The 54,998-nt window shown below is 44.4% G+C and overlaps 2 protein-coding genes across 7 annotated transcripts; one reads left to right on the top strand and one right to left on the bottom strand.

Annotated features, from left to right (window-relative positions):
• Positions 1 to 7,865: 7,865 nt before the first annotated feature.
• On the top strand, positions 7,866 to 52,960 carry ITGB4 (integrin subunit beta 4). Of its 5 annotated transcripts, none has more exons than XM_074224558.1 (41): positions 7,866 to 8,274; positions 14,476 to 14,557; positions 15,174 to 15,256; positions 16,066 to 16,167; positions 17,051 to 17,255; positions 17,615 to 17,711; positions 18,294 to 18,465; positions 21,007 to 21,270; positions 21,607 to 21,696; positions 22,346 to 22,468; positions 22,832 to 22,996; positions 23,209 to 23,285; positions 23,513 to 23,715; positions 29,553 to 29,656; positions 29,930 to 30,028; positions 30,209 to 30,338; positions 30,755 to 30,877; positions 31,264 to 31,370; positions 34,432 to 34,465; positions 34,741 to 34,923; positions 35,259 to 35,362; positions 36,344 to 36,402; positions 36,716 to 36,739; positions 37,622 to 37,770; positions 38,284 to 38,463; positions 39,337 to 39,485; positions 41,186 to 41,381; positions 41,958 to 42,109; positions 42,481 to 42,661; positions 43,387 to 43,524; positions 44,360 to 44,542; positions 44,628 to 44,759; positions 45,933 to 46,094; positions 47,051 to 47,281; positions 47,422 to 47,583; positions 48,117 to 48,266; positions 49,119 to 49,307; positions 49,454 to 49,606; positions 49,772 to 49,936; positions 50,022 to 50,141; positions 50,245 to 52,960. In XM_074224558.1, the coding sequence occupies exons 2-41, from the start codon at positions 14,485 to 14,487 to the stop codon at positions 50,382 to 50,384; spliced, it is 5,553 nt and encodes a 1,850-aa protein (XP_074080659.1). In that variant the 5' UTR covers positions 7,866 to 8,274; positions 14,476 to 14,484; the 3' UTR covers positions 50,385 to 52,960. The 5 variants fall into 5 exon arrangements, with proteins under 5 accessions (XP_074080659.1, XP_074080658.1, XP_074080661.1 ...); XM_074224557.1 differs by having other exon boundaries at positions 45,933 to 46,133; XM_074224560.1 differs by lacking the exon at positions 45,933 to 46,094 and having other exon boundaries at positions 7,867 to 8,274; positions 50,245 to 52,959.
• GALK1 (galactokinase 1) lies at positions 50,782 to 54,252 on the bottom strand. 2 transcript variants are annotated; one of them, XM_074224562.1, is made up of 8 exons: positions 54,012 to 54,252; positions 52,718 to 52,907; positions 52,373 to 52,495; positions 51,985 to 52,120; positions 51,654 to 51,835; positions 51,302 to 51,452; positions 51,052 to 51,214; positions 50,782 to 50,975 (listed from the first exon to the last, which is right to left on the bottom strand). In XM_074224562.1, exons 1-8 carry the CDS (start codon positions 54,174 to 54,176, stop codon positions 50,904 to 50,906), a joined length of 1,182 nt encoding a protein of 393 aa, XP_074080663.1. In that variant the 5' UTR covers positions 54,177 to 54,252; the 3' UTR covers positions 50,782 to 50,903. The 2 variants fall into 2 exon arrangements, with proteins under 2 accessions (XP_074080663.1, XP_074080664.1); XM_074224563.1 differs by having other exon boundaries at positions 52,373 to 52,492; positions 54,012 to 54,250.
• Positions 54,253 to 54,998: the final 746 nt, after the last annotated feature.

Here is a 54,998-nt window from a genome sequence, read left to right as displayed (position 1 = left end):
CCCCACATGTACAAAGAAATAACTCTGCTAAAACAACAAAACAACTTAACTGGGTGAACAGCAACTGGAGAATGATGAACAAATTATGGAATCTAGTCACAGACTATAGTTATGGATAGATAATGGAATACTGTAAAAAAATGGTGACGAGAAGAATTTGAAAGAAACCTCAGGAAACAGGTCCTGAGTTCAAATGTGGCCTCATACCCTAGTACTAGCTGTGTAATTCTGGGCAAGTCACTTAACTCTAATACCCTCAAAAAAAATTATATATTGGGCTCTCATGAACACAATGACCAACCACAATTACAAAGAACTTGTGATGAATGATGCTAATCCACCTCTACATAAAAAGCTAAATTCAGAATGCAGATTGAAGCATGTCTTTGGGGGGGGGGGGTTGTTGCTTTTCTCAAAGGATGAGGAGAGAGTTAGGAGGGAATTTGAAAATGAAAATAAAGCAAAATTGAATTTTAAAACAATGTGTTGAATGTATTATACCTTATGTGTGTATACTTTAAGTATGCTTTAATAAAGCTAGTGACAGTTCACATGAAGATCACAGTTTCATGTTAAACCTTTTTCTGTTCCACTTTGAATATGAAAATGTCCTCTTGGTGGTGGTGGGGGAAGCAGAGGAGGAACAGATTCATTAAGTTCAAAATAAAAAAAAATTTCCAAGAAAAATGAAAATTCCATGGGAGCACACCCTAATAAAATATGCTGCCTACACTTATGTTTATAAGCCTAGGTCACTGAAAGGTTAAGCAATTTATCCATGATCACACACATCAGAAACAGTTCTTGAGCACATGCTTTCCTGACTCTATCCATTAATCCATGATATCTTGGCCCCCTGTGAACCCTAAAGGTGAGATTACACCTTCAGCTTCCACTGGATCAGCAAGGTACTACTACCAATGCCCCTAAACTGGATTCTCAAATGTTCTGTATTGTACCTCCTCCTCCCAAGCCACTATAATACCACATTCCAAGAGATCAGGCCCTGAGGAACAATCTTGAACCTTGAATCATCTGCCTCTAACTGAACTCATTCTACTATGGTTGACATACTCCAACCATCATTTACTCCTCCCTTTGCCATCCTTTCCTTTTTTGTGTTTGAGCTGTATTAGGAGTTGATGCTTTTTTCTTGGAACTCACTGAGACCTGACTCCCAAGAATATTGCTTCTTGACCACCTTCTATGGCACTGGCTAAGGGCAGCTAGGTGGCACAGTGGATAGAGCACTGGCTTTGGATGCAGGAAGAAGGGAGTTTGAATCCATCCTCAGATACTTGCCACTTACTAGCTGTGTGACCTTGGGCAAGTCACTTAACCTTGATTGCCTCTCATCCAGATCCATCTCCAGTCATCCTGATTCACTTCTGGCCACTGGACCCAGATGGTTCTGGAGGAGAAAGCGAAGCTGGTGACTTAGCACAGTACCCCTTCACTCAAATCCAATTCATGTGCTTGTCATGGCATCATCTCCCTGATTTCTTTGGAAATGAAGGACAAACATTATTATAGCACTGGCTCCTCTTCCTCTCATACCCGTAAATCACTGGTCAGAGTGGGGATTGCTACTTCCAGATTCTCCCTCTAGTACCCCCACTCAGCATTTTCTTCACTTTTTAGGTTCATATAATCCACATTTGTCACCCAATTCTAATCTCACACTCCTAAATCATTCTTCCTCCTTTACTTTGTCAGATCAGTGTCTAGCTCATTGTCTTTCTGCCTCAACTCATGCCCTCTTACTAGATAATTTCAGCATACATATTGAGATTCTTTTCAAATACTCTGAATTTCCCAGTTTCTCAACATTTCAATTACCTCAAACTTTTAATTCTCAGCTCTGTCACACAAAGATAGTCAAACCCCTTGATCTTGTTATCACACACATTCCATGTTAATGAACAATGAAATTCCTTTATCTAATATTATAATATTTTATCATTCCATCTTCCATTTGCCTTCTGATCCCTAACCCTGTTCTTCCTCTTCACTGGATCTCCAGTTTGTCTACCTTACAATTTTTTTCCAGGTCATCATCCCTGCCCTAGCCATACTTTCTTCCCTTCCCAATCTAAACCCTTTGGTGAAACAGTTCACCTCAGTCCTATGCACTCCTCTCAGACTCTTACTAGTTCCCAGTTCTATCTCTGATCACACCTTGCCAAACCTAATCCTGGCTTACTCCTATTATCTGATTTCTTTATTCCCTATTTACATGATCACAGGTAGAAAAAAAAAATCACAACTCTGTGGTCCATTCTACCTTGGTCCTCACTACAACAGGATTTCTGTTCCAAAATTGATTTTCTCTCCCATTTCCCAAATTTTGAGGGAAGTCAGAATAACTCCCTCTTTTCCCCCCTTCTCATTTCACACCCCTCTGGCATCATACTCCACTATTTTGTATTTCATTCCAGTCTTTGGGGAAGGGAAGGCCTTTCTCTTTGCCAAGGTAAATCCTTCCAAATGAATCTCTGATTTCATCTCCTCTCATCTCCATCAACTTCTTCCTACATTCATCCTCTCTCCTGTTTCTCTTCCCTGATGCCTACATACATGCCTAGATCTCCTCCATCCTCAAAAAATTTTTTTATCTTATGCTACTACCCCTGCTAATTCTCCTCTCTTTCTCTGCTAGACTCCTTGAAAAAGTTACCTAGAAGAATCAATAAAGTAATATATGGAAATGTAGAATTTGAAAACAATAAAATGACATTCTTCTTGTTATTACTGCTATAACAACTATTTATTTCTTAAGTCTCATTGTGATATATAAATTATTTAATTTCTACTTCCCAAAAATAGGCTAGAGTATTAAAAATGGTTGGTTCTTGGTTCCACATACAGTTTAATGTGACTAACAATTTGTTTCAGAATGGCCATATTCTTCATAAATTGTATATTCCATTTTTCAAAACCATATTTCACTTGAATATATTGAAGCTGGGAAGTTGATGTCAGTATGGCAAGATTTTTTCCCCTCTTCTGTTTGTTTAATTCTATGTTTATTTTTTCCTTTTAAATAGTCTTATTTTTTCAATTGCATATAAAGACAGTTTTTAACATTTATTTTTTTTTTTTAGTTTTTTGCAAGGCAATGGGGTTAAGTGGCTTGCCCAAGGCCACACAGCTAGGTCATTATTAAGTGTCTGAGACCAGATTTGAACTCAGGTATTCCTGACTCCAGGGCTAGTGCTTTATCCTTAACATTCATTTTTAATAAAATTTTGAGTTCCACATTTTCTTCTACCTTTCTTCCCCCCTCCCCAAGATGGTAAGCAATTTTATATATAAATTGCTTACCATCTTGGGGAGGAAAAGGAAAAAGGAAAAAAACACAAAAAATAAAGTGAAAATAGAATATTTAGGGCAGCTAGGTGGCACAGTGGATAGAGCACCAGCCCTGGAGTCAGGAGTACCTGAGTTCAAATCTGGTCTCAGACACTTAATAATTACCTAGCTGTGTGGCCTTGGGCAAGCCACTTAACCCCATTTGCCTTGCAAAAACCTATTTAAAAAAATAGCATACTTCAATGTGCATTCAAACTCCATCAGTTCTTTCTCTGGATATGAATAGTATTTTCCATCATGAATCTTGTAGAATTGTTTTAGGTCACTGTATTGCTAAGAAAAGCTAAGTTAATCACAGTTGATCATCACCTAATGTTGCTGATATTGTTAATTAATATTGTTAATATTCTCTTGGTTCTACTTCATTTTTCATAAATTCATGTAAGTCTTTCCAGATTTTTCTGAAATCTGCCTGCTCATCAGTTCTTATAGTACAATAGAATTTCATTATATTCATATATCACAATTTGTTCAGCCATTCCCCAATTGATGGGCATCCCCTCAGTTTCCAATTCTTTGCCACTTACAAAAAGAGCTGTTATAATTATTTTTAAATGTGAAAGTCCTTTTTCTTTTTTTATGATCTCTTTGGGATACAGACCTAGTAGTAGTATTGAAGGATAAAAATATAAACAGTTTGATTATCCTTTGGGCATAGGTCTCTTTTGTTCTCCATATATCTATTTTTATTAAAGGAATTTTCACAAAGAAAAAACAAAGATGTTTGACTTCTGTTTCCTCTTTTCTTACTATCTCTAAAATTCCCTCCAATTTGGTGTCCCACTATCATTCAACTCAAACTGATCTCTCTCCAAAATTCCTAGTGATTTCTTAATTAACAAATCTACGGGTCTTTTCTCAATCCTTCATCCACTTGATCTCTCTGTCTCATTTTATCCAGTTGATCACCTGGATATTTTCTTCCCTATGAGTTTTCTAAACCTTTCTTTCTCTTGATTCTCTTCCCACTTTTCTAGGGACGGCTCAGTCAATTTGACTGAATGTTCATCCTTGTCATACCCCCTCTTTCTGTTTTCCTAGGGGAGGGAAGAAGACAGGAATGAGAATTTATTAAGCATCTATTATGAACTTAGTATTAGTATTGTTATAAACACTTTAAATCTTGATCCTTGGGGTGGCTAGGTGGCATAGTGTATAAAGCACTGGCCCTGGAGTCAGGAGTACCTGGGTTCAAATCCGGTCCCAGACACTTAATAATTACCTAGCTGTGTGGCCTTGAGCAAGCCACTTAACCCCGTTTGCCTTGCAAAAACCTAAAAAAAAAAAACAAACTTCATGTTCATAATGATCCCTCAACTTTTGAAGAAACTGAGGCTGAGAGAAGTTAAGCAACTTGTTCATGGTCTCACAGCTTAGTATGTATCTGGAGCTAGATATGAACTCTGCACTCCAGATACAGAATTTTAGCCACTGTGTAGCACACACCATCTCTTTTGAGTTCAATAATTGAGGTTCTGAAAATGGTTTCCAGATCTATATATACTTCTGAACTCCAGTTCCACATCTCCAACTGCCCAGTGAGCATTTCAAACTTGATATCTTATATTTACCTCTAATTCAACATTATCAAAAATTCTTCCCAACTTTCCTATTACAATTGAAGGTGGAGGGGAGGGGAGGGGAGGGGAGGAGAGGAGAGGGGAGGGGAGGGGAGGGGAGGGGAGAGGGGAGGGGAGGAGAGGGGAGGGGAGGGGAGGGGAGGGGAGGGGAGGAGAGGAGAGGAGAATAGAATACAAAGACCACTCATCTTTGAGAGGTAGGTACTATGATTATCCTCATTTTACAGATAAGGAAACAAGGTACACAAAGGTTAAATCATTGGTCCAGGATCATACAACTAGTAGTATCCAAGGCTAGGTTTGTATTCAGGAGTCTTCTGGATCTAGCACTCTATGCACTGTGCCACAAAGTAATTTTAGCTGGGGAAGAGCCCTGATAACTGAGGGCATTCAGGCAAAACCTCCTGAGGGAGGTGGCACCTGAGCCAAGATTTGAAGGAAGTAAGGAATTCTCCAGGGCAGAGATAAGAAAAAAGTACATTGCAGATATGGGTATAGCCTGTGGAATATACTTTACCTCACATTTCTATGGAGATTTAACATCTTCAGAGTAATTTGATATAATTCAACATAAATATTCATAAAACTCCTATACTATGCAGAAGGACAACTAGGTGAAACAGTGGATAGGCTTGAAATCAGGAAGACTCATCCTCTTGAGTTCAAATCCCACCTCAGACATGCACTAACTCTGTGACCCTGGGCAAGTCACTTAATCCTTTTTGCCTCAGTTTCCTCATATGTAAAAAGAACTGGAGAAGAACATGGCAAATCACTCTGGGATCTTTCCCAAGAAAACTCCATTTGGGATCAGGAAGAGTCAGGTAAGTCTGAAATGACTGAACAACAAAATGTTCTGCAGTTTACTGGGAGAAATGCATCTTTTAATAAAGATATATTTTAGGGCTGCTAGGTGGTGCAGTGGATAAAGCACCAGCCCTGGAGTCGTGAGTACCTGGGTTCAAATCCGGTCTCATACACTTAATAATTACCTAGTTGTGTGGCCTTGGGCAAGCCACTTAACCCCATTTGCCTTGCAAGAAAGAAAGAAAGAAAGAAAGAAATATTTTGCATAGTCCTCCCTTACTTAAATCCAATTCACTCACATGCCATGACATCACTCCTTGAAATTATGGTCCTCTTTGAGAATGAAAGACAAACAACAAGAAATCTCTGGTCTCATAGAGTTTACAATATAGCAGAAGATGACACACACAAACACCCAGAAAACTATGGAACAAATTATTATTTAAGTACATAAGACTGGGGAGAAAACATCAACTTCAACAAACAGGGGACTCTCAAAAGCTCCTTAGAAGAATGGTGTTTGTATGCCCAAAGGGCAACAAAAATGAGCATAACCTTTGATCCAGCAATACCACTAGTGGGTCTATACCCTGAAGAGATGATGAAAAAGGGTAAAATCATCACTTGCACAAAAATATTCATAGCAGCCCTGTTTGTGGTGGCAAAGAATTGGAAATCAAGTAAATGTCCTTCAATTGGAGAATGGCTTAGCAAACTGTGGTATATGTATGTCATGGAACACTATTGTTCTATTAGAAACCAGGAGGGATGAGAATTCGGGGAAGCCTGGAGGGATTTGCATGAACTGATGCTGAGTGAGATGAGCAGAACCAGAAAAACACTGTATACCCTCACAGCAACATGGGGGCAATGATCAACCTTGATGGACTGGCTCATTCCATCAGTGCAACAATCAGAGACAATTTGGGGCTGTCTGCAATAGAGAATACCATCTGTAGCCAAAGAACTGTGAAGTTTGAACAAAGACCAAGGACTATTAACTTTAATTTAGAAAAAAAAACCCTGATATCTTATTGTCTGATCTTACTATCTCTTATATTTTATGTTTCTTCCTTAAGGGTATGATTTCTCTCTCATCACACTCAATTTGGATCAATGTATACCATGGAAACAATGTAAAGACTGGCAAATTGCCTTCTGTCGGAGGGTGGAGGGAAGGAAGTAAGATTAGGGGGGAAATTGTAAAACTCAAGATAAATAAAGTCTTTAATTTAAAAAAAAGAATGGTATTTGAACTGATTTTTGAGGAATAGGTACAAATACAATGGGCAGGAGAGAGAAATAAGAGAGTATTGTCTACACAGAGAACATGCAAAGGCATGGAGACAGGAAGTCATGAAGTATTTTCAAGGGAGAGTGAACAGCCAACTTGTTTGACTCACAATGTCTTTGGAAGGGAATAGTAAGAGGCTAGATAAGTAGCATGGCTCCAAGGTGCATTAGCCCAGGCATACATTTCATTTGATCCCTACACCAGAGAGCTCTTTGCGGTAGGCAGAGGAGGTATTGTTCCCATTTTATAGATGAAAGGACTGAGGCTTTGAGAAGAACGACCTGTCTGGTCAGGGATTTCATGAGCAAGGTCTTCTACTTTCTTACCCCCGTGTTCCCATGGAAGAGCCCAAAGTCCCCAACTTTGTTCCAGACTTGGTAAATCCAGGCTCCCTTACCAGACTGGCAAGGCCGGTGCGGGACACGGTCGTCGGCATCCCTGTCTAACAGAAAGTGGGACCCGCACATTTGGGTCACCTTTTAATGACCGTTCGGGACTCCTTGGAGCAGAGGCTTAGGAGACGGTTAATTATCCCGGGCACCAGCCTTGGAAGTCCGGAGGAAGAGTTCGGAGGCCTGGGAGGAGGAGCCCAAGTTCGAGCAGCCCAGGTGCCTGAGCTGAGAGCCCGGCAGTTCCACAGCGGAGCCTCTTGCTAAGTGAGCCCCCCGAGCTGGTGGGAAGGGGGGACGGGGGAAGGCTGACGCCTCCTCTTTGGTTCTGAAGGCAAAACATTCTCTTTTCCTCCCCATCCTCCTCTTCCCCCTCCCCACTCACTAGGGAGCAGGGAATGGGAGCCGGGCGCGCCCCCCGCCCTTTGGAGCAGCCCAGCTCCCACCTCCCTGCCTGCCTCCTGGTGCCCACGGGGCGGGGTGATGCCCTTTTCCCGGAGGGGCCGGCTGAGCTGAGCGCCTGCCTGAACAGGTGTGCATCGCACAGGAATGCGGAGAGCGCAGTGACTCACCAGCGCCCTCCTACCTGGGCCGGATAAAGCTGCCCTTCTCTGCCCACCCCGATGCCTCTCGGCTCCTCGCCTCTTTCCTCCCCTCCTTCCCTCCCTCCCTCTCTGACAGCGACGTGCGCTCTCCCTCTTTAACACACGCACACACACACACACACACACACACACATACATACATACTCATAGACAGGAGCGCGGCTCCCCATAGACAGGGAAGAGGGGGGAAGGCGATCAGAAGCAGAAAGGACGAGATCCCAGCAAAGGTATGTCAAGTTTGCCAACTGCTGCCCCTAGGGGCTGGGCACTGGGGCAGGGGAGGGGGAAAGGGGCCTGGCGGGGAGGAGGCAGCAGGGAAGCTGGGGGCAACGGGGCTTGGTAGCGGCTGCCTCCAGAAAAGTTCCTGCAGCAACTTCGCCTAGGAGGCCAGGCTCGCAGGCATGGTGGGTGGGTGGATTTAATTAGCTGCCCACTCTGTTAATTAGCACCACCACCACCCCAGAGGAGAGTGAACCAACACCCTAACTGCTTTTCCACTCGGTTGGGGGTTGGGGGATTCCTGACGGGGTCTTTTGTTTCTTCTCATCCCCTTCCTGAAAGGTTGGCGTTTGCCAACGCCCTGTATTCAGTGGCCCTGGCACGTTCTGTCTGGTCCTGCCACTGGAGTAATGGCCTTCCCCAGGAAGTAAAGGGGGGAGAGGTGGAGGGCCCCTGGAATTAAACTAATCTGAACCTGCCAGGGGGGCTGTGAGCTGGAAGGGGAGGCGGTGGGGAGGGAACAAGGAGGAAGAGGCATACCCCTACTCCTTGGCTCCACCAGAGAGAATAACAACTGAACTTCTATAGGCCGTAAAGTTTAACAAGTGCTTCTCACAGGGAACTGTGAGCTTTACATCAGCCCTATGCTAAGATCTCTCATAGGGGGTCCTCTGGGCATCATTAGTCCCATTTTACAGATAAAGGAAACTGAGACTCAGAGAGGTTAACTACTGGCACACAGCCATAATATGTCAAAGGTGGAATTTGAACCCAAGTCTTGTTGATTCCAGTTCTAGCACTCTGTCTATTTTATCTCATGATACCACTTCTCTATGGGTGGAGTGAGAGGGAAGAGAAAGGTGTAGCTGGCTCATCTGGAAGAGAAGTAATGTGGAACTTAGTCACTTGAGAAGATGAAGAAACCATTCTAGGGAGCCTAGGGCTAGGGACTCTGAGTGAGCTGCCCATGGGGCTGTTTATAAAGTAATAAGAAGCAGCTACCCAGCCCAACTGGCTCTTTTTGGCAATAAGCCCAGAGGATGCCGGTGGTTAGAGGGTGCTGCTGCTTTAACCTATAGCTAGTATATGTCTCCTGTGTTCCCCCCCTCTGCCAAACCTTATCCCTCCCCTTCTTTCAAAATCTCCTCCACGGGGTGGCTGGGTGGCGCAGTGGATAGAGCACCAGCCTTGGAGTCAGGAGTACCTGAGTTCAAATCTGGCCTCAGACACTTAATAATTACCTATCCGTGTGGCCTTGGGCAAGCCACTTAACCCCATTGCCTTGAAAAATCTAAAAAAAAAAAAATCTCCTCCAAATTCACCTACTTCAAGAAGTTTTCCAAGTTTAATACCCTCGTCCTCCCCATCCTTCTACCTCTGGTAGATCTTTACTGTACCACACCCACCACCTTCACTCCAGGAAACTTCCCCCTTCTCAAAGACCCTTCCACATGAAGAAGATGCCCTGGTGGCTTATGCTGGTGCATCTGGGTCTTGGTCCCTTATTCACATAGCTTTGAATCTCACAAAAGGCCCTAGGTGGGATGGGGGAGACAAGGACTGTTTTCTTTCTCCAGCTCCATTTCTGTTCTGTATGGCTGCTGTTATTACCCTAGGCAGGGCTAGATAGTGATAATTGGGTATCCTTAAGGAATCATTTTTTTTATCTTCTATTCTTGGAGAGGGCCCTGACATCAGGAAGGTGATGCCATGATATGGATTTAAGTGAGGGAGTACAGAGCAAAGTCACTAGCCTCACTTTCTCCTTCAGAGCCATCTTGCCAGTGGCAAGATTGGAGATGGCCCCTGATATAGTGGGAGACCTTGGCCTTTATAATCTAAGGTCTTAAATAGTCTCTGTTTGACTGAGGCAATACCCACTCAGTGATTCAGGCTAGATACCCTAATCTAGTGGGTAGTTTGGAGATTGACATGTTCCTGACCTCAGCCAGGATAGGCTAGAATGAAGCTGGGATGAGAGATTAGAGAGATTTGGGGGTCCATGAAGTTTCCACAAATGAAGATGGAGGATCCATCTTCTTTATCATTTTTTACTGTTGTCAAACTCCCTGAGCATAAATGGGTAAGATCTCCCTAGCCGCAGAATCCTAAAAGCAGAATTAGACTATAACCGTGGTATTAGGGGGTCTGAGGAGGGAAACCCAAACAGCCCTCTTGGTCTCAACTTCAGTCCCTCTCAGCCAGAGCATTGCAGAGCATCTCTTCATGGGGAGGGGTGAGAAATCAAGGTAGGGACAGATGATGTCTTCAAGGGGTCTACTTCTAAGTACTTTTCCTAACCTCAGAGATTTCAACCTATGACATCTATATGTACAGAGGCAGCACATATGTTCTCTGAAGTAAGACAGTATATCTATAGGTATGTTTGAATGTCACATTTTTGTGTATATTTGAATGTTCTATATTTGTGACAGTGAGAAACAGTAGTCAGGGCACTAGGAAAAGTAAATCTCATCTGCCTGAGTGGGAGCAACTTTAAAGTCCCCTGAACTATAAGGAAGTGGTACAGTATATGGAACAGTGAACCTGGAGTCAGGAAGATCTGATTGTCCTTAGACACCTACCAGTTGTGTGACTGTTGGCAAGTCACTTAACCCTGTTTGCTTCAGTTCTTCATCTATAAAATGAACTAGAGAAGGAAATGGCAAACTACTCCAGTATTTTTGTCAAGAAAACCCCAAAGGGGGTCATGAAGAGTTGGACATGACTAAAAATACTGAATGGCAAAAAATACCTGTCTCTTTCATATAGAGAAAGAACAAAGCAAAACTCTGATTCAAGGGTTGCATCTAGAAAATTGGTCTTTAATAAGACCAGTCCTTCCCTACCTCAGAGCATTTTGTTATGAGAGTCAAATGAGATGATGCCCATGAAAGTTCTGGAAATTGTAAAGGGCAGTAGACATGTAAGGGATTTTGGGGAAGATCTGTGGCACATTGGAAAAAACTCTGACCTTGGTGTCAGAAGTCCTGTCTCTGGGACTGAGTAGCTGGGTGACCTTGGACAAAATATTTTACTCCTTTGAGAATCTGTCTATAAAATAAGAAGGTTACACAAAATGTAAAATGCTTTGCTTCCTTTTAAAGTACCAGAGCATTGTTGGTTATTATTATCATTGTTAAAGAAGCTTAATTAGATGAGTTCTGAAGTCCTTTCCCACTCTGATATCCTGGGATTCTTGTGTAATACCGCCCGTAGGTACATGTCTGCTTACTTCATTATAAGTAAGGGTGGGTATGGGTGTGGCATTTCATAAACCCCATAGCTGCTAGGAAGCCATTTCACCCCAGACTCCACACCCGGACTGGCTCAGGAACTACCTTTTCCCACAGTTATTTGCTCCTTTCTCATCCTTAGGCAAGGGTTTCTTTTTCCTTCCTGGGCTCTGACCCTGTGGAGTTCCCTCTGCTTCTAGACTAGATATAATACTAATTTACAGTCGTTATGGCTTCTCTGACCTTTGGAACCTCAGGCCTGACTGGAATTGAAGGGATTATACCCTTTAGATACAAACCCTAGTCTGACAAGAGGCTGAAGCCCCCTCTTTCTTGAACCTTTAATCACATGTCACCCACATCTGGTCTCTGCTACAGAGTTCTCTTAAGGGAATTCAGCCACTGAATTAAGAAGCTTCTTTAGTCTAGGTTGCTGCATACAACCTAGGTGAACTTGGGTAAATAAGTCATTTCTCTCTGAAACAAGTTCCCCTTCTTTCTGAATGGTATAATCAATTTGAGACACTGGACCCAGGGGCAGCTAGGTGGCACAGTGGGTTGAGCACCGGCTCTGAAGTCAGGAAGACCTGAGGTCAAATATGACCTCAGACACTTAATAATTACCTAGCTGTGTGACCTTAGGCTAGTCTTTCTTAACCCCATTGCCTTAAAAATTAAAATTAAAAATGAACCAAAGGGTCCAATAAATAGAGTATCTGACCTCGAGTCAGGAAAATTTATCTTTTTAAGTTCAAATCTGGCCTAGACACTTACTAACTATGTGACTCTGGGCAAGTCACTTAACCCTGTGTGCCTCAGTTTCCTCATATGTAAAATGAGCTGGAGAAGGAAATGACAAACAAACCAGACCAGTATCTTTGCCAAGAAAAAAACACATGAGGGGCGGCTAGGTGGCACAGTGTATAGAGCACTGGCCCTGGAGTCAGGAATACCTGAGTTCAAATCCAGCCTCAGACACTTAATAATTATCTAGCTGTGTGACCTTGGGCAAGTCACTTAACCCCATTGCCTTGCAAAAACCTAAAAAGAAAAAAAACTACATGGAATCACAAAACATTGGAAGTGATTGAAAAATGACTTAGCAACAATTTAAAGCACTTTTCTAACTTGAAAGGGTAATATAAATTGTTGCCAGATAATCTTTCAGTTTCATAGCAATCCTAAATCCTATAGCAATATGAGTTCCATCCCACAGACTATAGCTTTGTTGGTGGGACATCTAACAGGGCCTTAAGTGAGCCCAGAAATAGGGCAAAAACATTGGAAGGAGATGGGGTTCCCAACTGTCTGATGATAGAAAAAACAAAAAGACAATCAGTGTGGCAATAGTGGTGATGCCCCACCCTGTCTTGGCATCTTGGGTACCAAGTTCAATTTATTCAATGCTTGTTATACTTGGACATAGCAGGTATTATAATATGGCTTTAATTGGAGACCTGTTCGAGAGAGAGAGAGAGAGAGAGAGAGAGAGAGACAGACAGACAGACAGACAGACAGGCAGACAGACAGACAGACAGAGAAACAGAGAGATGGAAAGAGTGATTTGGATTCACAAAATTATATATTCTCGGTGTGAAAAGAGGTTCTAGGAAAATAAGGTAAGGTTCTCTGATTTTTGAAATTTCTTTCAGCTCTACTGAGCTAGATGACTAATGCCCAGGTCTCTTCATATTGTAAAATGATGTCAAAGACTCCCCCCCCTTCTTCTCCACTCACTCCCACAATCCTAGTCTTCCCTGGTTTGCTTCTCATTTTTCCTTTTTTCAAAATTTTTTTTCAGTTTTCACGGATGTCTTTTGTTTTTTTCACCAACTTTATTTCAAATACATCTTTTCCACCACCACCACCACCACCGCTTCTCATTAGGCCATTACTCATAACAAAGAATATAAAAGGAAATGGAGGGGAAACAGATTAGTAAAATCAACATCAGTTGACTCAAATGTATATATAGCATTCCATATTCATAATCCCCCACTTCTACAAAGAATCTCCTATTTTTTTTAAGCAAATAAATAGGAAACAGTGATTCCCTGGGTGTCTCAAGGTAAATCTTAGTGAGAATTACTACAAGAGACTAGCCCCAAATGGGTATTACCACTGGAAGCAGATGATGTTCAAAGAGCTGATATTCCCATTGGAACAGGGAAGGACATGCTTCTCTCTCTCTCTCTCTCTCTCTCTCTCTCTCTCTCTCTCTCTCTCTCCATATTTCTTTCTAATTCTTTGTCTTTCTCTCTCTCTCTCTGTCTCTTATCTTTGTCTCTCTGTTTCCATTGTCAACTCAGGCTTCCATTATCTAGTTAGAGTCTGGTCCAAAGGCATGAAATGATCACTAGATTTCACTCTATTGGGCTAGACCAACCATGACCAATATCCAGCAGTGCCCAATGACTGACCTCTTCTTTGCCTCCCTTCCCCATTGGGAAACCTTTGAGCAAAATCCTCCTGGCTCTGCCATTTACATTGAATGACAGCACAAGACTAGGGGACAACTGGGGAGTCTGTGCCACCAACTAGATTAATACACTTTCCTGAGATATTCCTGCCCCCCATTTTTTTTTAGGTTTTTGTAAGGCAAATGGGGTTAAGTGGCTTGCACAAGGCCACACAGCTAGGTAATTCTTAAGTGTCTGAGGTTGGATTTGAACCCAGGTACTCCTGACTCCAGGGCCGGTGCTTTATCCACTGCACCACCTAGCTGCCCCCTGCCCCCTATTCTTTCACAAGCCAAACTATAATTCAGTAGAAACTAAGGGGGAATCAAGCCCACATGTCACAACAGGAAGAACACAACTGGGCATGGGAGACCACAGACTTACAAGTCTGTGACCTGTCAGGAAGGAGTCTCTCTGAGAAGAGGGGCTTCTTCGGAAAACCTCAAGGAATGGCACTATTCTTCATCATACACTCATGACACAGGCATATGAAATGAACACTCTTTTGTTTCAGGAGGAAGAGATGCCCTGGCCAGGGATGTGGGCTGGGCTGCTCTTCTGGGCAGTGCTATGTGTCAGCTTCCAAGGGAGCCTAGGTAAGTCAGAGGACATTTCCCTGCTGATATACCCCAGAAGATCCTGATGGGACCCTTTTCCCTTGAGCATTTCTGAGGTCACTTAGGGCCCTGCCAACATGCTCTATCCTTTTCCATTCATTCATTCTTCCATCCATTCAACAAACATTTATTGAGTACCTCCTATCTTCAGTTAGGCACAGTGAAGGTAAAAAAGATGAATAAAACAAATTCCCTCCCCTCAAGAAGTTTAAAGTCTAATATAGAAGATAGATCCACAAATAAAGATGAGAAGAGTGACTGTGACAATTTCCATAAGAGAAGAATCAGCAAAGTTTTAAAGGGGTTCACAGGAGGAGGGAGGGGTCAATCATTTGCACAAGAATTAGCCTCTTCTCAAATATCTTCAAGCACCACTTGGTCAGCTAGAGGCCCCATTACATTAACAGGAAGCTCATGAATGGGTGGACACCCACAGTGAAGCTTAAGATACCCTGATGTTCAGCCAGAACCCTGGGCCACCCAACTTGCTCCCTGTCTTCCATGGGAGTGTCTATCTGACCCAGGGATCTCTCCAGTTCAGACCTAACCTGTGTCCTGACCCAACCCCTGTCTTTAATTCCTATTCCTCATCCAGCTAATCGCTGCAAGAAGGCCCTGGTGAAGAGCTGTACCGAGTGTATCCGTATAGATAAGGACTGTGCCTACTGCACTGATGAGGTGAGGAGCTGCCCCTTACCCCTGCCCACCAGAGTGTGCCTTACCCTCCCAAATCTGTAGCAGGATCCCAGCTCTTCCCCACATTTCTTCCAACAAACCTGTGACCAGATCCACACTCACCATGTCCTCTGCAAAATACTAGTGCCCAGCATTTAATATATGCATTATATTGTATAAAGCAAATAAGTAGGCAGTCATAATTAGCATTTCTGGCACCTTCCCAAGCAAAAGAAAAAGGGTAGCAAAAAAAGATTGAGAGATCTCATCAAAGTCCTATGGAAGAAGAGACCCTCGGTTTGCTACCCATGAGAGGAGATAGAGAGACCCTGAGATACCCCAATGCCCAAGCCAGAGAAAAGACACCCAGGAGAGGTGTCCCAGGTTCCCTCATTAAGCCAGCCTTCACCTTCATCGTGCTTCAGTACAGAGTTCAGTCCTCTCCAGTCAAGTGGAATTGCCCCAAGGTCAGGGAGTTTGATCCACCCTGCCTGGTCCCCATCTCTCCACTGCAAGGAGAAGGCTGAGGTTCGGAAAAATAGGTAAGGTGAGATAGTGGAAGAAGGTGCCGGAGCAATCATTTCCCTCGGCTCTGGACCTCAGGCCCCAGAAGAGGATCTAGAAATCCAGGGCTGAGAGAGTAAAGATAATCATGCTTCATATGTGAGAGCTCTGGGCTCAGGGTGGATAAAAGACACTGCTCCAGGGTCAGGTGCCCTGGTTCAAAGCCTTGGTTGGCTAAAGCAAGGCTCTTAGGGGAAGTTATCCACCGAAAACTATCCTATCCCTTTTTCCATTCTTTCACGAACTAGACTTTCAAGGACCGCCGCTGTAACACCAGAGAGGAGCTGCTGGCCATGGGCTGTGAGGCCGGGAGTGTGGTATTTAAGGAAAGCAGCTTCCAGATCACAGAGGTGAGTGTCAGGGATGAGGGGGTCAGCATGGTTGTTAAAGTGAAGTCATGTTCTAAAAATAAGGAGTCATGTCCTCAGAAGCAACTAGGTGACACAGTGGGTGAAAATGGTGGACAAAGTTGAAAGACCCCAGTTCAAATTCTGCCTGAAATATTTACTACCTATTGTGATGAGCCTTTTAACCTCTTGACTTCAGTTTCCTCATGTGTAAAATGGAATGAATAATAATGGAAACTACCTTTTTTCCCAAAAGTTATATTTTACATAAGACTTATTTGAAATGATGAAGAAACCTAGTCCGTTGGAAGAAACACTGGCCTAGGGAGTAAGGAGACTTTAGGCCTAGTTCCATGCTCTGTTACTAGTTGGCCAGATGACCATGGGCAAGTCATTTCTCTTCTCTAGGTTCAAGTTTTCCCATCTGTAAAATGGATTAAAAAAAGAACACTGGAACAAGAGCCAGGAGTCCTGCATTTGAGCTCTCAGCTCTTCTCCTCCCTGCCAGTGTGACCTCAGACAAGGGCAAGACTCCTCACCAATCTGGGATTCAGTTTCCTCATTTAAAAAAGGGGAAGCTTAGACTAACTGACATTCAAAGTCCTTTTCAACTCCCATTCTCTGACTTTATGACTTCAGGAAAGGAGGGGGTCTCTTTGAGTTGGTTCAGAGAAGGAAGCTGGACCGAGGTGAGAAGGAGAGATCCCTGCAGGAACGGCAGAAGCCAGGATGGCAAGGAGAGATTCTCTAGCCATAGATCTCCCTCTTGCCAGTGTCCATATGTGTATATGTAAATGTGTTTATACATATGAACATACACATATGTATGTATATGTGTGTGAGTATAGATACATTCATCTGTGTCTTTGCATGCTCTCCATGGCAGAATGCTGAGATCGATACCACCCTAAAGAAGAGCCAGGTGTCACCCCAAGCTATGCATGTGCAGCTAAGGCCTGGCCAGGAGCAAAGTTTCGAGTTTCAGGTGTTTGAACCCCTTGAGAGCCCTGTGGACCTGTATATCCTCATGGACTTCTCCTATTCCATGTCCGATGATCTGGCTAACCTCAAGCAGATGGGCCAAAATTTGGGTATGTCAGGGCACCTGGAATCAAGGGCAGGACAAGCGTCACCACTTGGGCCAGGCACATCCCCAGGAAGCTAGGCCACTGGCAATGTGTCCAGCTGTTTCCTTCCCCAGCTATGGAAATACAGACTTTGTAGAGGCATGGGTTCCCTGGGGCTACTGAGCCCTCCCACTTTTCTCCCTCTGGGGTATCAAAGAATACCCTCCTTGAGAGGGTCCCTAAAGTCTCCTTGGTGCTCATAATGAGGGATGGCAGGAACTAATTCTTCAGTCCTGGATCGTTGTCCTGCTGCAAATGGCAGGGGGTGGGGGGTCCTATCCAAGCAACAACCCTATCCACTCTTCACTGTCCTTTATCCCCAGCCCGGGTCTTGAGCCATCTCACAAGTGACTACACTATTGGCTTCGGCAAGTTTGTGGATAAAGTCAGCGTCCCACAGACAGACATGAGGCCAGCCAAGTAAGTGAGCCTACATTGAGAATTCTATCACTTAGGATAAGTTCAGTTAAGATTGGAAAAAGAAGGGGCAGCTAGATGACATAGCAAATAGAGCACTGGCCCTGGAGTCACGAGGACCTGAGTTCAAATCCGGTCTTGATACTTACTAGCTGTGTGACCTTGGGCAAGCCACTTAACCCCATAGCCTTGCAAAAATAAAAAAAAAAATGGGAGAACTATTCACCATCATTGCTGATTCCATCTCTGATCCCTGGCATATAATGAGGTAGCACAAGTCCCTGGGCAAGTGGTATGGGGTAGACCCACCCCACACCCCTCCCCTCCCCAGTCAGTCACAGTAATGCAATCATCATGGGCTCCATTAGAAAAGAATCTATCAGTGATAAGATGCTTGTGGGATGACAGATCAGACTGAATGAAGTCCCATTGACTGTGCTGAACAAGAAAGGGACTTGGGAGCTTAGCACCCCACTAGTAATAAGAAATGTTTTGGGGAGTGAAGAGAGAGGTTCCTTTACTGAGCAGGGAGAGGACATAGAGGTCCAGCCCCATCTCCTACATCTCTGCCCTTCTCACCCCAAGGCTGAAAGAGCCCTGGCCCAACAGCGATCCTCCCTTCTCCTTCAAGAATGTGATCAGTCTGACAAAAGATTTGGAAGAGTTCCGGCACAAGCTGCAGCGAGAACGAATCTCAGGCAACCTGGATGCACCTGAGGGTGGCTTTGATGCCATCCTGCAGACGGCTGTGTGTACGGTAAGCCCAATTTGGGTTTTGTCGGCCTGGGCTTGCCTATCCCAGCCCCCTCTCTGCTGGGGGGTCGGCGCTTCAGAGCACAGGGGGTTTCTTGGTCTGCACATTAATCTGGGTGAATGAGAGGCCTCTTCTTAGTCCCTGGGCCTCTTTGAAAAGAAGGAAACCATTGTGTAGGCTCCGGGGAGGTCTCCAAAGCCTGGGATGCACAGAGAGATTTCAAGGGGGTCTGTGAACTTGGAACTTGGAATATTTTTTTTAATTTATCTTATATTTTACTTATTTTTTTTATTACATTTTGACTCTCTAGTCCCTGAATTAGAGAAGGCCATTTGATGTAGATATATATGTGGAACCATACTATATATCAGTGCTTTTTCTGGAAGTAGATAACATTTTCCTTCATAAGAATTTCGTAGTTGATTTGTTTATTCATAGCTTAGTCATTCACAGTTACTCTTCAAACAAAACTGTTACTGTATACAACATTCTCTTGGTTCTGCTTGTATCACTCTGCATTATTTCATGTCTTTCCATGTTTTTTTTAGTTCAAACTGCTCATCACTTTTAAAATATAATTGTTTTTCCAATTACATGTGAAGAGTTTTCAACATTGATTTTTTTGTAAGATTTTGAATTTCACATTTTTCTGCCTCCCTCCCTTTCCTCCCCCTTCCCCATGACAGCTAATAATCTGATAAAGGTTGTATATGTACAATTGTGTTTAACACATTTCCATATCAGTCATGTTGTGAAACAAAAGGGGAAAAACATGAGAGAAAAAAAAACATAAAACCAATTTTAAAAGTGAAAATAGTAGGCTTTCATACTCCATGGTTCTTTTATTTTTTTTTTTATGCTTTTAGAAGGCAAATGGGGTTAAGTGCCTTGCCCAAGGCCACACAGCTAGGTAATTATTAAGTGTTTGAGACTGGATTTGAACCCAGGTAACTCCTGACTCCTGGGCCAGTGCTTTATCCACTGTGCCACCTAGCCACACCCAGACTTCATAGTTCTTCCCTGGATGAAGATGGTATTTTTCATCCTAAGTCTTTTAGAATTGTCTTTATTCACTGTATTGCTGAAAAGTTGTTTTCATTTCTAACAGCACTAACACTGCATCAGAAACTTGTACTATTTTGATAATTGTATTTTAATAGAATTGGCTTCCTTTGTAATTCTATATATTTTATTTTATGCATTTAAAAACATTATTCCTTCCAAGAAGGAGTTCATAGGCATCACCAGAGTGCCAGAGGAGTCTATGACACAAAAATGGTGGAGAATTTCTGTTCTAATAAGAAGGATGGAGGGGCATTTAGGTGGCACAGTGGATAGAGCACCGACCCTGGAATCAGGAGGCCCTGAGTTCAAATCTGACCTCAAACACTTAATAATTACCTGGCTGTGTGACTTTCGGCAAGTCACTTAACCCCACTGCTTTGCAAAAAAACTAAAAAAAAAAACGAATAGGAAGGACGGGCAGGGGATTATCTAGGGTACTACCCAACCTGATCTACAGTCAAACTACATTAGTTTTTTATGCTGAGTGGGATGGTTTGAAAGACTATTAGTTGAACTATCTAGTCCAATGAATATAGTGTCTGATCTTGGTTTTGAATCTTGCCTCAGGAAAGAAGGGATAAACACCTATTAAAAGCCTTCCATGTTCCAAGAACTATGCTAGAAATATTATTTAATCCTCATATCAATCCTGAAAAGAGGCGCTATTATTACTCCCACTTTGCAGTCAAGAAAACCAGACTGAGGTTAAGTGGTTTGCCCTGTGTCACCCAGCTAATATCTGAGGTTTTCCTGACTCTAGACTCTATACCACCTACCTGCTCAGACTCTTATTGGCCATATGACCCTTTGTGTTAGATTACTTAACCTCTCTCAGACTCAGTTTTCCAGATGTCGAATGGGGATAGTAATGCATTAAATATTTTAATTTCCACAAATCTGTAAGATAGCCAGTAGTATCCTGGTTTTAAAAGTGGGCAAAACTAGAAGCAGTATATTATCTCATTTAATCCTCACATTAACCTTGAGAGAGCAGTCCTATTATTATTCCCTCTTTACAAAGAAGTTAAATGACTTGCCCTGGATCACTCAACTTGTGAGTATCTGAGGCTGAACTTGAACTCATGCCTTCCTGATTCCTAGCCCAGCACCATCCACCCAGCTAGTTAGTTTTATGGACTTCTCCTGTCTCCTAATACGTTTCCTACTCTCTGGGAGATGCAGGGACATTCATTTTTTATTTTTTTAGGTTTTTGCAAGGCAAATGGGGTTAAGTGGCTTGCCCAAGGCCACACAACTAGGTAATTATTAAGTGTCTGAGGCTGGATTTGAACTCAGGTACTCCTGACTCCAGGGCCGGTGCTCTATCCACTGTACCACCTAGCCGCCCCTACTGTGCCACCTAGCTGCCCCGGGACATTCGTTCACTGGCAGCTAGAAAGCAAAGGCTTGCTTCAGGACTGTTCTGGAAGTCTGAAGAGGGAACCCTTACATGAGTATGCTTCTCTTTACCCTCCCCAGAAGGAAATTGGCTGGAGGAAAGACAGCACCCACTTGCTGGTGTTCTCCACAGAGTCGGCCTTCCATTATGAGGCAGATGGTGCCAATGTGCTGGCAGGCATCATGAGGCGGAACAGTGAAGAGTGCCACCTAGACCCCACGGGCACTTACACCCAGTATAATCAACAAGACTACCCATCAGTTCCCACCCTGGTGCGCCTGCTTGGACAATACAATATCATCCCCATCTTTGCAGTTACCAACCATTCCTACAGTTACTATGAGGTAAATGTGTGTGTGTGTGTGTGTGTGTGTGTGTGTGTGTGTGTGTGTGTGTGTACTTGTGTTAACAAGTGTAGGAGTCCTGATAACAGAACCATTTCCAAAACCTTCAGGGACTGTTTTGAGTTTCTTCCTTATTAGAAATACCTGAATTCCCAAATTTTTAAAAATAACCTAATTAATATTAAGCTTGTGATTAACTAAGACTCCCAAATCTTTTTCAGTAGGTTGGTTTAAGTAACCACTAAGGCTCCTTTCAATCATCAGAGACTATTATTCAGTGTCTTCTTCAATTTATTCATCAACTTTTTTCTCATTTTTCTCCTTTTTTTCAAACAGAAGCTACACACCTATTTTCCAGTCTCTTCTCTAGGTTTGTTGTATGAGGACTCTGCCAACATAGTGGAACTACTTGAAGAAGCCTTTAATGTAAGAGACTTGGGGTTAGGAAAAGGACTTGGAACTTTGGGAGCTGAAAGGGGGACCTGTGGCTGAAAGTAGGACCTCATGGGACATGGTTGGAGAGGGCTAGGGGCTCAAAGTCAAGGTCAAAGATTGGGGTTTCAACCTCATTCTCATTCTAAGTGACTTTTCCTTAGAAAAAATTCCTGTGCCACCCCCAATCTCTCTCTCTCTTTTTTTTTTTTTAGTTTTTGCAAGGCAATGGGGTTAAGTGGCTTGCCCAAGGCCACACAGCTAGGTAATTATTAAGTGTCTGAGGCCAGATTTGAACTCAGGTACTCCTGACTCCAAGGCCGGTGCTCTATCCACTGCGCCACCTAGCCGCCCCTCCAATCTCTCTTGCATTGAGGGAGACACCTTTGGAGTCTTCTTTTTTCATTTGACTGATCAGGAATTGATAAAGTCAAATGTCTGGGCACTCTGTGTGCAAGGAGAGCTGATGAGTGCTAAAGTGTGAGGTAACTAAGGGTTCAGACTGCCAGAGTCCACTTGCTCATGGCAAAAAAAGGATAGGGAGAGTAAAGAGTCCATCATTCTTTATCAGTAAAGAATTGGAATGGGTAGGATGAGGGTTGTTCCTTCCTCATTCTGATGTCCCCTGTAATCTCCCCATCAGCGTATCAGATCCAACTTGGACATTAGAGCTCTGAATGCACCCCGGGGTCTGCGGACAGAAGTCACCTCCAAAAAATATACAAAGACAAAGGCCGGATCTTTCCAAATCAGACGTGGTGAAGTGGTATGTTTCCATTTGGGCCAGTGTGTGAAAGATCTGTTGGCCACAGGGTTGGGGCAGGAGTTTATTATAGATTCAGTTTCTGATAAGGAGTAGGTGGTCTTGAATGGAATCAAAATATTTTCCAGGATTGAGGAACGATCAAGTGGTCCTTCTCGCCCAATTCCTAACTTCAGAGAACCATGAGCTATAAAGTTTAGGTAGAATGGAGTGTATCTAAGAGGCCAGAATAAAAATACCTCAGGGGTTCCTTTTTCTCTGGAGAAAACCCAAACAGTCCATGTGCCCTCCAAGGGCTACAGAATACCTGCCCCCATTGACCTCTGGGGGAAAGAGATCTTGGCTAATAGGGCTCTGTTATTATAGGGAACGTATCACGTGCAGCTTCGGGCCTTGGAGCAAGTAGATGGGCAACATGTGTGCCAGCTACCTCATGAGGATCTGGAAGAGGAAATCCATCTAAAGCCCTCTTTCTCTGATGGGCTCAGAATTGATGCCAGTATCATCTGTGAAAGATGCCCTTGTGAGCTGGTAGGTAGTGAGTACTGTCAAACCAGAATGATATTTGGGAAAATGACCTATGGAGTGAGAGTTAGGAAGGGTGGGGCAGGATTTGCATGGGGTGTGAGGACACTGCCTGCTGCCACCCTGGCTCTGGACCTGGTTCTTACAGGAGAAATGCCATTCCAGACAGGCAGGCAGCCAAGATGCATGAAAGGGTGACTTCCCCAATCTTGTTACAGCAAATGGAGCCTATGTCAGTCAAATGCAGCTTGAATGGGAACTTCACATGTGGACACTGTGTGTGCAACGAGGGCTGGTGAGTGGCAGAGGATGAGGTAACAGGGGGTCCAAGTTGCCAGAGTCCCCTCACCCTCAATGAAAAGATGATAGGGAAGACAAGGAGTCTGTGGCTCCAAAAGGACCCAGTCCTAGAAGCAGCAAGGTGCCAGAAAAAGGAGGGAAGACAAGAAGGGACTGAAATAGGGGGTGGTAGAAAGCAGAAAGGGACTCCTCTAAAAGTTGGCTTTTTCCCATCCCTCCCAGGAGTGGCAAGACTTGCAACTGCTCTACAGGCTCCCGGAGTGACACGAAGCCTTGCATACCAGATGGGGAGACTACAGTTTGCTCGGGGCGAGGAGAATGCCAGTGTGGACGCTGTGTGTGCTATGGAGATGGACGTTATGATGGACAGTTCTGCGAGTATGACAATTTCCAGTGTCCTAGAGCCTCAGGCTTCCTGTGCAATGGTAAGTGGGAGTCAAGGGTGAGGCTGGAGAGCAGAGAGAGAGAGAAAAAAAGGATATCTCTATAACTTGAACTCCCTCATCTATAATTGGATTCATTCTTGCTTCTCCCCTTCCTATTCTTTCCTCCGCTTTTCATCTTCCCTTTCTTCCTTTCTTCCTCCTTTCTTTGCTCTTTCCTTCCTTCCTTCAAACAATACATCAACAAGCATTACTAGGTTCCTACTATGTGCCAGTCTTATGGTAAGATTTGGGGGTACAAAGACAAAAGTGAGACAGTCTCCACCCTCAGGGAAATTACAACTTGGACTTTGGAGGGCATCAATTCATTCATGCATAGGACTCTGTCTTGGGCATTATTCTCTATTCCCTCTATACTAATTCATTTGGTCATCTCCTCAGTTCTCATAGATATTGGATATCCAGTAAACATCTTAAATCCACTGAATCCAAAAGTGAACTCATTATCTTTCCCCTAACCCACTCTTCTTCAGAATCTCCCTATTACTGTTGAGGGTTCCACCATCCTCCCAGTCTCCAGGCTCAAAACCTAAGCATCATCTACTCCCCTCTCTCTCAGCCCCTATTTGTAAACTGTGGCCAAATTCTGTCAATTTTCCTTTCCTTAATATCTCTCTTATGTGCCCTCTTCTCTCCTCAGACACTGCTGCCACCCTGGTACAGGCTCTCAGTACCTTGTATTCAGCCTACTTGTTCAACTCCCTAACTCTAGTCTCTCCCCGCCAGCCCATTTCCCACTCACCTATCAAATTAATCTTCCTAAAGTGCAGGTCTTATCATGTTAGCCCTCTTTTTTTCTTTTCTTTTCTTTTTTTTTTTTTTTGGTGAGGCAGTCATGGTAAAGTGATTTGCCCAGGGTCACACAGTCAGAGAATATCAAGTGTCTGAAGTCAAATTTGAACTCAGGGTCTCCTGATTCCAGGGCTGATGTTCTATCTACTGTAACACCTAGCAGCTCCTCCAGTGGCTTTCTATCAAGTCTAGGATCAAATATAAAATGCTCACTTTGGTATTTTGAGTTCTTCATACCCTAGCTCCCCATTTTAATCTTTCCAGTCTTCTTACAATTTACAATACCCCCTATACTCTATGATTCAGGGTCAGTGGCCTCCTTGTTACTCCTCCGGTGGTCCCTCAAGTGCAAGATTAAAAAATTCCACCTTCTACAAATTGTTTTTTTCTGTTCCCCCTTCAATGCTAGCACCCTCCCTCTGCTGATTATCTTCAACTTATCCTAACCCCAAAATGAGGTCATGAAGAATTGGACATGACTGAACAACAACAATCCTGTTAGTAAATAATTGTGTATATTGTCTCCCCCATTAGATTGTAAGCTCCTGGGGTGTAGGGACTTCTTTTGACTTTCTTTGTATCCCCAGCACTTAGTAAAAAAGAGCCTGGTACAGAGTAGGCACTTAATAAATGCTTCTCTGACTGCACTAAATAGAAACAGGGCTGATTTGAGGGGAAAAACATAATGAGCATTTTGAGCTACAGATGCCTAAGGGACATGAAATTCAAAATGTCCAATAGGAAAGTGCTGATGCAGAACTGAATCTCAAGGCAAAAGATTGGGGCTGGATATATAGATTTGGGAGTCAACAGCAATGATAATAATTAAACTCTGAGAAGTTGAAGAAGTCACCAAGAAAGAGTGTATATAGAGAAGAGGATCCAGGAAAGACTTAGGGGATGCCCTCATTTAGGGGCTGTTCTCTGGATGATGATTGAACAAAGGAGACTTAGAAAGAACAAGCGGACAGATAGGAGAACCAAGAGAGAGCAGCAGCAGGAAAATCTAGAGAGGAGTGAGCATCCAAGAAAAGAGATGGTCAAAAGTGTCCAATATGGGGGCGGCTAGGTGGCACAGTGGATAAAGCACTGGCCTTGGAGTCAGGAGTACCTGAGCTCAAATCCAGTCTCAGACACTTAATAATTACCTAGCTGTGTGGCCTTGGGCAAGCCACTTAACCCTATTACCTTGCAAAAATGTTAAAAAAAAGTGTCCAATACTATAGAAAGTCAAGAAGGATGAGATTTTGCAATTGAGAGATCAGTGCCCAATTTGGACAAAGCAATTTCAATTGAGTAATGAGGTTAGAAATTAAATTGCAAAGGACTGAGAAGAAAAGAAATGGAGAAAATGAATGTAGAGTGCAGCTAGATGGCGCATGAATAGAGCACTGGCCCTGGAGTCAGGAAAACCCAAATTCAAATTCAGCCTCAGATACTTAATAATTACCTAACTGTGTGACCTTGGGCAAGTCACTCAACCCCACTGCCTTGCAAAAAGAAAAAGAAAAGAAAATGAATGTAGATAACTTTTCTTAGGAATTAGACTGAAAAAGAAGATATACAAGGAGTATGTGTATATTTAAGGATGAAGGAAACTTTGGAGTGAAATCAGTCAGTGGAGAGGAAACCAGTAGAGACTGAAGACCAGAGAGGAAAAGGAGATGATTATTAGAGCAATTTGCTGAAGATGGGAGGGAGTAGGTCTCCAGGATTACAAATGTAGCCCTGGAAGGAATCTTAACTGTCATCCAGAATAATCCCTTCATTTTACAAATGAGGAACCTGAGGATCAGTAGTATCTCTAGAGGGTTTAGTCATAATTAGATCCACATTTTCCTTTGTGCATTAATAAATTCACACATACAGACATCAATAGCAGCTAATTAATAGATAATACTATCATCTTTTCCAGTCATCATGATAACACATTCATATTATGTCAGTACAAATATAAAACTCTCCTTTGTGTCATCAGTTTAATATTGGCTCAAAATAGTTAACTTTAAAGTCTAGGGCAATTAGTGTCTTGGGTTCACTTTGTCCCTGTCCATACCCTCAATATTTCAGGGAGCTAGTTATACCCCAAATTCTTGGAATTCACTCATCTCAGAGCTCCCAGATCAGAAAGGAAATTTTTACCCTCTATATCCACTGAGTAGAAAGTGGCTTCATTGTTCTAGAGTACATTTGAGGAAAAAAGAAATCTCTAGCTACAATGTTTCCCTTCATTACTCATTCCTCTATAACTAACACTTTGAATGCAATGTCAGCTTATCTTTAATCTAGATAAATTCATTATAAAGCCTTAAACTGCAAATAAAAAAAAATATAAAAAAGACTTGAAAACTCCCAAAGAGTAAATAATGCAATGTTGGTTTCCTAGGCAGAAATAGGGCAGGACAAGAGGGGGAGGAAACAAAGAGTGAATAATTTCATCAGGTCCCCAGTATACTAAAGAGTGCTGTCATGGCAAGTAATAAGTTCTAATCGGAGAGCATTCCTTAGGCCAATGAGTCACACAAAATTCCAGTTTCTCATAATTACAATCAATTCTGTAGTCAATCTTCCCTTTACTTCTAATCAATTCCCCCCACTGGCCTGTAGCTACACCCCTATCTATCTTGCCAGAGAGACTCAGTTTCCCAGGCTCCACTCTCCTGTATGATTCCAATATCTCTCAATCTTGCAGTCTCCTTCTAGCTGGGAAAACTACACTTCCTGGCAACCCTTGATGATAACAGAGAGATATATTCATATACAATATAACACACACACACACACACATAGTTTATTCGTGTTACAATATATAATTATAGTAATTTTTGGTCTTAAAAACTTTACATTATTCCTTAAGGACATTTTATATAACTATAAATTTTTCATACATCAGTATATACCAATACAGTACTCCCTAGCAAATGGACTTTACTTTGTTTCTATTCATTTGTTATTATAAACATAATAGCTATAAACATGTTTGTATAAATAGATTTTCCTCTATTTCCTTTACTGACCTTTCCTCTGGTGTGGAGGTAACATTTGGGTTCTCAAAATCTATGCCAAGAAAAAAAAAATCTGACATCAGTACAGTGGTAGGTCCTACCATGCAGAAAAGGCTTTGAGTATAGACTTGGCAAGAGATTTTGTGTCTGTTGTCCAAGGACCAACCTAATTAAGTTCAGCGATATTGATTACCAGAAGGCTTTCTATTTGGGGTGCTTTTTTTTTCCATTCACAGAAATTCACGAAGACAGGGATCTATGTTAGTTTAGGGCACACACACACACAAACACATACATGAAAATCAGGGATCTTTAAAGAGTTGAAATGTAAAGCTGTATCTGTCATTTAGGTTCGTGGGGAAATTATAATTCCTAATAGTCCATACAGCCACTACAGGGGCTACAAAAATATAATGTATTTTCCACTCTCATTGCTTCCACTCCCCCCAGCTATAGGATCATGTGGTCAAATACTGTGACTATTTTGATGATGGTGTACAGGGTTGTACAACTGTTGTTGTACAACTATTTTGTTGTACAGGGTCAGATTGCTCTTGAAAAGAAAGATGCCATTCTTTATTATCATGAACAATATCTGAGTGTGTCTGTTTCCTCACAATCTTGTAAACTCAGGTTTCATATACATGTGTGTACAAGCCTATATAAATATATGTGTGTGCATGTGTATTTTTTATTTTTGTCAGTTAATGGGTATTACCTTCATTTTCTTCTCTATAACTAGCATTGATGCTGAATATTTTCTCAAGTGTGTATTTACTATGTGTACTTCCTCTTCTGTGAAGTGTTTGTTTATATACTTTCTTTTCAGTTCAAACAAAGAAAAATATTTATCAGACACTTACTATGTTTGAGGCAGTCAACTAAGTACTGGGTTTTACAATTGGTTCAAATTCTAGACTTTCTGTTAGGAAAGTCTACCTCAGGTGTATAAGACTGGAAATTGAGAGATAAGAGTTTACTCCTGGCTTTATCACTAACTACTGTGTGACCTTGGATAAATCAGTTTCCCCCTCTATAACATGAATGGATTGGGCCAAGGGTTATTAATCTGAGGTCTATGAACTTCATTTTTTAAATACATTTTTATAATTGTATTTCAATATAATTGATTTCCTTTGTGATCCTATTCATTTTATTTTATGCACCAAAAACAGTATTCTGAGAAGGGTTTTTCACCAGACTTTCAATGGGGTCTATGACAAAAAAAAAATGTTAAGAAATCCTGTTATCATTGTTATTTGAAGGTTCCCTTCTAGGTATAATGTTCTGTGGTTCTTAGTCTCACCTCCTCTCATTACTACAACCAATAACAATCTTCCCTTTCTCTGAATTCTTCTTGCACACATTTTAACATATAATTATTTTAATGAATAGGTCTTACTTTCTCTCCAAGATTGAAAGCTCCTTAAGGCAGGCAACTCTGGTAGTAACTAGACATTTTGTCTGTAGTAAAAATAATTAGGGAGATTGAACAGTGACACAAAGGATAGAATTCTAGTATTAAAGAGGAAGGATAGGACATTTAAGCTTGTGTGTGCTTCCCCAGAGGTTGGAAAAGAAAGTTGCCCTTAAAGGGAGGGAAGGATATTGAAGCACTGGGACTCTGGAAATGGCACAAAGGACCATGAAGTATGGAGAAGATTGTTTCCTAGACCTCTATGAGGAAGAACTAAGCCAACCACCTTGGAAGGAAGCATACTTTCCCATCCTTCAAAACTATGCTTCTCTCCTAGAAATGACTTTGCATGGGCATCTTTTGTATTTTCCCCAAAATCTTATTAGGGAAATGTCTGAACATATAGCAGGCAAGAGATACTTTTAAATAATTGGATGAACAAATGGATGGTCCTTCTTCCAGGTCCTGGCTGATTTTATAACCCTTCCTCTTGGCCCTTAGTTGTATCAGGCTAGCAAGGTTTGACTCCCCTTGCTTTCCCCATTGAGCAAGAGACTTGAGCTGGAAATATAAGTTATGCTTTCTTTTCTTCTCATTTCTTACAGACCGGGGCCGCTGCTCCATGGGCCAGTGTGTGTGTGAAAGGGGCTGGACAGGAAAGAGTTGTGATTGTCCCCTCAGCAATGCCACCTGCATTGACAGCAATGGGGTAGGACTGGGAACTGGATGAGCATAGTCACTATGGCCAGATTGATGGGAGGAACAGAAGATATTTCTCAGGGATGGCAATTGGGAGATTCCTAGAAGTTGGGTCAAATACTAGAGGACTGTACCAACTGTTGCCACCTTCTGGAGAGAGATTTGGAGGGCATGACATAGATGTTTGCAAGGACCTCTTCAGAAAAGATGACTGGATCTTGGTCAAACTAGGACCTCTCTAGTTGCTGAGTGAGGGTTAGAGTAATAGATTCTCTGTCTACAGGGTCTATGTAATGGACGAGGCCGTTGTGAATGTGGACGCTGCCACTGTGACCAACTCTCCCTTTATACTGATACTACCTGTGAGATCAGCTACTCCGCAGTGAGCATAGACTGGGACTGGGTGGAGGGAAGGAGTGGGTATGGGATATAAAGAAATGCAATAGTGGGGCTGAAGGGTGGAAGACAGGAGAAGGTCAAATGGTTTCTGCTGAAGGAGGTTCTGAGGTTCAAGGAGCCTCTTTATCCATTCAGAAGCATATCTGACTGCTCCCTCATTCAGGCATTCCTAGGGGTGTGTGAGGATCTACGGTCCTGTGTTCAATGCCAAGCCTGGGGCACAGGAGTGAAGAAGGGGCAGAAGTGTGCTAGCTGTAACTTCCAGGTGAAGATGGTGGAGGAGCTAAAGAAAGGTAAAGAGAAACTATGAAGGAGATTGGGAGAGTGAGGGATAGATAGCAGCACATAATATCCCAGGGATAGGTTAAGCTCTTCCCTATACAACAGGAAAATTCTCAGAATGGCCCTAGGCAAAGCAAGGTGCCTTGGGTCCTCCTTATTGGAGTAGAATGCCTTTCTCAAAACATGCCCAGCACATCCCCACTGGAAAATTTCTAGGGACTTGGATCACATTTGCCCTTCCCACCCACTCAGGAAAGTTTAACCAAGTCAGATTCCCCCTAAACCTAGATCTTTGCTCGCTTGCTCCCTGAAATAGCTCTTACTTCCTTACATTATCCTTCTCCCATCTCTGGGAAGGGAATTGGGAGCAGGAGGGTGTATGTATAGTTAGGGACTCTACCTAATGGTATAGCATGTGTGAATACAGCAGAAGACGTGCTGGAATATTGTTCCTTCCGTGATGAGGATGATGACTGCACATACAGTTATACAGTAGAAGGGAAGGAAGCCATTGGGCCCAACAGCACCGTCCTTGTACATAAAAAGAAAGGTGAGTGCCATTCAGGCCCATGGAGAGAACTGACTTAGATCTGGGGCCAAAAAGAGAGAAAAAAAGTGAGGGAGTTCCTGTGCCAATTGGGAAGGGTAGTAGGATGAGAGAGAGTACCATGTCCTAAGGGCAAGGTCTGTCCAGTTTCCAGAAGTTGATTTCCTTCTGCTCTTCCCCAGGGGATCCCCCAAACATTCTTGACCAACCTGGCAAGTCATTTACTTACCTCTTAACTCTTCCATTTCCTTATCTGTAAAATGAAAGAATTGGACTAGATGGTTTCTAAGGTCTCTAATATTCTGTAGTTCTACAAGTCTTTGTTTCATGGTTTTCTCCTTCCCATCCCTTCCCATTCCTTAATTTTTTATATTTTGACTCTGTCCTAGATTGTCCTCCTGGAACCTTCTGGTGGCTCATTCCACTGCTAATCTTCCTCCTTCTGCTCTTGGGTCTGCTGCTTCTGCTCTGCTGGAAATACTGTGCCTGCTGCAAGGTAAGTTCCCCAACCCTAGGTCCCCTTGCCATCTTGACACACTTTGCTGAGCCGTATTCACTCGAGGCTCAGCTTTATCATGTCTCTCCATGTGGCTACAGATCAATCAGTTGATCAATTCACCAGCTGATATGTATCAGGTGCCTTGTAGATGCCTAACATAGTACCAGTTATATTCTAAGAAATTAAAGTTGGATTGGTTATAGAATATGGGCATACAGGAGACTATTAAAAAAAATGGGGACAGCTAGGTGGTGCAGTGGATAGAGCACTGGCCCTGGAGTCAGGTGTCCCTGAGTTCAAATCCAGCCTCACTTACCTAGCTGTGTGGCCTTAGGCAAGCTACTTAACCCCATTTGCCTTGCAAAAAAACTAAAAAAAAAAACAAAAAAAAAGAATGGCATCAGAGAGGTATCAAAAAACCTATCTTTTCCATGTAATACTAAGAAAGGAGGTAGAACAGTTTGGGAAGTGGTAAAAGAATAACCAGTGGACAAACCATGAGTTCCCATGAAATGTCATGAGAGCTAAAAGAAAGCCTCCACTACATTGGTTAGATACCTATGGAGGATTTTGGGGAGGACATGAGCAAGAGTTATTCAGAATGTGATGGTATAGATGAATTGCAATCTGTACCATTAAAAGTTGTGTCCATGGGGCAGGTAGGTGGCACAGTTAGATGGAGGCCAGTTTGACTGGATTGTAGAATGAATGAAAGGCTTAATATGTAATACATCTGGAAAATTAGTTAGGGCCACTATAGGAAGAAGGGATCAGTGAATCAATTAACCAATCAATGAACACTTATACTATGTGCCTTATACTGCTAGGGATTCCAAGAAAAAGCAAAAATGGTCCTTGCCCTCAGAGAGCTTTAGGAGATGTCCCCATTGAGAGGAAGGATGATGCAGTAATCGGGACTGAGAAGCAATAATTAGACATGTGAAAGAACCAAGACTGAGTAGTGACAGAAAAACCTAGTAGACTGGATTAGAGAGAAGAGTATCCAAGACAAGACATGGTTAAAAGCATCAAAGAGGATCAAATAGGATAAGGATTGAGAAAAGGCCATCAGATTCAGATTTTTATCATTAAGAAATGATTGACAGCTTCTGAGAAAGTCATTTCAATGGAGTTATTAATTTAAAAGTTAAATTGTTAAGGTTTAAGATAAATGGAAGCACTGAGTGTAAACGTTTTTTCTAGAAGTTTGGTTGAGAAAAAGAAGCTATAGAATGATAGCTTGAGGAGATGATGAGCAAGAGGATTTTTTAAAATTCTTTTTTTTAAGGCAATAGAGTTAAGAGCGACTTGCCCAAGGTCATACAGCTAGGCAATTATTAAGTTTCTGAACTGAATTTGAACTCAGGTCACCACCTAGTTGCCCCAGGGCAAGAGTATTTCTGTTTGGTCTTGCATTGTTGTGAATTATGTGGAAACCAGTATATTTTCTGGCTGTTGGGAAGAAACCAGTAGATAAGGAGAGATTGAAGATTAGATAATGGGAGCTTTCTGTTTAAGATAAGAACGGATTGAATTAAGCATATAAAGATTGACCTGATGAGAAACCTCAGCTCCATTCAGACTGCAGTTCAGGAGGACAGAATGGAGGACTGGATGGTAAGAAGTTATCAGATATAGGTAAGAAGAGAGAGCTCATAAGGAAGACCTTGACTATCTCCTTTATAGTATGAGACAAAGTCAGCTGAAAGGGTTGAAAAAGGGGAAGTAAAGGAGGCTTGAACAGATAGAATAAATGGTTTAGGACAGCAGCTGTGAGAAGTTTTAGAACCAGTTAGAGAGGAGTAAAAATATTTCTTTATCATAGTGAGGGCTCAGTTGAGATTAGATGAAATCAATTTTTAGTAGACCTAGTTAGCTGGATTGCATGACTTCCTCCAGCACTGTTCAACAGCTCAAGTAAGAGCAGAGGGGGAAGTGAGGGAAGGTGAGGGAATGGTCCACGGTTGGCAAGGAAAGAGTAGTGATAGGAAAAGGAACAAAAGGATTCGAGGGTAAAAATGCTCAGGACCTGATGGTACAGATGGGTTGCAATCTGCCCTATTGAAGCTATATCCACACAAATTCATCCATTAGTCAGTCAAGCAGGAAGTATTTAAGTGTCTTCTATTTGCCAGACACTGTATAAGCACTAAGATAAGAATTCAAAGGTCTTGCAACCTAATCAAGGAAGACGTTAGATACATATTGTGGATAGAACACTAGATCTGGAATCAAGAAGATTTGAATTTAAATCTGGTTTCAGGAACTAGCTGTGAGACCTTGGGAAAAGTCACATGACCTCTGCCTTAGTTTCTTCATCTACTCAGCACAGTACCTGGTACTTAAATTCTTGTTTCCTTCCTTCTTCTGTTAGGATATAAAAAATATGTACAAAGCAAATACAAGGTCATTTCAAGGGGAAGGGGAAAGGGTTCTCTTTTTAAATATTTTTTGATCATTTTACATTGCTGTCATTTCCCAAGAACTACTACCCCCAATAAAACCAGCTCTTGTCACAATGAAGTATAATTAACAAAGTAAACCAATTGGCCACATCTAGAAATGTATGTCCCATTCTGTCCCTGTAATACACCTAACAAGAATTAAGAAGAGTGCTTCACCTTCAGTCTCCTGAAAACATGATTAATGACTGCATTAATCTGAGTTCTGAAGTCTTTTGGTATTGTTGCAGCAGTATAGGGCTGAACTGGGTAATTAAAGGGTGGAATCTGGGAAGGGAAGAAAGGGAACAGGAATGATACCCTGGAGTGATAACATGAAAGGACCAGGGGGGCACTATGATAGGACAGAGACCAGGCCAGGGCTAAGTAAAGTGGTACCTTCTCTCCACTTCTGCCACCCTAGTTTCTAATACCTCTTCCCTTTGCCCAACCCCAGCCCTCAGGCCCTGCAACCATCTAGTACATCTCAAGAAAGGAGTAGCTACTTTGCCTCTGAGGCATGCACAGGGCCCTAAGAGAAACAGGTAACCCAGAGCTAGGAGCAGCTCTGGTGGCTAAGCCTCTTTTCCTTTCTGTTCCTTCTTTCTCTTTCACAGACCTGCCTGGCCCTGCTCCCCTGCTGCAACAAAGGTATTGATGGGGGCTGGTATGGGAAGAGTGAGTAAGAATGGGGACTCTGGCTGAAGCTTTTCACATCCTGGTGGGCAGTGGTAGAGGAAGGGAAGAGAGAGCAGAGACTCCCAAATGGGATAATAAAGTAGGCTCAGGATGTTGAAAACTGAGTGACTTCAGGTATCTTTTCTGGTCTGATATACTCAGGTATCAGGAGGAGAAGGTTTTGACACTGTACTCCATGAGTTTCATAAGAATAGCATTGATATAGAAATCCCCCGTCCCTTCTTTAGGTCACATGGTGAGCTTCAAGGAAGACCACTATGTGCTGAGAGAGAACCTCATGGCCTTGGACCACTTGGATACACCAATGGTACGCAGCGGGAACTTGAAAGGGCGTGATGTGGTCCGCTGGAAGATCAACAACGTACAGACTTCTGGTATCTCCAGCCATGCTGCCAATCTCAAAGAACTGGGTAAGAGGCATGGTCAAGAGATGTCCTTAGAAAAGTATTCTGAGCAGTGGTACTGTGGATACTGCTTGCTTTAAATCTGGGAGTCCAAGGGACTTTCATCTTATTTCCTTATCAGGGCATATGACAAGGGTACTAGAAGCCAAGGGTAGTCAACTATAGAGTCAGCTTCCATTTTCTTCTCACCTTATTAGAACTTTTGGGCAAAAAAATTCCTTTCCCACATATACCAGACTTTCTATCCTACCAGGTTAGCTATCCTCCATGACAAAGTTCTATGGGTTCTTATTGGTGGGAATGCTATAGTGACCTCCATAACCTGTCCTCTCTCCACACAGTCCCATATGGGCTATCCCTGCGCCTTGCCCGCCTCTGCACTGAGAACCTGCTAAAACCTGATACTCGGGAATGTGATCAACTGCGCCAGGAAGTTGAAGAGAATGTAAGGCTAAGGGCGGTGCCTGGGGGGAAGGAAAGATTGGAGAGTCTCAGGGCAAGGGTGAATAAATGTGGGAAGGAGTTCACTCAAAGGTAGGGCTCTCCTGGAGAGCTTGTGCCCGGGAAGAAGGGATAGCCTGTGAGGAAATCCACCATTTGTATTTTCCCAAAATATAAAATTGTGATGGTCTGAAACCCTGGAAACTCTGCTCAATAACCCAGGTATATTTTCTTACCAGAAGGATTCTGATTAGGGAGTTCATTTTTGAACCTGAATAAGTTAATCAACATTTATTAATTACTTACTTTTTGATCGGCACTGTGCCAAATACTAGGGATATAAAGAAAAAACAAAAATTGTCCCTGCCTTCAAGAAGCTTACATTCTTAAGGAAGAGACAACATGGAGAGATATATATGAAAGTAACTTTAGAGAGGATACTATTAACTGAGGGGAATCAGGAAAAGGTTCTTGCCAGTCAGTCATGATGGGTGCACTCTTGTAGTTCCTTCTGCCAGGGAATCTGAGGCTGATGGATTTCTTGGGTTCTAGATTTCCTGATCTATAGTGGGGCACAAGGCAATCAGATGTCTGCACAAAATACCAATAGGATAGGCCTTTGGGAATGAAGGGCTACCAGGGGAGACTGCTGAACTGGGACAGAAAAATAGAGTTTAAAGTTTCCATACTGATCAATATTAAGGGGAGTGACTTTTGCCCTTCCAGCCAGGATGAGATAGGAGCCCCAGGCTCAAAAGAAAAAAAGAAGAGGAAAGGAAGAGAAGGAAGGGGCAAGGCCTCCTTTGGCTAAGTGTGAAAGGAAACTAGAAATTCTAAGAGGCACAGATGAAGAAGGAAGGTATTTCAGGCACTGGGTACAGTGAGTGCAAAAGCAACTGTGGAAACAGGGCTCTAGGTGGTCTTTATTGTGCTAGACTGTCCCAAGGAGACAACTTCCCTCCCCCTCTCCTCTGTTTTGTTCCAGTTGAATGAAGTTTACAGACAGGTACCTGGGGTTCATAAGCTTCAACAGACCAAGTTTCGGTGAGTATTTGACATGTGAACAAGTTGACATACCCCAGATGGTACCTGCTCTGGACTACCTGGACAGCTGCCTGTACCATCCTGGTCCAAGACTCCTTGTATGGCATTTCAGAAGAGTAAAATGGTTCATCCCATAGGTCCTGGGACAATCCTATACTAACTTTGCAGCCTTGTAATGTAGTATGGAATGGGCTGCTAGCACAGGAAAATATCCAAAATCCTAATAACCCTCCCCTGCCCCAATTCTACCTCCAACCTTTCTCAATTGTTTAAGAATGGCAAAGATTACTAATTTCTTCTGTTTTTCCCACAGGCAACAGCCCAATGCTGGGAAAAAGTGAGTGGATCATTACCCCGTGGCCCTAGGACTATCATTCTCAGACATTTATCTGTCCCTTTATCCTGCTTCTTCCTCTGTTTACCTGCCTTAACATTTTCTCTTCTTTGGGGGTGGGGAAGGATGTGAGGGAAGAAAAGAGCAATGTGTCTGCATCCCCCAGTAGAGAATTTGCATTCCACTAATTCCATGCCAACTGAGGGGCCCTGTGCCTAACACCATTATCCTCATGCCCTTCAAAAAATGTATATGGCAGCTGAACTTCTAGAATCCTTTGTTTCCTGAGGCCCAGGCACCCACTTTATGCCAATATATGTCTGATTGTGGGAAATGCTCAGGTGCCAAAAAAAAAAGGTTAGTACCCTTTCCTCCTTTTTCTCCTTTTTTCCCCCTTTTCTTTCTTCTTTTTCTCTTTAATTTCTTTCTTTCCTTCCTTCTTTCCCCCCTCTTCTTTCTGACAGGTTAGCAAGAAAAGATATCACTATCCCACCCATGACTTCTCATTGTTCCCAGTTGGTGACCTACATTCATATTTAGTAGACAGCCAGAAAAACAGGGAAGAGAAAAGGACAGAAAAGAAAACAGGACAGAATTGGGAGTTGGCAGATAAAGAACTGAAAGTGGAAGAAGGTACAAATGAGGACAAGAACAACAGAGAGAAGGAACACTCAGGATCTGCCCATCTATTCATAGTCATTCAACAAATATTTATTTAACTCCTTCTGTCCCAGAGATACTGTGCTAAAAGATGCTCAGTTAGACAGTGCACTGATAACAAAGAATAAAGACGCCATTCTACCATTTAATAGATTCCTTTAGTGGAGATAAGACAAGTACATGAAATCTGGACCTTGATGATCCTCTTTTCTTTCTCTGGGTTAGGCAGGACCACACAATTGTGGACACAGTACTGATGGCCCCCCGGTCAGCCAAGATGTCTCTGCTGAAGTTGACAGAGAAGCAAGTGAATCAGGGGGCATTCCATGAGCTCAAGGTAGCACCTGGCTATTACACCCTAACTGGAGATCAGGGTAGGTAGCATGGTCCATCAAACTTTGTGCTAACCACATTCTGACCATACTCTCTCCTCTGATTTGGGTATAATGAAAGAAAAACTAGATTGGTAGTCAGAGGTCCTGATTCTGACACCTACTATCTTTTGACTTGGTCAAATCACTTAAACTCTGGAGGCTTGTTCCTCATCTATAAAATCAGGAGGTTATACTGGATGATCTCTAAGGCAATTAGATGGAGCAGTAGAGAGGAGTATTGGACTTGGGGTCAGGAAGCCTTGAGTTCAAATTAGTTCTGTAATCTAGAACAAGACATTTAATCTCTGTCTGCTTCACTTTCCTCAACTATAAAATGGAGTTAATATTAGCATTTACCTCCTGGGGTGGTTGTGAGGAAACCACTTTGCAAAACATCATCATCATCTAAGGTCCGACCCTGCTCTAAATCTATAATATGATCTTTGCCTTCCTTTCTCTTCCTTGTTCTTCTAATCCAATGTATCTTCCCTTTTCCCTGCTTTCTCCAACCAGATGCCCGTGGCATGGTGGAATTTCAGGAAGGAGTAGAGCTGGTAGATGTTCGGGTCCCTCTTTTCATCCATCCAGATAATGATGAAGATGAGCACCTGGTGGTAGAGGCCATTGATGTACAAGAGGGCACCGCCACCATTGGACGTCGCCTGGTCAACATAACCATCATTAAGGAACAAGGTTAGAACTGATATTCAGGGTAAAATAGAACCTGATGGCAGGATGGAAGAAAAGGAGGATGACATCAAATCCTTTCTTCCACTTCATGTGGGTGAAGAGTTCTTTGGATGCTACTGGACTCATTGCCAAGATGCCTAATCTGCTACTTCACATTTGTGATGAATTTCAATCTTGCCTCTTTTACTGCTAAACTTGGACAAATCACAACTTCTTTGAATCTCAGTTTCTATGTTTGTAGTAGCAACCACAGAGTTGTGAAGAACAAATAAGATAATGGATACAAATTGCTTTGCAAACCTTAAAATGATTTGGTTTTGGTTTTTGCAAAGTATTGAAGTTAAGTGACTTACTTGCCCAAGGCCACACAGCTAGGTAATTATTAAGTGTCTGAGGTTGGATTTGAACTCAGGTCCTCCTGACTCCAGGGCCAGAGCTCTATCCACTGTGCCACCTAGCTGCCCCCAAACCTTAAAATGTTACATAGATTTCATTCATTTGATATAGTTGAGAAAAAGTCAACTCGATGCCAAGAAGGACCTGAGCTTAAGTACTTCATCCAATACTTAAACAAGCTACTTAGTGTCTCAGTTTGGAGTAATTTTCTAAGATTATAGTTGCAGAGAAGGATTCCAACCAGCATTGATAGAGGAATTTTCTTCATTTAGGAGTTTGCTATACCAATGAAATCACATTTTATTATTATTACTAATTGCATTCTTCTCATTCTGTATGATGTAGATGTTTGCTCTGTTGTTACTGATAGTTTCAGGAATGAGGTTAGGAGATAGAAATAAGGGAGGGGGGGATTCTCCTATGACTCAAGGAAGGTTGAAACCTCCCATTGTCTATACCCTCTGCCCTGATTTTTTGCAGCCAGTGGTATAGTGTCTTTTGATCAGTCAAAGTACTCCTTCAACCAAATGGACCAAGTAGCCCAGATTTCTGTTATCAGACGCATCATGGATAATGGCAAGTCTCAAGTCTCCTACCGCACGCAAGACAATACAGCCCGTGCCAACCGGGTAAGATCTTTCTTAGAGCAGCTATCATTCAGAAAGCAATGGGGAATGTGCTCAGAGGAAGCAATATGATTCCCCCTTTCACGTGTGTGTGTGTGTGTGTGTGTGTGTGTGTGTGTGTGTGTGTGTGTAAAGAATAGTGACTTGGGTCCTCAGGGATTTTTCATTAGTGATTTCACATCTTTTGAGGATATGTCCAAATGGTTTTGTATAAATAATTCTCATCTTGCTGGCCTCCTTCCTACTACCAAAGGCTCCCCAAAACCATCAGAAATGCCACAGTCAGATATATGGTCCTTTCAGTGCTCTGTGATGTTGGCACTGAGGTGTGTTCTCTGGTAGCTTTTCTCTATGCTGGTATCTTCACAGATCAGATGTTACAATCAACAGAGTGCTAGGCTGGGAGTCCTGAAAGAAGTGAATTCAAATCTAGCTTCAGGAACTAACTAGGTGTGTGACTTTGAACAAGTCACTTTATTGCTGTCTGCCTCAGTTTCATCAGGTGTAAAATGGGAATCATAATAATAGCAATTACCTCCCAAAGTTGTTATGAAGATCAAATAAAATAATATTTGTAAAGTGCTTAATATACTGCCTGGCACTGATTAAATGCTAACTATTATTATTTTATCCTAAGCATTTCTAACTCTCCTTAAATATATTTTACAGCTCCCTCAATGAATATAAATGCTTTTAGAAAGAATATTTTTGGTTTTACAATCTCTTAGAATTTTTCATGTTTTGCCTTGATTCTTTTTCCATCTTGGGGGATGTCAAACATAAGCTCATAGGACCAACCTCATGCCTTAGTGGTCCTGCCTTACAGCTCTACCTCAGGCTGTAGAGGCCATCTCATCATTTGGTCTTCTCTGGACAGGTGGATGATGGCTCTGCCCTACCCCATGATAGGCAGCATGTAAAACTCATTACCACCAGAGGTTTCTGTTGTTGTTTAGTCAGTCACTTGTTTCTGATTCTTTGTGATCCTATTTGGGATTTTCATGACAAGAGATTTTGGAATGTTTTGCCATTTCCTTCTCCAGTTCATTTCACAGATGAGGAAACTGAGGCAAACAGGGTGAAGTGAATTCCCCAGGGTCACAAAGCTAGTCTGTGTGAGGCCAGATTTGAACTCAGATTCTCCTGTCTCCTGGGTCAGCACTCTACCCATTGTGCCACCAGAAGTAGTACAAACTGAAAATACAGAGAAACAAAAAAAGAATGAGATTGGGTGGACCATGAGTCTGACCCTAACATGAGTCTTGTGTGTGTGTTTGTATACACAAATATACAAACACATCCTTCTGCAGAGAGCAATGAGAAATTAAGTTACTTGTGAAAAGCCACACAACCAGAAACTGGACTTGAACCCAGTCTTCTTGACCAGACCAGATCTCTCTCTACTAGACCTCACTGCTAGTTTTATTTTCAAATAACTATTTAAAACAGTCCCCACTGCCAATGGGAATCTCACTATATAACCATCATTAAAGAATAATGTTGATATATTTAGGATGGAGGAGGAAAGGGATTGGACATAGCATATAACTGTGACTGCCACTGTATCCATGGTCTGTACTCAGATGTATCTGGCTGTGATTGAATGGGTGTCTAGTGGTCCTGGGATCTCTCCTCCTACTCGCCATATACCCAGATTACTGATATTAGCTTCTTACTATGTGTCTAATCCTACTTTTCTCCAGGACTACATCCCTGTGGAAGGAGACCTGCTCTTCCAGCCTGGGGAGATAAAGAAGGAGCTGCAAGTGAAGCTGTTGGATCTACAGGAAATGGACTCCCTCCTTTCGGATCATCAGTCCCGACGTTTCCACATCCACCTAACCAATCCCAAATATGGTGCCCGATTGGGCGAGCCACATTCTGCCACAGTCCTCATTGGTAATTGATGTGATAGAGAGACAGAGGGGGGAGTTCTACTTGGTTGGGTGTAGTAGTTTGAGGATTCTAGCTCCCAAATTCTTTTGAATAAACTGTTAGAAGATGCCTGAAATGCCACCATTAGGGCTTTGTTTCTCCTCTTTAAAAACTTTTGGAAGGAAGAATACATTAAACCATTTTCAGTTCTGAATGCCTTCATGTGCTATGGTTTAAGGGCATTTCAGAGCCTAGAGACAGATGGAGAAAAATTGGAGTCCTGAGTAACTAATGGGAAAAGTTAAAACAAAATTTATTTATTACCATCTTGAAACCTTGGTTGCTCTGCAGGTGGATAGGGATAAAAACCCTGACATGGTAATAACCCCTAGAAGCATTTCTCAGGACCTCCCCATCCTGAAGAGTAAGATTCTAAACCTGAACCAACCCCAATGGAGCTGAGAGAAATCAATCCTAATTTGCTCAGTTAGGTCATCTGCTGAAGGTTTGTCTCCCACTAGTGGTACAATAGCGACCAGGTTCTATGTGCTTTATCTTTGGGTTTAAACAAGGATGTCTCTCTCTTCCCATTCACTACAGAAGGTCAGGATAAAAAGTTCATTAGCCAGACGTCTATGTATTCCACCCGGGCTGATCCAGGCGCTCCTCAGAATCCCAATGCCAAAGCCATTGGTTCACGTAGGATCCATTTCAATTGGCTACCACCTCCTGGCAAGCCATCTGGGTACAAGGTAAGAGGGCTGATTGCGCCACCTAGCTGCCTCCTTGGGTCAAATACTGGCTAACAATTCTATCTTAAAATAAATGGCTCTCTGGACTTCTGAGATCCTCATCAATAAAAGAAGGGGGTTGGATTTGATGATCTCTAAGTTTGTGGTCCTGTGATTATTTTAATTTGTTTTTAATTGAGTCATTGAAGGCCTGGAACATCTGCCCACATTTTTAAAACCCTGCCCTATCACCTTTTTTAGAATTATGAGGGAATGTATCCCCATCACTTAGTACAGAGTCTAGAGTATAGTATATTCTTAAAAAAATGTTGGATTGACTGTATGATAACCCAATGGAGGGTTATTCTTATTTTCTTTCCCTATGGATATAGGTAAAATTCTGGATACAGGGTGATCCTGAATCGGATGCTCAGTTCCTTGATTGCAAAGTGCCCTCAGTGGAGCTCACTGGTCTATACCCACACTGTGACTATGAAATGAAGGTCTGTGCCTATGGACCAATGGGTGAGGGACCTTATAGCCCCCTGGTATCCTGCCGTACCTTTGAGGAAGGTAAGTCTTTTTCAGACCCTTTTAAAAAATAATTTTATTTTTAATATATGGAATAAAATAAGTTTTTCCGTGACAGTATAATAAAAAAGATTGCTCATGAAACTATAAACAACTTATTACTTTTAAATATACAACAAATTTATCATGTAATTTTTTTCCTTATTTTTTCTTTCTTCACCATCCCCTGCCCTAAAGATGGCCATCATTAGATATAAATAGGCATGTTTATGTATGTGTGTGTGTGTATATAAAATTATTTTTTTACTTCTCTCTATCAGTTCTCTGGATGCAGATAACATCTTCATGTTTCCTTTATAGCTGATTTGGATATTTATAACAGTCAAAATAACATTCACTCAATGTCCTTCTTAAAACAATATTGTTACTGTAAACAGCATTCTTTTGGTTCTGCTCATTTCACTCTCCATTTCTTATTGTAAAAGTATTCCATCACAGTCATATACCATAACTTGTTCAGCCATTCCCCAACTAATGAGCATCTCTGCAATTGCTTCTTATCTCTGTTGTCCCAAAGTAAAATAAGTCCCTCCTATCCTCATTCCCATGGCTCCCAGGAGAGAACTTGCTCCCCCAGCCCTCAGAAATCCCTACTTGCCTTTCCTCATTCACCATATTCTCATGAATACTTGGCCCCTAAGGACTCTTGCTCCTCATCCCACCACTGACTGTTTTCCCCTTCTTCTCCCCACTCTAATCAACCACAGTCCCCAGTGAACCTGGACGCCTGGCCTTCAATGTTGTTTCCTCCACTGTCACCCAGCTGAGCTGGGCTGAGCCAGCTGAGACCAATGGGGAAATCACAGCCTATGAAGTCTGCTATGGACTGGTCAATGAAGACAACAGTAAGAGCTCTGTAACCTCTTCCCACCCCATAAAAATTTATGGTGTCAGTTTCCATTATAATAGACCCTTTAGGATAAATCGTGGTTAACATCAAAATATTTGGGCATATGTAAGAAGGGAAGAGAAGCCAGAGGATAAAAGTTTCTAACTTTCTACTATATGGAGGGTGCAATGACTACAGTTAATCCCAACCCATTGATAATCCAGAAATTAAAAGGGTAAAAGAGTGGACTATATTCCCTGACTTTTTTCCTTACAAATTTACAATATATTTGTTATGCTTGGGCTCACAGCTAATAATGTTACACTTAACCACATTGGGATAGAGAAGCTGGTATGAAATTTTATAGGAACTCTGAATAATTCATCAAGTAAAAATTGAGTGTGTCTATAATCAAGTGCATCTTATATTTATATTGCATTTTTGGATCTTTAATTCTGTCCTCCTGTCCCCGGTAGACAGACAGAATAGACAGACAAGACAGAAGGATAGATACATACATCCAGCCATACATACATACATACATACACATGTATACAGCCAGACAGAATAAGCATTTAATAAGTGCTTCCTTCACCTGGCACTATGCTAAGCACTGGTGATAAAAATACAGCAAACAAGATAACTCCTGCCCTGAAGGAACTTATATGATAAGGGTGTGTGAAGGAAAGAGAAATGGATATTTTTGCAGTCAGGGTTTATTCACCCCATTTCTGGTCAAGGAGAAATGGACACCCAAAGAGCTGACATGACTTTTTTGAGGTCTCCCAGTGAGTCTATGTTGGAATTAAGACAAGATTTCATGAAGCACGATGTTCTCTCTTTTGCCCCAGAACCCATCGGACCCATGAAGAAAGTCCTGGTGGATACACCCAAGAAGCGGACATTGCTAATTGAGAACCTTAGAGAATCACAGCCCTACAGATATACTGTAAAGGCCCGCAATGGAGCAGGCTGGGGGCCAGAGAGAGAGGCCATTATCAATCTTGCCACCCAACCTAAACGGCCCATGTCCAGTGAGTATCTGGGCTAGATAGGAAAACCAAAAGGGAGAAAGGAATAGCAGAATAAATTCTCACTTCCTCCCCTTCCAATCTCTAGTCCCCATCATCCCAGACATCCCCATCGTAGATGCCCAAGGAGGGGAAGACTATGACAGCTTCCTCATGTACAGCGATGATGTCTTGCGTTCCCCTACCAGCAGCCAGAGACCCAGCGTCTCTGATGACACAGGTAAATAAATCTGGAAAGCAAAAGTTGGGAGATCCTGATTGGAAACAGTTTGTGGACAAAGGAGAGCAGGATTGATGCCAGAGAGAGGGAGTTGGAAGGACAGTGCCCATTTTTTGCCACTTCCAAAGCATCATTAATTGTTATGGGGCCAGAGTGTCCCATCATGTAATACTGAGCTATATATTTTTGAAAACATGGGGAAACATACAATGTAGCCTTAGGGGACTATTGGAAGGATCCTCAAGACTCATTCAATGAGAACATCTGCCTATCACTCTCAGAATCAATAATAACCAAAGCAGGTGTGTCTGAGGTAGATGTAGCAAAACTCACCATCTTAGCTGACAGAAAAACAAGTAGACCACCCCAGCTTGCCTGCAGATTAGAAGGGAGGGGTCTGAGAGCCTCAGGGGTGGAGCTAGATTCATTTTCCTAGCAGCATCTGAGTCAGCTCTCTCAATGATCTTGTGCCTCATCACCCCTTCCCCTATATATGTCTCTTCCTTTCTTTTCCATCTTCTTCTTGTCCCTTCCTTCCTCTACCGGCCAAGTGTGGCAGAGAGAAGGTTCACTCTTAGCTCCTAGAATGACTGCTAAATGGAATCCCTTCATCCCTCTGGGAAGGTTCCACCTTTAACACCTCTCCTGCCCACCTCATGGGTTGTAGTAAGGATCTTGGGAAATGATGGATTTGAGGATTATGAAGTGGTAATAAGACCATTATTTCCTCCGGTCTTGTAGGAGGACCCATGGGCAATGCATAACTTTAAAGGGAGGGATTTGAGCCAAAGGAGGCCACTAACCTGCTTTAAGATACTGGGGTTCATTGGTGAAGAACCCTAGTTTAGGATATGAACGCAAGGCCCAGCTGTAATAAGAACTAGCTGTGGGACCCTGACTATGTAATTTTCCCTCCCTAGGCCTGTTTCGTTAATCTTACAGCTATAATTTAGGATCTGTTCCTAGACTGAAGGAAACCCACTCTCAATCCAATCAAATTTTACCTTCCTCTTGGAAATTCACTTTGATGCCTTTCTTTGCTTTCTTCCTGTGACCTTCTAGTTCTAGTTCTGACTTGATCCTACTAAGCAGTTACAGGTTGCCAATCCTATCAAGCCAGATCTTTGTCCGCCACAGGGGGCAGTGCCAACCTGCCCCTTCATTGTTCCCAAGGCTCCTGCTGGAAGTTCGAGCCACTGCCAGGGGAGAACCTGAATTTCCGGCAGATCACGTGGCAGCTGCCCCCAGAATTCATCCCCCGCCTGTCCAGCAGCAGTGGGCTCTCCTCTGAGGCTGAGGGGCTCATCCTGCCCCAAGATGATAGCAACCCAGGAGGTAGCCTCCCCCGAAGGGGGACACCCCAACCCCGAGCAGGTGACAGAGAAAGCCCCCTGCCCTGCTCTCCAAGAGTCAGCCACATACAACTTTTGCTCCTTAAACAACTTCCCCAGTACATCTTCCCTTGACATGGTGTCCTGATGAATAAGCCAACACAATTGGCAGATAGGTATACATATGTCCACTCTATGTACTCTGGCAGGAGAATAGCCACATTATTTAGAGCAATGGAGCAGAGCTGGTGTTGAATAAGGTCAAAAATGTGGCTTGCAAGAGGAGCTGATGTCACAAGGTCTGTGGATCAACCTAATTCCTAGCGCTATCAAGGCAGAAGCTGGTCTATCTTCCCTGGAACTGCCTTGAGGAACAAAGCTCCCAACCTTTTTTCTAGTCCTAGTCGATGAAAACACTTCCTTCTGGGGCTTCAAGGAGTGGTTCTAAAGCTCACTAGAGGGAAAAAGTGTGCAGCCTGTAGGAAACTGGCACAATGAGGGTGGAATCAATCTGAAATCTGATATAAATAAAAGGCCTCACCCAATGGGAAATTGATTTTGGGTGAAAAATTTCAAGGAATTTGATTTTCTGCTTTCCCTATCCCTCCTTCCATACCCAGATTGCTAATAAAAGTAATCTTATCTTAATCAGGTTTAAGTGTGGGTTGAGGTCTTTACCACCCAGAAGCTCATCAGGGTGAAAGGTTGGGCTATGCCTGGGACATTGCCTGCCTCTCCAGTGAGAGCAACTTGGAATGAAAAGACTCCCAAACTTGGAGCCAGGTTATCATGTGACCCACCTGTGTAGCTTTGGGCTCAATGCCTGGGCTTCCTTTTTCTCTCTAGTAAAATGTGGGGGGGTTTAAACCAGATGACATCTAGAGTCTTTTCCAAGTCAAGAGTAGTAGCCTAATTCTCTTCATCTGTTTTTCCCCCACCCTCCTCCACTCCCCATTGCAGAGCACCTATTGAATGGGAGGCTGGACTTCGTTTTCCCAGGCAGTGCTAACTCCCTGAACAGGATGACAACCGCCACATCTGCCTATGGCACCCACCTGAGCCCCCATCCCCAACATCGAATTTTAAGCACCTCCTCCACTCTCACCCATGATTATCATTCCCTGACTCGAACAGAGCATTCAGCCACCCTACCCAGAGACTACTCTACCCTTGCATCTATTTCTTCCTATGGTGAGTGATGCCCAAGGACTGACTTGGGAATGAGGGGATGGGAGGAGGGAGCTTCTGCTGACTAGGTCTTTCTAGGTTTCACAGGTTTGACACAATAGCCAGCTCCCAACTTCTCACTCTCTTCATTTTATCCATCTTAGGCCTCCCCCCAATTCAGGAAGATGGGGGGAGCAGGCATACTGGGGCTCAGGTTTCTATGCCAAAGGACCGAATTCAGGTGAAGGGTTTACAAGCCTATGGTGGCTTTCAGGATTCTGTAATCCTAGCCAGATCAACAACAACAACACACACCTGGGGCCCAGGTAGATCCTGTGATGGTCGGTTCCATATTGCAGTGGCTGTTCCATCCTCATCTTCACATCTACCCATTCCAACAAACTCCACCTCATTATCTTCTATTCCATTTGCAGATTCCATGCTGGGCCCACCAGAGCTGCCTAATCATTCATTTCTGCTTACGCTGTGATTCTAATGATATTCTGATACCGCTTGGGGGGGGGGGGGGCGGAGGAATGCTTCCCTACTACAGAAGGAGAAGGAAAGAAGGGTTAACATTAGGCCCTTGTTTCACCATGGGAAAATTGATCCAGAGAAAAGGGACAGCCTAGATGACAGGGCTCTTGGTAAAGACAAGGACCAGATTCCTTTTAAGGACATGTTACTAGACAAATAAGACATTCTGGGCTGATTACTAGTGTAGGATCCAGTTACTTGCTTTCAGGACCCTCACCCACCATAGCATGAGGAAGTTAGGTTTCCTATAGTAGCTAATTCCAAACTTAACTATAGCCCTCTGCCACTTCTCCTTTCTACCCTCCATCCTTATTTCCTCCAGAATCCCGTCTGCCCACTGGGGTACCTGACACCCCCAGCCGCCTGGTATTCTCTGCCCTGGGACCCACATCCCTGAAAGTGAGCTGGCAGGAGCCACAATGTGATCGAGCACTGCAGGGCTACAGCATGGAGTACCAAATGCTGAGTGGAGGTGAGGGGCACCCCATACGACTTTATCAGATTCCTAGAGTTACCCAGCAGGATGGTCATTTCAATTCCAGATCCCCAGGCTAGCTTGTGAGGTTGATCTATATGGTGGTGATGGGAAGTGTGGGGTTAAACTTGATGGCTCCTACTCCAGATCAAAGGTATTTGGGCTACAGGTTGCCAGGCAATAACTAAATTAACCTTCTGGAGCATTCCTACTCAAGTTCAAAAAGAGTTGGGGTCAGGGAGGAAATTAAACATTCAAGACACCAATCCCTGGAATTAAAATTCTGTGTTCAGCCAGACTGGATGACTCCTGGTTAGAGAGAATTCCAGACATCATAACTGTTTAGATTCTGTAATTCTAAGAATCTTATAATATATAGCCTTGGGGAACCTAGGTCAAAAGATAGATCAGTTCATTATTTAGCAACCTGAGTCTCATGTTTTTCTAAAAAAAAATTTTTTCATGATGCTTTAGTGTAGTCAAAAACCCACAAAATTGTCTGATGAAGGAAGACTTACTTTCCCTTCTATCACCAAGCCCCAGAGTTAAGCATAGAAAATGATGGAATGAAATGAATTATTCTTCCCATTTCTATCCATCCCTGGTCTTCCTTCTCCTCCTTCAGGTACTATTCTTTCACTTGTTTGCATTTCAAAGGCCCTCACTGGGTCCACTCCCTAATCTTAATAATTTCAACCCAATTGCTCACAAATGGTCCAGAGAGGCCCTTGGGTGACATATTTGAGGCAGTATGTCACAAAGCAAACCAGACTGAAAGGAAAACATTCCACTGTTTGGTCTTAGACCCCAAAATATGTGGCTCACTCATTTGTTCATTTCCTCTCCAAGGTGAACTACACAGATTACACATTCCTGACCCTCATCAGACCTCAGTAGTGGTGGAAGAACTCCTGCCTAATCACTCCTATGTCTTCCGTGTTCGGGCACAGAGCCAGGAAGGCTGGGGTCCAGAGCGTGAAGGTGTCATTACAATTGAGTCCCAGGTGCATCCCCAAAGCCCACTCTGTCCTCTGCCAGGTGAGACCAATTTGGGCTCAATAGAGCATGATGAGAGGGTCTCCCCTTTCATTTCCATTGTACATCTTTCATAAATTTAGCAGTGCTGGCACACCACATACACTTCATTGATTGTATCTCATTCCCCCCTTTCCCCCTTTCTTCAGGTTCAGCCTTCACCTTGAGCACTCCCAGTGCCCCAGGACCCTTGATATTCACCGCCCAAAGTCCAGACTCACTGCAGATGAGCTGGGAACGACCCCGCCGGCCCAATGGGGACATTCTGGGTTATCTGGTGACCTGTGAGATGGCCCAAGGAGGTAGCTACCCAAGGCTCTCAAACTCAGGGATTTCAATTTTATCTAGACCTATAATCTACACAAGAAAAAAGGGAGGGGCCCTAGGAAATGCAAATAGGAGAGGGGGACATCTGAGAAGTATAGAATCTCCTCCTAACCCTACTTTTGACTTGCATCTGCCTTCAGGTCCATCCACTACTTTCCAGGTGGATGGTGACAACCAGGAGAATCACTTGACTGTGCCAGGTCTGAGTGAAAATGTGCCTTACAAATTCAAAGTCCAGGCAAAGACAACCCAAGGTTTTGGACCAGAGCGTGAGGGCATCATCACTATTGAGTCTCAAAATGAAGGTAGGTCAGGGATCCCCACCCCCCAAGCCTTGCTTTCTGTTCTGGTAAACCTCTGAATGACCTCCCCTAGTCATCCCTGTTCCAGGTCCCATTTCACAGTTGGGAGGACACCTTAGTCTTCAGCAGGAGACATCTCAGTTTCCAAGAGAATACAGCAGCAGGATCACAACTACCCACTCCAGTGTCACAAAGCCCTTCTTGGCAGGTGAGACTTGGTATTTATAGGAGGGCTGGAGCTGACCAGGCTAGGAGAGGCTCCTCTAATGGGCCTGGAGCTCTTACCTTCAATTCTACTTATTTTCTTGCAGATGGACTGGTCCTAGGGACCCAGCAACTAGAGGCTGGCAGCTCCCTCACTCGCCATGTGACTCAGGAATTTGTGACCCGAACATTAACATCTAGTGGGACCTTAACCAAACAGGTGGATCATCAATTCTTCCAGACATGAGAGTCCCACCCTTTCCCCACAACTTTTCTTTTTTTCCCCTAATTCAGCCTGTGTTGCTTCCTAGAAGGGTGAGGGAATCATTCCTCTTTGCTGATACAACCCTGATTATCCCAAACAGGCACAGACTCCCTGGGGGGGGGGGGGGACTGAGGGTGCAGCTGGTGGTAATTCTATCCCAGAGGTCCTGTCCTCTAGCTTCAAAAACCCAATTTGTAACCAAAGAGCTGAGGCAGGTCAGAGCATGGAGAAGGACCTCTAATCTTGCCCCTTAATAATAAATGTTTTTGCTGTCAATTGGTTCTTCCATCTTCATGCCTCCAGAACCCTGGGAATAGAGGGACCTATTATTTTTGATAGCACACTCTCCTGTCCCTTTCCCAAAATACAACACTCAAAGTTGTGAAACTATATTTGTGATTTAATGGCTAATACACAGATGACTTCTCCATTATCATCAAACACCCACCCAGCGGAAGATCCTCCCGGGGATGAGGTGTCCATCTTGTATTTTTCTCCACTTCACAAAGGCTGTACCTTGGCCCCATCAGCTGCTTTTGAGAGGTAGAAGGTAGCGGTTCCTTTATATTGTTCCTGAAAGAAAAAGAGCCTGAGTCTAAGCACCCAGGACCTCCTTCTTCACTCCCCCTGCTCCTAGAAGGCTACCTACTTGGATATGTTGCATGACTCTGGTCGCCACATCTGCCTCCAGGAGGGTAACCGTACAGCCGCCGAAGCCACCTCCAGTCATACGACTGCCGTACACTCCAGGGACAGATAGGGCCAGCATCACCAACTGATCCAACTCAGGGCAGCTCACCTCAAAGTCATCCCTGCACAAGTTACAAGGTACTATAAGGTTTGAAGAAGGAGCCAGGAAGAGTCCAGGCTCAAGAGACATCTGTGGTGTAGATCCCTACCTGAGGGAGTTGTGGCTCTCCACCATGAGTCGGCCAAAAACCAGGTAGTTACTTGAGCTCAGAGCAGCTGCTGCCTCAGATGTTCGCTGAATCTCACTCACAACATGCCGTGCCCGGAGATATTCCAAATTGGTCAGCAGCTCCTTCCCAACTAAGAAGAAACAGGTCTCAGCATTGTCTGACATGCTAGGGTGGGAGGGGGCTCCCTGAGGGAGATGACCAGTCCTGCTCCTCAATGTCTGAATGGAGATGAAGGCAAGAGCCTCTGGAAGGTCTCAATCAGGAGGGACAGTTCACACACAGGATGCCTGAAACCCAGCTCATTTCCCCAGCACTATTACCAATCCCTTACTCTCTAGATCTTTCATGTCTACGTCTCGCAAACTCTTCTTGCCCAGAGCCTTGGCAGCCGATTCACACTGCTGCCGCCGTATAGGGTACTGACTGGACCCAAGGGAGTGCTTGACATTGGAGTTGGTAATGAGCACAGCGATCCCTGGGTCTGACAGGGGCACTGGATGTATTTCCAGGGACCTAGGGAGAGGAAAAAAGATCAGGCCTCCAAATCTTGTGTCATCTGGCACAGGAAAAGGCCACCCTCATGCCCCTTCTGGCCTGGGTGAGATGAGAGAAACAGTAAGGAAGCTAGAATATGGCAAAGAAGAGGAACAAAACCCCCTGACCTGCAATCAATGAGCAGTGCATGGTCCTTCTGCCCGAACAGTGAGATGAGCTGGTCCATGATGCCACAAGGCACCCCTGCAAAACTGTGCTCTGCCTGCTGACATACCATGGCTCGAGAGATTGCTGCCCCAGAGTCTATGGCACACAGATGGAGTGAAGTGGGAGAACTGGGCTAAGCAGGGAGCAAGGAAGGCAGTTGCCTTTGGGGTCGCTTGCTTAGTGTTGGTCCAAAATGGAAGAGCAGTAATAATGGGAAGTACCAGTTCCAAAGTGGAGGACTCAGGGAAAGATTCCCAAACCCCTCCCATAAGTCAAGAATAAAGTTTCTCCCGTAATTTGGGGGTTCCTAGTGGGAAAGGGCAGGGAAGCTGGGGCCTGGACAGGTACCTGGGCAAAGCTGCTGCAAGAAGGTATAAGTTGCCACTTCCAGGGATGCAGAACTAGACAATCCACCCCCCAGAGGCACTGAGCTGGTCACCACTGCATTGAAGCCAGGGAGGGGACCTGCTGCTGAGGGAAAATTGGGAGGGAGAGAATTAAGGGACTGTGAAATGATGCCACTGGGTCCAAGAGATCAAATTAGGTAGTAGCAGTAGTAATGGCTGGCATAAAAAAGAACTGCTGTGATCTACACATCCCCAGAGAAATGGGGGGCCTGGGATCTGAGAAAGCAGCTCCTACTCCGCCTAGGTGGGGGGCAATACTGCCAGCATTTCCCAGAGACAAGTATACCCGGGTAATGTTGGATCACTCCCTTCATGTAGTTGGCCCATCGAGGCAGCCCGGGTTCCAGAGGCTTCTCAGCAGTGGGCACTGAGAACTCCACGCGCTTGGGCTCATCGGCATGCTCTGAGGTTGTCAGGAGGGAGATGTGGCCGTCAGACCGCGGCATCCCTACCAGCACGGTCCACAGCTCCAGAGCCTGGTGAGGGCGGGAGAAGAGAAAGGTCTCACCTCCAGGGTCCACTAGGTTAAAAACCGGGAGCGTGCCCACCTGTCCTGGGCTCCCTGAGCGCTGAACCGGGGGCTGAGTTTCACAGCCGCCTGACGGGGGAGGAAAAGAGGGTCCCGGGGGCTCCTGCAGGGAGCTGGCAGTGGGGGCTCTGCCCCATCCCCCACCCTTCCCGGGTCTGTGGGGAGGCCCCGCTCGGGTAAACACCGCCCTGGACTCTGCCCCGAAGCGGGGGCTCCCAGGGCTGCAGGAGGCACAGGTCAGAGGTCGGGGGAGAAGGGCAGCCACGGGGCCGGACCCCCGTCGGGGGACGGAGGAAGGGCAGCCGGGAGCCCAAGCTGGGAGAACGGGGGCTTCGGATCGGGGTTCTCAAAGGCCCTGGCGGCTTTAAGCTGGGCCTCGGGGAGCCCGGGGGCTGTGGGGGGCACAGGAGGCACTGCCCATCCCCCGGCGGCCACCCAGGGAGCCAAGGAGGGAAGTGCCTGCTCCCCCGGGGCCTCCTTCCTGCCCCGGTGGGCTGGGCTGAGGGGCCCGGCCAGGGTGGCAAGCCGGGACTGGGCAGGCCAGGACCCTTGGGTGGCGGCTGGGGGCGGGCCGGCCCCGGAGTCAGGAGTTCAAGTCCAGCCTCAGCCGCCCGGCCGGGGCTGCGGGGGCCGGGGCTGCGGGGGCCGGGCTGCGGGGCCGGGCTGAGGGGGCCGGGCTGCGGGGCTGAGGGGGCCGGGCTGCGGGGCTGCGGGGCCGGGCTGAGGGGGCCGGGGCTGAGGGGGCCGGGGCTGCGGGGCCGGGCTGCGGGGCCGGGGCCGGGCTGAGGGGGCCGGGGCTGAGGGGGCCGGGGCTGCGGGGCCGGGCTGCGGGGGCCGGGCTGAGGGGGCCGGGGCTGCGGGGCCGGGCTGAGGGGGCCGGGCTGCGGGGCCGGGCTGCGGGGCCGGGCTGAGGGGGCCGGGGCTGCGGGGCCGGGCTGAGGGGGCCGGGCTGCGGGGGGCCGGGCTGCGGGGCCGGGCTGCGGGGGCCGGGCTGCGGGGGCCGGGGCTGCGGGGCCGGGCTGAGGGGTCCCGGCCGGCCTCCAGCGCTCACCATGGGCAGCACGAGGCCCGCGTTGTAGTCCGTGTGCTCGCCGATCAGGTTGACCCGGCCCGGGGCGGACACGGCCAGGGCGGGCTCCGAGCCGAACTCCCTCCGGAAGGCCGCCCGGGCCTCGGCCAGGAGCGCCGCGCCCTCGGAGGGGCGGGTCGCGGCCATGCTGCTGCGGGCGCCGGGGCCGACTGAGCCCGCCGCCGCCTCCCCTCGCCCGCCCGCCGGCCCAGCCCCGGCCGCACCGACACGCTATTGGGCGGAGCCCGGGCTCCTCCCCCTCAAGCCCCGGGCCGGGCCGACGTGCGGGTCCTCGCGGGCCGCCGCGGGGCGGGGGAGGGGCCTCCCGGGCTGAGGACCAGGGGCCTGGGGGCTCCCGCCCCCCCGCTGCTGCCGGGGCCCCGAAACTCGCTCCCCGGCCCCGGGGGGACGGCGGCGAGGCCGGGAGGGAGGCGGGGCTGCGCTCCCCAGACACGGGCCGGGGCCGGGCTGACACGCAGAGGTGGTTATCCGCGACGTGCGGGGTCTGTCTGTCAAAGGCCCCCCGACACCGAGGGGGCTCCCCAAAGTGTGCGGCGCTTCCGCGCAGCCTCCCAGGCAGCCGTGTTTTACACAAGAATAAAAGTGATGGTTCATAGCAGCCTTGGCAGACTAAAGCCTTATAGAGAGACAGAGAGAGACAGAGACAGAGAGAGAGAAATACAACTTATACTCACACACATACACGTGTGTATGTAGCTATAGTTCCCATATGCACCTAGGAACTATTCAGGAACATCCCAGATGTACAGGAATTAAACATATTCATAGGCTATGCATTTCTATATGTTTACATGGGATATGTGTGAATGTATATTATACATATCTGTTTATTTTATCGTAGGACACTATATTTCCCTTCATATACATATGATATTCTACATATACTTATGGGAATACATATCTATAGATACACAGATATCTATATAGACATACACACATCATTTACAT

The sequence above is a fragment of the Macrotis lagotis genome, chromosome 2 (assembly GCF_037893015.1).
Source record: "Macrotis lagotis isolate mMagLag1 chromosome 2, bilby.v1.9.chrom.fasta, whole genome shotgun sequence".
Taxonomy (NCBI): Eukaryota; Metazoa; Chordata; class Mammalia; order Peramelemorphia; family Peramelidae; genus Macrotis; species Macrotis lagotis.
Note: the sequence above shows the minus strand (reverse complement) of the source record. Positions and strands in the feature narration are given on the sequence as shown.

What these genes read in the sequence shown, in the direction of transcription:
- ITGB4 (XM_074224557.1), top strand. Translation starts at nt 14,485, where the DNA reads ATGCCCTGGCCAGGGATGTGGGCTGGGCTGCTCTTCTGGGCAGTGCTA. An exon ending in ACAGACATGAGGCCAGCCAA is followed by an intron (nt 17,712 to 18,293) that starts GTAAGTGAGCCT and finishes TCTCACCCCAAG; the next exon opens with GCTGAAAGAGCCCTGGCCCA. An exon ending in AAAGATGCCCTTGTGAGCTG is followed by an intron (nt 22,997 to 23,208) that starts GTAGGTAGTGAG and finishes ATCTTGTTACAG; the next exon opens with CAAATGGAGCCTATGTCAGT.
- GALK1 (XM_074224562.1), bottom strand. Translation starts at nt 54,176, where the DNA reads ATGGCCGCGACCCGCCCCTCCGAGGGCGCGGCGCTCCTGGCCGAGGCC. An exon ending in CGGGCCTCGTGCTGCCCATG is followed by an intron (nt 52,908 to 54,011) that starts GTGAGCGCTGGA and finishes CGCCCTCACCAG; the next exon opens with GCTCTGGAGCTGTGGACCGT. An exon ending in AGACATGAAAGATCTAGAGA is followed by an intron (nt 51,453 to 51,653) that starts GTAAGGGATTGG and finishes GTTTCTTCTTAG; the next exon opens with TTGGGAAGGAGCTGCTGACC.